Here is a 72089-nt window from a genome sequence, read left to right on the forward strand (position 1 = left end):
TAAAATTATCTGTAAATTAAACATTGCTTTGATACAATTTAAATTTCTTTATCATATTTTCTTATAAGTAAATTTATTTATTTAATATTTTAATGCTATATTTTTATATCAATTAGGTTTTGCACTAACCCTATTTGTTGTTTTGTAGAACAAATCAATTTATATTAGGTTAAATATTATCTTGGTCCTTATACTTTATTTGCTTTTGTTCATTTTAGTCTCTCTACTTTCAAATTTTCATTTTTATCTTTATGCTTTCAAGAATTTTTTTAAATAATATTATTTTAATAATTATTAACAAAAATAAGGTGGGGAAGAAAATATTGTCAAAAATAGGTGTTGTAATCTATACCCAGTACACAATTATAACTAAATTGTGTATGGGTACAACCTGTGACTTGGCATGTGCAGACTACCACATGGACAGTCATGTGGCGTTGACCAGGTAATCGTGGACGGAGTCTACAATTACCTTAAGTCATGTACCAGGTATACGACTTAATGGTCCTTAAATCCATGTCCTTCCTCTTCTTCCTCCCATCCAAAACGTTTTCTTCATTTTCTTCCTCTCACAGCCGTCGGTCACCATCTCGCCGCCATCTACCATCTCCGATCTTGTTGTTGCTACTGCCACTGTGAGGTGATCTACCCTTTACCACCGTGACGATCTACCATTTGTTGCCATCCACCTTAGACAAAACTTTTTCTTTATTTTTTTCTAAAATATGAATTTGTATGTTTTGGCTTTTATTGATTTGTTTATTTGTGTTGATTTATAGATTTATTTATATGATTTTATATAATTGTTTATAAATTTGTATACTTGGTTGATTTGGGCTGATTTATATATATATATTTGTTTATATGATTGTGTATACTTTATAGATAGATTTATGTATGATTTGGGCCGATTTGTTTATATGATTTGGGCTGATTTATGTATAGATTTATGTATACATTATAGATTTGGACTGATTTAAACGTATTAGATTTAGGTTGATTATTATTATTTTTTTTTTTTTGTAATTGAAATATTGAATTTTTGTAATGTATACTTTAAGATTTTGTTAGATTGATTTTGTTGTGCTTTTTTTGGTCATTTTGTTAGGTTATTTGTTGGATTGATTTAAGAAAATATTTTGATTTCTTTAAAAAGAGGAAACAATTTTTTTTTTTTTTTTTTTTTTTTTTTTTTTTGTATTAACATATCTTTTGTCAACTATAACAGTTGAAAAAATTTGAATAAATATATCTTGAGTTGGTACCGTCAGATAGTTTCACCCAAATAGATTGGAAAATTACTAATTCAACGTTATAGTCAACTTTGGAGGAAATGAGTATATGTATAAATAATTCTAAATAAAACTCATGGGATGTTTAAAATCACCAAACTTGAAGGGGAACGCCCATGTTTGTATTCTGAATTGGCACAGGATCATTCACACTTATTCAAATTTTATGAGTATCGAAATCCAAAATTTGATTAGAATTAATCCTGGGGTACCTATGACCCTACTCGTGGGGTAGTACCTGTCTTGCATGGCTTTATAGAGAACTTTATCAGGCTATCAATACACAAGCATTGGAAATAGCGGGGCCGTTGATACTACTACACAGGTATGGACTGATGATAGATTTCTAATTATAGCACCAAAAGTCAAGTTACAGGTCCTAGGTCGTCATCCACTTAGTGTCAGGTATTATTTCATTTATATATTTCTTTCGTTCTCATTTTATGTAAGAATATAAATTAATTATATTTTTTTATAATTTTAGATGGAGTGGTGTATTAGTTGCCTCTAAACAGTGAGCAAATATGTTGCTAGTATACCGAAAAATATTTGACAGACTGATGCACAATCAGGTAACAAATGTATATATAAATGAATATTTAAAACATTCGGTCAGATTAATTGGGTGTATAACTATCTTTTTTTTTTGCCAGATTAATTGGACGCAAGATATTTGGTCATTACTACTGATTACTATCATGATGGTCAAGACATCCGGTTGACCGTTAGCCCTCTTATATGCTTCCATATAGTAGAGTGGCATCATCCATATCATGTGTTGAGACAGTTCGGTCTGCAACAAACGATACCTTCATTGTGCTATACACTCCCAAAACTACATCAGATTGATTTGAGAGGTAAGCACGACCAATACTGACATCGAATTCAAGCGAAATATATATCCTACTGGCATGCACAACATGATCGTTGTGCACAGGGAGAAATAACAAATAGACCAAATGACTACTTTTCCTAGTACGATTCAATCACGAGACGATTTATCACACCTAGCGCTTACTATTAATACATGGTAAGAGATTTAAAATCAGACATTTCCTAGATATATGATATCAATATTGTTTAATATTAATTTTTTCATCGTACAAAATAGTTTTATTGAAGAAGTACAACCATATTCAGTATAGCACAATTTACCAGAGTTAGATTCAATGCGTGACCAAACATTAGTCAACACATAAACTATTATTCAACAAATAAGACGACTCAATGTTGCCGACACTGATCGAAGATGTATTCGTCGTAGACGACAATGACAACAGGGCAAAGTTAATTTAGAGGCACACGAAGACAACCTCCATGTGAGGGTAACGGTTAGGGAGTTGTCTTTAAATTTCATGTAAACTTCTATTTTCAAATTAAAGAAATAATTGTAAATCTTCTTAGTATTATGAGATTTTATTATTATTATTTATTTGTAGAGAGATATACTACTTAGTGAAGTTACAATTTTTTTTTTAATATGAATGCAGAATAATTAAGTTTTCATTGCAGATTAAATATATAATTAAGTTTAGTAAGGAAGAAATTTGTTACTTAAAAATTAGAAAATAAATATTAAATTGATTAAAAAAGAAAAAAAAAAAGAATATATAATTTACAATTAAATATATAGTTAATTGAAAAAAAAAGGTAATCGTGGACCCGGTCCACAATTATGGGAATCATGGACCCGGTCCGCGAGTATGTGGTTGACCAGTCCACCGACTGACGTGGTGCTGACTGGACTAAAGCTTAATCATGGGGTGCACAATTTCCCTTCCCCACTAGAACTATCATATTTTTGTCAATATTTTCCATTCCCACCTATTTTTAAAAATTCTTTCTCATATACTCCATTTTTGTCATTATTTTAAAAACTAACTATATTCTTGAACTTTCTCCTACTTTCAACGTTGGTTCTTTTGGTCCCTCTACTTCAAAAAAAAATGTTCATTTTGGTCACTATACTTTCAGTTTTTGTTCACTTTCAAAAGTGATCATTTTTATCCCTTAAAAATGAAACAAAAATGAAAATGAAGGGACCAAAGTGGTCATTTTTTAAAAGTATAAGGACCAAAATAAACCAATGTTATAAATACAAAGACCAAAATGAATAATTTTAAAAAGTGGAGACTAAAATAGACCAAAATTGAAAGATAAGAACTAAAATGAACATTTTAAAAATATAGGGACTAAAATGAATCAAAACAAAAAGTATAAGGACAAAAGTAGTATTTAATTTTTTTTGTAAAATAATTTTTATTAATGATCATTAATTCAGTTTTGATGTTTTTAAGAAGACAATTAAGATAATTACGGTGTTTTTCATTTTTATTAATGATCATTAATTCAGTTTTGAGAACTAAAATGAACATTTTAATTTGTAACGGATTTATTTAGTAGTCATCGAACCACATATATGATCATTAACAATATTTTTATGTCAGTCAAACTACGCTCTTTTAATTTCTTTTAATGGATTTGTACATGTTCTGAAATATATAATTAGTACTAGTTATGAGAAATTACAAATAAATAACCAAAAGAAGGCAAATAGAGTTGTACAAGATATAAGTCTTACTAAGTATAAAAGTATCCGACAAACTATTGAGAATATAAAATAAAATGAATATTGTACTTTAAATTTCAATGGAAAATATATCTAAATGTAAAATATAAATAAAGTTAATTACATAGGATTATTATTTATAACCTTATAAGTGCATTAATATAGTGTTTAAATTAAAATCAATAATATGAAAATGTCTCTTCAACATGAAAATCTTAAAAACTCCTTAAAAATTGTTTCTCAATATGAAAATCTTAAAAACTCATGATTTTCAAAAGGATATCGAAACTTGGTTGGATGTTTAGACATCTCTAACTATTCAAGAAACCTACATTTTTACAAAATAAATCTGATAATTCAGATGTCCATCCCAGAGCAATCTTGAGACGATTCTCATCAAACAAACGACTTTATTTATGTATTTCATTTATGTTGACAAATTAAGTTGGCCTTTTATTGTATTTAACAAAAAATTAATTTATCAAAATGAACATAATTCAACTAAATTAAAATATCACTTCAATTAAAAAGTTTGAAATTTGATTTCCATCAATTAAAAAAATATTGAGCACTCAATTTATAAGTAGGGCATATTAACTCAATAAAAAAAAAAATGAACTATGAATTAAACAAATATTATGGATTAAGAGTGTGGAAATAGTAATTTTATAGACAAGTTGGCACAAAAGTAAGGATAACAGAAAAGTGCATCAACTTTTTAATTTATTTTCTTATCCAAAAATATGTTTTTTTTGAATTAGCAAAAATTCATGTACAATCATGAATTTATTTGATGTTGATAGATATTAAATGGCAAATTATTTTAACTAGTAAAATTATTGAAAATATTTATTAGATATAGTAAAATTTTATGATTATCGATAATAGACGTTGATAATTATTTATTTATTTATTTATTTATTTTTGATAAAACTTATCTCAAAACCTGTGAACGGGGTAGGGTCTAAAGAAATTTATTGTTACTGAATCAAAATTTGTTTACTAAACCCTACTTTCATTTCTCCTTTTTTGTTTAAAAAAAAAATTAACTTTATTTTCTCTATTTTTTAGATTAGTATGCATCATTCTTGAGTACAAAAGTAACCCAATTTCAAAAATAAAAAGAAGTTTTAAAAACTATATTTTTTTTAGTTTTCAAAATTTCACTTGGATTTTAAGGTAAAAAGTAGATTACAAATAAAAAAAAATTAGTGGTGAAAATAGTATTTATATCCTTAATTTTCAAAAATCAAATGATTAATAAACAAAGCCTTAATCTTCAAAACTTAACTTGGTTTTTGAAAACATGGGTAAAAAATAGATATTAAAGCAAGAGACTTAAGAGGTGGAAGAAATGTCTATAGACTTAATTTTTAAAAGCCAAAAAAAAAAAAAAAAATTGAAGGCCCCGAGTTGGTAACCATTTCGTTTTTTTTGTTTTTTTGTTTTTGAAAATTAAGTATATTTCCTCCTCATTTCTTACAATGATTTACATATTTCTTAAGTACAAGGGTTGAATTCTTAGTCGAATTCTAAAAAATAAAAATAAGCTTTTAGAGGCTTTTTTTTTTCTTTCAAAATTTGCCTTATTTTTTAAATCATTAGTAAAAAGTAGATAACAAATGAAGAAAATTAAATATGAAAGTAGTGTCTATAGACTTAATTTTCAAAAACAAAAATAAAAAATGAAATGGTTATCAAACAGGGCATTGGTTTTTAGTTTTTTGATTTTGTGATTTGTCAAATGTGTTTTTTTCTTATAACTTCTTTTTCATCTTTTTTGATTAAACATCTTAATTCTCATAAACATTTAAAAAAGAACAACAAATTTCGATTTTTTTTTCACAACTTGGTTTAATTTTAACGTAAAGAACCCTCAATCCCCCAAAAAATAGAAAGTCTATTTTTTTTCAAAATTACTAGCATTTTAACTATCATAGGCTCATGGTAAATAAGAGAACATCTCCTTAATAAAGGACTAAGAGGTCGCAGTTTAATCTATAATGGTCAGCTATCTAAGATTTAATATCTTACTAGCTTTTTTTTATACCCAAATATTATAGGGTCAGATAGATTGTTTTGTGAAATTAATCGAGATTTGTTTAAACTAGTTTGAACACCCACAGATAAATAAATAACTAAATAAATATATTTTTTAAGTACATATTAGAAATAAAGTTAGTCCTATCATGTTTGCGTTCAGATTTAAATTTAGGTAACCTTGGGTCTCATTCACTTTTAAAGTTTTTATTTCGTTTTCCTTACAAGTCACTATATTCACTTTTGTTAATTTGTTTTCCTTATCGTTTTTTTAAAAATTATTTTTTGAATATCTATTCTAATTTCAGAATATATATATATATATATATATAACCACATATAAAATAACTACTTAAACTGAAGTTTTAATTTTTTATTTTAATATTTGAAAAAGCAGTTACCTTCGTACTACTACAATATTCCGCCAGTATAGAGTAATTAGATTTTTTTGGGTGGAATTTTATTTTAATTAGATAAAAGGGGTGTTTTCAACTTATTTTGATAAAGTTTTTATTTTAATTTTAGATTTTTTTTTTTTTTTATTTTTCAATTCATTAAAAAAAAAAAGTCTGAATGTGTCTGTTGAACAAACACATTCAATGTACGTCAGAAAGTGAATAGTCAACTCACTCTGAATGCATCGGTTGAAACTAATAATAAAAAATATATATATATTTTATAATGTGTCTTTTCAAGAGACTCATTTGGATAAAGATAAAAAATCTAAATAAGTTGAAAACACCCCTTTTTACTTAGTTAAAGATAAAATTTCACCCAAAAATCCAATTAACCCGCCATTATACACCAATGTTAGCAAATTCACATGTATTGTCAGGGCTATTTTATTAAATTGTTAAAGCAAAATGATATTTTTTAAAGAAGATTTTAGTCCAAAATGGAACAAGCTTACAAATCTTAGAATTTCATATATCAAAATTTCTTTTATTTATTTATTAGTTTTTAAAAATGAAAATTTAACATTTTCTTAGAAAATGATGTCGGTGTGAATTTATAATTCTCAATATTAGATAATAAGGAAAATCACTCTTTTTGGTCATTAAATTTTGAATCTAGTTTCTATTCGACTTTAAGTTTTAAAATATCCATTTCTATCCTCATGTTTATAGTTTAATTTCTATTTGATCTACAAGTTTCAAAATATTATATTTTATCTGTAAGTTTTGAGTTTAGTTTTTATTTAGTCTCTAGAATTCAATATTTTATACTTTTACTTTCAAGTTTTCTCAAATATTCATTCGTGTTAACTTTCGATTAATTAATCTAGAAAATTATTGATCGAAATTTTAAAATTAATTTGAATAGTGATGAAATATTAGTGAAAATTAGTTAATTCTAATTCTTTTAAATTAATTAATTGACATTGATATTAAAGATCAATAGTGAGTATTTAATGAAAGCAAAATAAGTTGAAAAGTATAAAATTCAAAAGTAAATACGTAAGATTTTGAAATTTAAGAATCAAATGAAAATTAAATACAAAATTAAGAGATAAAAGTATAGAATTTTAAAACCTATTCACCAAATGAAAAATAGAATCAAAATTTCCTAACGGCCAAAAAGGTAATTTTCTTTGAAAACATTTTTTTTTAAAGGAATGATAACAATTAAAAAACGCGTTTTTTCTTAATAATTTTTTTTTTCAATTATAAAACTGTAAAAAGCAGGCGGCTACCTTATTGTTTTATATTCTAACATTTATATTCGTTTGTCACGTGGGAAAAGGAAAAAGATCTTTAGGTGGGCGGGAATCCCGTGGTTGCCTACACACAAAATACATCATCATCATCATCATCATTATTATTATTATTATTTGCACGAACACAAAATACTTCATTTTCAAAATAATAAATATGATAATGTTAGATTACTTGTTCAAGTCAACATCGTGTGTTAAATTAAAGTTAATTTAGCTTAATGATAAATGTCATTATTGGACTTTTAATGACAATAAATAATTGTCAACCATAAACAATTACTGACAATGATAAACTGTCATTGTTAAATTTACTGGAGTTTTTTTTTTGTATGGATGATTCATTTCTAGAGTCCTTTATGATTAATGACCCACATCTCACAAACATATGAATTCTAACTTTCTACTTACATCATAGTGCACTATTGCATTTTATAACGTGTCATACAAGAGTTGGTCAAGTCTATCGTATCCCTAATATGATGGTCACCTCTATCAATATAATTTTTTTTCACAACAAACTGTGAGAAAAATGGAAAAACACAAAAAATTACGCATTTTATAACATATCGCATTAAGGATGGTCATGTATAGCCCTAACACAAAGATAGTCTTTATCACGATCTCCTTTTTTCTCATAAAAAAAATGCAACAGATTGTGAGAAAATAGAGAAAATACAACAAAAAGATTTTATCGCGATAGGGATGACATCGCGTTAGGGTTGCAATAGACTTGGCCATCCCTAATGTGATAAGTTATAAAATACGGTAGTGCCCTATAACATAAGCAAAATGTTAGAATTCATACATTTGTGAGGTGCAGGTCATCAATCATAAATATGCTTGTGAATGGGTCATCCGTACAAACAGATCAGTTAACTATTTTTGTTGTAGGGTTATGAAAATTGGCGACAATTGTAAAATGTCAAAAAAGAATATGTAGTGATATTTTTCTCTTGTCAATAATATATGAAGCGTGATATTTTTTATTGTTAAAAATATCTAAACCGTGACAAATATTTTATGTCCACAAATATTCTATAATGACACGATTTTATTGTCAATAAATACAACCGTTTATAGTTGTTATTTCTTTAAATTGTGTCAGTACATATATAATTTCTATAATCAACTAATCTTATTTAAACATAAAAACAACACAAACATAAAATACGTATATATATATATATATATATATATTGGGGTTGATACCCTAAATCTCGTGGTTTTATAGTTTGTAAATTTATTTGTACAAATAGATCATTTATTTAATAAAATAAGTTGTTGTTTTTTATTTGACATTTAGTTGCATTAACCCAAAACCAATGAAGTAAGATCCAAGGTTATTTGATGGAGCTTAAACATGTATGTAGAGATATAAAGGTGGATCATGTTTAAGTAATAACCTAAATGGTTTGTAATAGATAAATAAGGTTAGGTACCTTATTCTTGTGACACTATGGATACGACCCACTTTGTAATTGTTACAATTGTTGTAAAGTGTTACAAATGATTTGATCCTGATCATTCATGTGGAGATATGTGAATGGGATATCCTATACAAAGAGTTTGTATAAGACTAGACCACAAAATGATCAGTTTCTCTTTATAAAACTGTTGCTTGAAGAGACTTACATTTCACCAGGATGACCATAGATGACTTGATGTTAATCCTGAGTGAGTTTTGAACTCGTTGCCTATGAGGGTGATCTTTTGATTTGCATGGGTGAGAGTTGCCAAATTCGCCGACTCAATATGCTTATCATTTTTCATCCGAGTGAGCACAGTGTACAAGATGGAATTTACTTCTTCCTATTATTAAGGTAAGTAGATAAATTGATCTCATAAGGGTTGATTTCGGGTCTTGAACAATGAAGCGACTCATCCTCTCACTAGCCATAAAGAGGACGGATTATAGTGAGACTATGACTAATTGTTCATTAGAGAGATCAGTAGTACTTAAGAAATTAGATGTAATTGAAGGAATCATGAGGTCCACTGTGGAAGTAGGATCGTCCAAATTTCATTTTTACCGAATAAAATTACAGTACAAAAATTATGCATCAAGCAAGAAATTTACAACATGCTGAAATAGAAGAGATTAGAGAAGAAATTTGCTTACCCTTGAAGAATAACTTCTTCGCGTATCCTTCTCTCTGGTCGCGAATAACCACAATCAGGAACCCTTTGAAGATCACGAACAATAATCCAAAGGGACACTACCAAAAGTGAGCCTTCTGTATTCTTTATAGGGGATGAGAATCACAAGAGGTGTGAGCTCTGTGTTCTTTTGGGAAGAGGGAAAGATTTTTTTTTTTTTTTTTTTTTTTTTTTTTTTTTTTATAGAAAAAAATTTTCAAGGAAGATTTTCTATAAAACTTACAAAATGTTATGTTCTCTCTTTTGAGAAGACCTGTAGTTTTATTTCTCTCATACGTGTATGATATTTAATATAAATCGTATTTATACTAAATTTAATTATGTGAATCTCATTCATATAACTAATATTTGAATCATATTCAAATACTTAATTCCTCTCAAAATAAACTTTATATTATAATATATCAAATACATTATATTAATTATAACACAGATAGTTAATTCCCTCAATTAATTTGAACAATTTAAATTAATCTAAAATTAATTCTCAATAATCCCTATTGAGCTACAGAGGGGACCTTATGGACCTATAGATTGAAGCTTCAATGGTACTCAGATAATTAATTAAATTATCCAACATCCATTAACTGTCAGTCACTCCACTAAAGATCGATAGCTGCACTCTTCGCATTACATATATATTTTTCTGTGTCCATTGGATATAACCAGTCAATAGTGCGATGACTCTTCACAAATTACTTGTAAGTACAACTAGGTAAAAATTACCATTTTGCCCCTATAGTTACATCTAACTCCTTAAGCACCATTGATCTCTCTAATGAACAATAAGTCATAGTCCAACTATGACCAAGTCTTTCTCAGGCTAGGAGAGGGTGTGGCCACATTGTTCAAGCTCAGAATCAGCCTTTAAGGGATCAATTTATCTACTTACCCCGACATCAAGGAAGAAGTGAATTTCGTCTTTTGTGATTCATATAAAAACTATAGGCTAATATGATCCAAATATTAATTATATAAATATGATACATATAAAAACTATAGGCTAAAATTCATGTGAACATGATTCATATAAATAATATAAGTTATATAAGAAAATATAAACTATAAGTTATATTGTATATGATATGATAAACTATATATGATATATTATATTCCATATAATAGGTTATATATTATATGAAATATAATATAAGGTAAATCCTTCTTATATTACAAAAAATATAATATAATAAATGGTTAGTATAAACATAACCATTACGAACAAGCTAGAAATAAGTATATTGTAACCAAAGTTTTAAAGTTATCCTTACAAAAAAAACTCATAAACATATCTACTCTACAGATCAATATTGACAATGATAACAATAGAAGTTTCGATGTCAACCATTTTTCCAACTCATCAATCTTGCTCAAAACATTGATATTAAAATCTAAACCCACAAGTATGAGCATCCATAATGGTGCCTAACAATCACTAAAAGTCACAATAACTTATCAATCCACGCAACTAAATTCATCAAAGGGAATACCGAATACACTAGGCAAAAAAACATAAACATATACACAAAAAAATTACAAAACTTACCAACACAAACAACTACATAAATGAATCAAACTCTAAGGAGCTAAACTCAACAATGTAACAATGCATATAAACAAAAACACTCAATAAAAGTTATAAACAATAAAAATATAGTTAAAAAAATTGGGGCCAACTTAAATAAATAGTGATAGAATCTAAAGAGGAACATCATAAGGTTAATCTTGAGGATGCTTTTTCATTCTTTGTATGAGTACTTCATCTTGTTCTTGAAGGTTTGATGGTAATGATCATAAACACTTTTATCCCTACCAAATACCAATCATGAAATTCAGTACTATATCGAACTTAACTTTCGTATAATATTCAACAAAAAAAAAAAGTTAATTGTGAATAAAAGAATTACAATATACTTGGATCATCCATTGCCTTTAGCTAAAAGATGTGTAACAATCCATCAAATTTTACTAATAATAAGCACAATTCATAGATAAAGCTTCACAAGACAAAAATTGCAAAGTAACCTAAAAATTTGGTATAACAACCCACCAAATCTTTGGCGATTGGAAGCATATATAAGAATAATAGTAATAGACAAGGTGAAAGGAAACAATCAATTCCACTGTGACTATGAGCTCAAAAGAATTGTGGTAATTGAAATATCAAACAAAAGTGAACTCTTTATATCAAAATGAAACAAATCTAAAGCACAAACAACTTTAACATGAAACACAAGATAGCTTCATCAACTTTCACAGTTAAATTTCAAATATAATGTATTAGAGAAAAGGGGCATGTCTCCACTCTCATAATCTTTAGCAAACTAATGACTGATCAATATATTCCTACTAAATTGCCTAATCAAAGATCAATGTTCTATACACTTGGTTTGGATTTTAAAGGAATGCGTGATACAATTATGCAAGAACAAATAGATAACAAACCTTTTGATTTAAAAAAGGCCAACAAAAAAATGTGTTTTTTCTTCATTTATGACACTTTTTTCTCTTTCCCCATTCACCCTCCAATTAAGCTATACCTATACCCATGTGTCATGGAAAGTAGTGAAATGTTTGATTTCTCCACTCTATTTATTGTAAAAAAAAACGTAAATTATTAAATGAGTCGCTCAACAAGTACCAAGTAGACCCTTAATTACTACCATTTAATCCTTTTTTTTTTTTGAAAATTTATTAATCCAACTTTAAGACAAGAAATTTTTTTTTGTAAATGATTCTTTTCAAAGAAAAAAAAAATTATGTATATAAATGTTTACATTTTCGTGGCACTAGATGACCCATTATGAACTAAACAAGAACATTGATAATGACTTAATCAACGGGCAAATAATGTAAATATAAAATTTATTTATTAATTAATTAACTGTTGTGTGATATATGACTTTAATTAAATAGTACTGGTATTAGTGATCAATAACTGACTTGATAATGATATATTAGAATAAACCATTGATTAAAATAGTTATACATTAAGGTAAATTATTGTTAAAACAATTTGGGATGGAATATAATTATAACAATCACTACTTTATGTAAATAGCTGACTTTTTTTTTCTGGAAAATTTACATTTTGGACTTTGAGATATTGTATTTTATATTTTGAGTTTATCCTTAAATGGTGGAGTTGATTTTGGCTTATTTTTAGGGTTTGATTCAAGTTTTTTTCAAAGCCGAAATGAGATGTTATACTTTAATATTAAAGGATTATTTGGGACGCTGAGTTGAGATAAGATTCTGAAGTTCATGTCTTTGAAGTTCATATATTTGTGGAGTTCATATGTCTGTATTTGGGGTGTAAAGTTATTTCGTTTGAGTTCATATATGTTTGTGTTAGAGGTGCAAAGTTGAGTTCATATATCTAGGTATCTGATGCAATTTTTTGAACTCTAAATAATATGCTTTTTTTATTACTATTTTGTATGAATAAAATATGGATTGCAATTTTTTTTCTTTTAATTTTTAAAATTTTTGTTTGTTTGTTTGTTTGTTTCTTTTTTTGGGCAATGAACAACAATTAACCCATTACATTTCTTGTAGAAATATGGTTAAATAAAATGAGAAACTAAAGTGAAATCAAAACTTTTGATTCTAGCTAATTTTTCTCCATGAATTTCATTACCATCTTCTTCTTTTTCTTCTTCTTCCTATTGTTGCTCTATATTTTTACTATGTCATGAATTTTTTTAATTAAATTTCCATTTCTTCAACAGTTTCACTTTCATTTTCTTTAAATTTTGGAGGATATCAAAGAACAAATCTCTATTTTTCACAAATTCTTACTGGAAAATGTTTCAGGAATTTTTTTTTTCGTTTTATGGTTCTTTTTTTGTTATATGTCACATATTTTACTATATCATGAATTTTTTTAATTAAAACTCCCCCATCATCGTAACAACCAATGGAATGTCACTACATTTCTTCAACAATTTCACTTTCATTTCCTTTAAATTTGGAGGACATCTGAGAAAAAATCTCTATTTTTACTAATTCTTGCTGGAAAATGTTCTAGGAAAAAAAGTTTCATTTTATGTTTTTTTTGTTACATGTTACATATTTTTCAGCTACATACATACTTTTCGTCTAAATATTCTAACATTTATTTGATATGTGAATTAAATATTGCACTTAATGTAGACAAAATAATATTTCTTTTATACAATCAACAACCCTACAACATATTTTAACAGTCATCAATCTTATATTATCGAAAGTGGTTGTCGAAGATGATTTTTGCTGGAGTTTGTAGTTGGACGTGGTTGTCGGAGCCTGAAGTTGGTCGCGTGAAGGTGTATTGGAGTTGGTTGTCGAAGTTTGTCATCAAAGGTGGTTTTCAAATCACAAAGTTGGTTAGGCGAAAGTAGTCGTCGAAGTTGATCATCGAAGATGATTTTCGCTGGAGATTGTAGTTGGAGGTGACTGTCGGAGCCCGAAGTTAGTCGCATGAAGGTGGTATTAGAGTTTGTTGTCGAAATTAAACCCCGAGTTGGTCATTGGAGTTGCTCGCCCAAAGGTGATCATCGAAGGTGATTTTCATCGGAGTTTGTAGTCGGAGGTGGTTGTCGAAACCTATGAAGGTGGTTATCGAGGTTGGTCATTGGAGTTTGTTGTCGGAGCCAATTGGTCATCGAAGTTGGTAGCGCGAAGGTGGTTGTCAGAGTTGGATCATCGGAGGTGGTTGTTGAAGGCCAAAATTGATTGTTGAAGTTAGTCACGTGAAGATTGTTGGAGCTCGGAGTTGGTCGTCAGAGTTGTCATCGAAGGTGGTTGCCGGAGTCTGGATTTTGTCGCTAAAATTATCATCAGAGGTGGTTATCGAAGCCCGGAGTTGGTTGCCAGAGTTGTTATCGGAGGTGGTTGTCATAGCTCGGATTGGTGGTCGGAGTTGTCAGATCCCAAAGTTAGTTTTCAGAGTGTGACAGTGACCGATGGGTGGAGCCATTGAAAACATGGGAAGAAGGAAGAGTTGGGGTGAGTTGGTAAAATATACCAACTCAACTCCACCAACATTTAAAGTTGATGGACTAAACAATGAGTCAGTATGTTATACCAACTCAACTCAACTCATGTTGATGAGTCAAACACCCCCTAATATTTTGACTTAAATTATGTTATTACTAGAATAGCTTTGTGCCAAGCAAAATAAAATATTGTTTATTTTGGATTTGTCAAACTATTTTAGAAAAATTTGTGATTTTGATGAGCATACTGTGAATTACATGAGATATTACGATATGATTATAGATGTTGTGAGACGCATCTATTGCATATTACATATTAGATCAGTTTAGTTGGCGATTATCCTCCTATTAGAAGGTATGTGCACATCAGTTTGTGTGCTTTCGGATCCACTGGTTTTATGTGTCTTCAAATCTACCAATTTGTGTTCCTTTGGGTTCACTAGTTTGTTTGAGTACATCTCACCTATGATAGCTTTAGTACACTAGTTCAAGTCATTGCATGTGATTGCATAGCCTAACCCTAGTAATGGAGTTATTTAGGGTGTGTTTGAAATACATTTTTAAGTATTTAGTTTAAAAAATAAGTCATTTTGTAAGAAATTAGAGTGTTTAACAAGTACTCAAAATAGTTTTTCATTAAATGTTCTTTTTTTTTTTTTTTCCAAAGTAAAGGCAAGAATGCATCAAGCACATGTGAGGTGATTCGTGATAGTGTCATGGGACCAGAAACAATATTTTCGCTTGGTTTTGAAGAATGTTTTACATGTTCTAATGAGAGAACCTTTTAGTTAGGAGTTATAAGTTTAAAATTTTAAATGTGTTTTTTTTTCTTCATTTATGTTTTAAGGAATCCCAAAGTAAATTTTCTTCTGATATTTGTAGAAATATTTTATTTGAGTGATGTTTTATTTATTTTTTAAAAAATATCTTAAATTAAATAGTGAATTAGTTTTGGTTTTGAAATTTCATACATTTAGCAATGACCAAAATTAGAGATCTCAAGAAGTCAGGTCGTTATATTGGTCATTCGACTTTTAATTTCAAGTCCAATAGGTCTTGATATATTAATTTTTCTAAAAAAAATTGATCGAATAAACATAAAAATCAATTTTATGTCTAATGAAATTATAAACTTTCAATTTTGTTTTTCTTAAATGTCGACTAGGCCAGTGATGAAAAAGAGAATGGATCGAATAAACATAAAAAATCAATTTTATGTCTAATGAAATTATAAACTTTCAATTTTGTTTTTTTTTTTTTAATTAACGTGGACTAGGCCAATGTTTTATTAGATATAAAAAAAAAATCACAAATCGGTCATATACAGACTAAGGGAGTGTTTGGGACTAGGACTATCTTAGACTATAATAACCACTTTTTGCTATAGTAAATACTATTTCAAAACCCCTAATTAGTTACCGTCAACACTATTTCAAAACCTCCCATTTGCTACCGTTTTTACTATTTTACATTCATCATTTTTTTATTCTTTGATACCGTGGTTACTATTTTCTTTTCAAACTAAAATAGTTTACATCTCAAACACATACTATTATAACCCAAACTAAAGTAATCTACATCCTAAACACAAACTATTAAAACCTAACTATAATAATCTAGAACTATAATAGCTAACTCCTTGTCCCAAACACTCCCTAAAAGATTCAAGAATCAATTATAAGTTTAGTAACAAGCACGGAATTATAATTTTAAATATTTCTTACACTTCTTAAAAATTTTAGAGATTAAATTTAAAAAAGAGAGCAAATATCAATTTAGAACTTTAAGATTATATAAATTTAAACTTTAAACTAATAATTGTGTCAATTTAAACCTTGAACTTTCATAAATGTATCAATTTAAACCTCAAAATAATAATTATATCAATTTAAATCCTAAATTTTCATAAGTAAAACAATTTAAACCTTCAAATTTCATAAGTATATCGATTTAAACCAAAGAAAGTTTAGAGTTTAAATTAATATACTTATAAAAATTCAAAGTTTAAATTGATATACTTATTAAAGTTCAGGGTTTAAATTAATACAATTATTAGTTTGAAGTTTAAATTGATACCATCTTCAAAATTCGGTATTTAAATTGATAGAACTATTAGCTTAAAGTTTAAATTGATACCATCTCCAAAATTTACGAATCTAAATTGATATTTGAGAAAAAAAATCATAAAATAGTCAGAAGTGCTAGAAAAGGCACATGGAAAAAGTTGTATGGTTCGCACCAGAAGTGACAATGCTTGAAAAAGTGCTAAAAGCCCAAATTTTTTTTTAACAAAACAACAGTGTTTCCAATCTTATCATATCACTTCCATTTCATCATTGTAATAGACAAATTAATACATTATTTTAAATTTGAAAACACTAATAGAAAGAACCAAAAAAAAGGGAAAAAAAAAAGTCACAACGTGACTCACTAGTGTCCACCATATCCCTAATGCCCCATCCTAAATTAATTATTATAAAAAGAAAAAGCTATCTTTCCCTCCCTCCCTCTCTCTCTCCTATAATAGCATGATCAAAATCAAGCATTTTTTTTCCTATGGACTAAAAATGAAATTTACTCAAAATTCTCCTATAAAATTAGAATATTATTTTGATTTTTTCTACACACACATCATGTTGTGGGAAAAAAACATGGTTCAACTTCAACCGCGTTTACTAAAAAAACATGTCACTGTCGACAATCGATTCTGACGATAATCATCTTCGACTTCATATTTTGACAACCACCTCTGATGTTTAATTTAAAAAATAACCATATTGACGACTACTATTGTCTCATTCCATCAATATGCTTTAACAACCACCTCTCTGGATAAACTTTGACAACCATCTCTAACGTCGATTGCCTATGACCATCTCTAACGTTCAAATTCTTGTGATTACCATCTCTGGCGGTCAACTGATCACATTTGGTGACCAACTCCAATCATTAACTCTTTAATCATCTCCAATGAATAACTCTAACAACCAACAATCATATACTAAAAAAAAAACTTGGTTAATGAATGTGTTTTTAAATAAAAAATTGAAATTATTAGTTTATAGTGTTTAATGATCGCCTTATATAGTAATTTAACATTAATAGAAATTTTGAACATAGAGCCAAATCAAACAAACTTGTATATAAAAACACTTTAAAGAAATTGTAACCAAACACATGTTCTTTTTTTTAAATTTTAAAACGTTTTTGTAAAAAGTGTTGAAATGCAAATGACTTTTTGAAAACCATTTCACTGTCTACTTGAAATGTCAACAAATAATGGATACCACCATGTCTGCATATTTTGAGGCTCTCCACTTCTTTGTTCAACACTTGTTTATAAATAAGGGTTAAGTCAGTGCCCCAGAACGCTCTGATTTCATTTGTTAATGACAACGAGTCTCTAGATCATGCCCTTATCTAGCTAATGTGAGACTTTAATCGTAATCCCAACACCAACATAAATGCATAATAAACCCTAATCTACAATTTGACCTAAGATGCCTACTCTTTTTTTCTTTTTTTTGCACATATTTTTTTTAACTCTACGAATATATTAACTCCAGATTTTAGAACTCAACCCACATCTCGGACAACCCATTTTTTTCTTCTTTTTATTAATAGAATATACCCGATATACCCGTAATCATTTTATATTCACAAATAAGACAAACCATCCACTTGTCACTCATTGATTGGATAAACTAGATACTGTTATTATCACATTTAGAAAAGTAAAGGATATGATCGTAGCTGTAATCTTGTGAGATGTCCTTGGTTCAATAATTATTCATGAAATTCAAATAATTTACTCGTAAAAAATATCACGTTTTTTGTGATTCTTAGGTTATTCATGGAATTCAAATAATTTAACGTCGAATAATATCTAGATATATCTTGCAACGTTTTCATTGTGCTCCCCATATTATTATATGTATCTAAATTTAATCTATGATATATAATTTGATCTCCAATTCAAGTCTATGAATTTAGTCTCTTTTAACTCAATTTCAATGGTATATATTTATGAAATATTTGATTCTTCTTTAAAAATAATATCTAGAAATATCTTGCAACATTTTCATCGTGTCCCCATGTTTATTATATGTATTTAGATTAAATTATGAATTTAGACCGTGTTGGGTAACCATGGTTTTTGAAAATTAAGCCTATTTACTCTCCATTTTTTTACCATGATTTGCATCTTTATCAAGTACAATATTTGAATTCTTAACCAAATTCCAAAAACAAAGGCAAATTTTTAAAAACTATTTTTTAGTTTCCAAATTTTGGCTTGATTTTAATAGTAAAAAGTAGATAAATAAGGAAGAATTCTAGCGGTAAAAGTAATGTCTATAGGTTTAATTTTCAAAAATAAAAACAAAAAAACCATGGTTACCAAAATGGAACATTGAACTCTAATTCAATTGTATCAACTTAATTAATCTAAAGTAAGATCAATTTCAAGTGGGTGTGTAAATCGAGAGATTCAAACTTATGACCTTTAACCATTTTATCAATATTATTTCTTTTCTTCATATTTATTTTTATTCTAGAAATAATTTCATGCTATTATTTAAATATCATTTAAATTAATTAGATTTGATAAATTTTACTTCAAGTACTCATTTTTAGCTAAATCCACACACATGAAGTACGTTCTTATATAATACATTAAATACCATGATTTCCATACACAATTGAAATTTCATAATATATTTGCACTTCAAAATAAAATATTCAATAATTTCATAAAATAAAAAGGTTGTACAAATGATGCAAGATAACTATTCACTAAGGCCACATTTACCGTAGTCCAAAGGTAATAAATCAATGTTAATTTGAAAAGTGGACCCCATTTGATTATATTTGGTGTTGTTTACTTGTGCTCTGCTTTTGTACTAGGATTCACTTCCAAATTTGTAATCAATAAACTTAAACTGATTGACAAACGGAGTGTGTTTAATCCAATTACGTCTGGAAATTACATCGTATTGTTACTGTTACTATTACGATTATCTTTATGGTTACCATTATTATTGTTGTTCCAGAGAAATAATTGTGATTTTTGACACATTTATTATTACCATTACGGTTTGACACTTAGATGTAACGGTAACAGAAACAGTAAATGTGTCAAAACTCACAATTTTAAATACGCAATTAAAAATCATGCAATTACATTTACGATTCAGGCTCATTATGATTGACCAATCGATGGAATTTCATTATGATTATACACCAATTTTCATTACGGTTTAGTAAATGTGACCTAAATATAATACAATAACATGAATTAGTTCATAAAATACAAAATTCACCAAGTGTATTCAATATTATAGTATCATATTGTAGTTGCTACTGTTAGGATTGGTGTCCTAATTCTCCCGGAGTCTCGTTGTTTATAATAATACACATTGTTTGATGAATAAAATAAATGTTATTTCATTCTAGCATTTACTCATATCTCATAAACAAAGCTCCTTGGTTATTTTATGTGAACTTAAGCATGTTTATGTGATATACAAGTGGATCATGCCTTAAGTGATAACGTAAATTGGTCTGTAGTATAAGGATTAAGATGGGATACCTGATCTTGGTGACACTATGGATACGGTCCGCTTTGTAGAGGTTTGCAAGTGTTGTAAACTACTACAGATAGTAGATCCTGAACATTCATGTGGAGACGTGCGAGCGGGGGTGTTCTATACAAAGAGTTTGTATAAGATCGGACCACGAGATGACTAGACTCTGTATATAACGCCGTTGATACTAGAGACTTACATCTCACCTAAACGACCATAGGTGATACGATCTCAATCCTGAGTGTTTTGAGAACTCCTTCCTTTGAGGGCGGTTCTTTGATTAGTATGGGTGAGAGTGACCAGATTGCCAACTCAACATGCCTACCTTTTTGGGGACTTGTCTGATCTAGGAGTTGGGAACTCAATCCACAAGATGAAATTCATTCCTTTCCCGAAGCAGAGATAAGTAGAAAGATTCCTCTCTTAAAGGCTAATTCTGGGGCTTGAACATAGTGACCACAGCTTCTCTTTGGAAGAGAGGACTCAGTCATAGTGGGACTATAACTTATGTTCATTAGAGGGATCAGTGGTACTTAAGAAGTTAGATGTAACTACAGGGGCATAACGGTTACTGGTCCATCTGTACTTACGATCGATCTGTGAAGGGTTGTTGCACTTTTGATTGATTAAGATGGACACATAATATATCTGTGGTAAAAAGAGTTCAGCTATCGGTTCTTAGTGGAGTGCCTGACAGTTAACAGATGGTGGATCCTGTGACTAAAGAGTTTAGTCAGTTATTCACGTACCGTTGAAGCTTCGAGCTATAGGTCCATAAGGTCCCCTTGGTAGCTCAATGGATTCAGTTGAGGATCAATTCTTGGTATTGATTTGAAATGTTCAAATTGACAAAAGGTAATTCAATTATATATGATATGATCGGTATGATGTATGAGATACATCTAGCTAGTGGAGGATTAATGTAAATGAGATTTACATTAAGTGCCATGGAATAGAAAAAGAACTATGGTTTATATGTTTCATGAGATGAAGTATTAAAACTATAGGTTATAAATATAGTATGATAAGTTGGTTATCATTTATATTTATAATAATTTTAATTATTGGATAAAAAGACTTTTTTCTCTAATAACCAATTGAGTGAGAGGTTATTGGTGGTTTCATGGTAACCGTGAGATAAAAGAAAAATTGTTTTCCTAATTTTAGTAATGTTGAATTTGAGAATTCTCTCTTGGAAAAATAATCTCATGGAAGTTGTCAAGTAAATAAGATTTATTAAGTGACAGCTTGGCAAAAGGTAAACGATCGTGTAGTGTTTGTAGGCGATAGAAACGCAGCTAAGCGATGAGCTAAACGATCACTTAGCTTTTGCTAAACGATTGGGCATCGACATATACGATAGGTTCTGTCTTCTCCCACTTACTCAATTGTTTACACGATTGTTGATTCCTCTATCTTCTGTCTCAAACCAAGTCCAAACAGAGCCCACCCTTTGGATTCTCACACTGAGAATATGAAGGTAGCCTTCTTGGTGGTGTCATACTCAACTCGAGGTTCTGTGGAGGTCGTTCGTGCTATTGAGGTGTTCGTGACCGAGGCAATCGTTGAGATCGAGTGCACGGTGTTCGTGCTGTATAGCAGTCGTGTTGTTTGAGCGTTCGAGGTTGTTGTGTTCGAGCGTTCGTGATCAAGGATCATTGGCGATGAGTCTACTAATGTGCGTAGAGTTTCTCCTTGATTCTTTGTATTATCATGCTGTAATTTCTGTAATGAATGTATAACTGCTTGTTTCGTTTTTTGACTGTAGTGATAATGTTCATACATGATTGTAATTTGGAATGATCTTTCCGCTGTTCATGGAAATCCTCGTGATCGATTTCCTTCAGCTATAACACAGTAAAATACTACAGCCGAGTCTATAACTTTTATCTTTCTTGAAGGGTGAGGCACCAAGAAATTTCAAAATATCTCCTACCATAAAGTAGAAAACAAAGCCTGGAGGAGTGAAAACTACCCCTTTCCAAATCTGTCAAGTAAAAACAACAAGAAATGGAAAAATACAAATTATACAACATAGACAAAAGACCTTTCTCCCTACCCCAAACAATTATCCAACATAGCAACTTGCTAGAATGAGTTAAAGAAAATCAGCAACCAATAAATGATATATTCAATGGAATCCACCAATCACAATCAAGAAGAGAAACCAAAAAATGTGATGGAAACACACAACCACAACCTCAAATCCTAGTAACAAGAATCCTATAGACTTCAAAATCAGAGACATTAACATACTCTTATTTCTATGCCTTAGAAAACAACCAAACATGGGAGCTAAGCTATTTATAAATTTATTACCAAAGAAAATACCTAAAAAAAAATTTGATGATAAACAAAGAAGTATAAAACACAAACAAATTTAGTTGGAAAGAGAAATAAACAGAGTAGAGCATAGCAAAGTAAAGTAAACATACAAGTAAATCTATATCTATCTACTCAAAAGATTCACAGAAGTAAAATTAACTCAATAGTCAATTTTATAATCATCAACACCAGCTGATCACGCCTAATATGTCTAACAAATAAAGCAAGTAAAATACAACAAAACAAAGGCAACCAATTACAAAAGGTGTTCATGAGAAAATTAGAAGATTTAAAATACCAAACAAAAGCCATAAATAGTAAAGCAGCAAAAAAAAAAAAAAAAAAAGTCGGAAATATCAATTTAAACCCTAAACTTTGAGAATTGTATCAATTTAAACCCTAAATTAATAATTGTATCAATTTAAACCTTGAATTTCAGAAGTGATCAATTTGAACCCCAACTAATAATTGTATTAATTTAAACCCAATTTTCATGAATGTATCAATTTAAACATCAAAGTTTCATAATTGTATCAATTTGAACTCTTCATTATGTTTTATTCGAATATACTTATGAAAGTTTAGGGTTTAACTTGATATATTTATGAAAGTTCATTATTTAAATTAATACAATTATTAGTTTAGGGTTTAAATTATACTAATCCAAAGTTCAGGATTTAAATTGATACAATCCCTAAAATTCAGGGATATAAATTGATATTTTCTCGAAAAGAAATCAAGAAAGACTATTCACTCTGTGATCCACAGAAAATGTACTCCAATGCTGCATAGAAAGAAGGGAAGCTAGAATTGGACAACAACATTTCTCAGAAACAAACATAAAAAGGAATCTATATTGTAATCTAAAGACTAAATAAGATAAGGATACTGAATAGTTTATAATTTTTTTTTAAAAAAGAAGATTAAGATACTACATTGGCCATGCTGTATGTACATATATTCTTCTGATTTGTATGTAATATCTATGAAGGTATAACAATTTATATGTAATATCTGTGAAGGTATATGTTAGATGATATAAATAAATTTACCTTCACCCATCAATTTAAACTTTTAGGTCAATCGATGATTCAAAAATATAACAAAAAGAGAAAAAAATATAAAGGTACCTCCAACTCTTAAGTTAAAAAGATTGAAAAATTGACACCCTGCATCAAGTAGTTCAATAATTCACATTGTCATTCACAAATTCATTAAAAAAAAAAAAAAAGATTAAAAAAATGAACCATAGACACCCTACAACACTAGTCTAATAAGTCCTTGCAAGAGATTTGGTAATTATGCTTACTCATACAAGAACACAAAAGCCACTTTGATCTTCTCTACATTGATAGCTTTTCCTTACCCATCACTTTGCTATGTTTTTTTATAGCTTCAAAGTCCACTGTTGATGAGATTGTGGCAAGGACATTCAACATTCAAACTCAATAGCAAAAACACTTGAATATTACACTTTTTCATGCTTCATAAAATTTATAACTTAGAAATTAGAATTTTGAAGGGAACCAAATATTAAAGTTCTACAAAAAAAAAAAAAAAAAAAAATCAGTTCACAAAGTAATTTTTTTTAGAAAGACAAATCATATGTAGTATAAATAAGTATTATAATTCCATATTTTTATTGCAAAACAACAAGAGAAAAAAAAAAAATTTCAATATATACATTTCTTGGTCTTTTGATGGCTAAGATCAAGTATAGTATATGTTCTTATCTATTTACCATCGAATTTCAAGATGAAACCAATAGACAACTATGTTGGACAGGATTGAAATATATTACAAAAGCTTACCCTTTTCCTATTCAAGTTCTAAGGGAGAGTGGGCAAGGAAAGCAACTAAGTGAAACTATGACAATATTGTCTACGAAAAGAACAAAATAACTTTTTCTATTCAACCCATTAGCTCTGCACCTAGTCACTTTATCATTCATCCTAAGCTCCTGCAAGGATATCATGTTTCTAACATTGACACTACTGCTACGACCTATCATATTGATAGTCCCAGTCGAGCTTTCATTGAATCTTTTTTTGGAAGTTGTGTTATGCAAGTATTATCAAATGAGTCTCGAGACATTGATACCATGTTGTAGCAGCTCCAAGATCATAAAGCTGAAATTGAGGAGATATTTCAGATGATGCGGGTTGTATTGTCTAGGGCTGATGGAACTTCTTCTTCCCAGAGGCATACTTGATTTTTTTTTTTTTTTTTAAGCCACAAAGAGGGAGATTGTGTTGTTTTGGCAATTTGGAGAGAAACTGTTTGTTTGAGCTTGTTCTGGTTTGGTTCTTGGTTTTGTTGAATTTGGTATTGGTTGTTTGGTTGTTTGTTGACGTTTGGTTTTGTGTTTGGGTGGCTAAATGACTGTTTGTTTAATTTTTGTTGTATATATTTCTGCACTTTCAATTGTTAATAATGTTGTTTCATCTTTATTTCTGACATCCATTACTGATGTTGTTTCGTTCTTATTTCTGACATCCATTATTTTGATGGTTGGTTATTGAATATTTTGCCTTAAAAAAATATCAGCCAAAGGGGACGCTTGTTGGAGGTTTCATGATTGTCTTTATATTTTTCTAAGACAGTTTCTGGTGGTTTGCACGGTTGTCCCAAAAGAAGTCTTATCATCTGCCTCAAACATACTTATTTTCTACAGAATATTTTATTTTCCTAATATGAATATTATATGCAGAATATTTTTTATTTTCTTATCTGAAAATCTCAGCAGAAGTATTTTAATCAATATTTTTCTTATTTATGGTACATCTCATTTTGACAAAAAGAAAAATAATTTTTGGACATTCTTTTCTTGTTTGGCCACAGTTTTTAAAATACAAATTATAATCTTCTTTGGGGATGTCGTATTTGTTCATTGTGAGGAGTGTATTTGTTCTTGGTGGTTGATTTGTTCAACAATATGTTCTTAATCCTTGCTCACTATTTTATGATGTGCAACATCATTGTTATGAATCGTTTAAGAACGTGAAGATTATTCTGTCTTAGAGCAAGCCTAAGCCATCTAGAGAATGGATTCTCGATCTTAGAGGAAGCTTAAGACTTCATTCATTGAGAAGGATTTCTCAAATCTTAGGGGAAACCTAAGTATCAAGAAAGGAGTTCTCAACACTTAGGGAGAGCTAAGTTCTCATGTGAAGGGAGTTCACTAAATTACAAGGAAGTAACCAAGATGAGAGGAGTCTCACACACTGTCCAAAGTCGAAGTTTTAAACACTAATATTATCACGTTGACCTTTTAGCCATTAATATCAAATTAATTAATTATAATTAATTAATTAATGTTTTGATGATAACAAACCTTATTTTATTTATTAACAATTTGAGTGTTTTGAAATGTCCATTGCTTAGAGCTTGGAACAACATTTCAAAACAATTCGAATCACTCAAATTGGAGTTCTAATGATAAAAATATGGCCGAAATAAGATTAACGGAAAAATCCCGAGCTGATGGGGTGACATGATTTTTCTCATCAAAGTGGACCAACTAAAAAGTGCCACTTGGAGCAATAGAAGAATGACACATAGTAGATTTTTTATTTTTGGATTGGTTTTAAAACGAAAATGACTTTAATATTATTTTATGTTTGTGTCTAATGACTAGTTTTAGACATATGGTGGACATTTTACCAATATCCAATGGCCAAAATTTGAGGTGATTTCCAACATTTTTTTCTCCCCATTTAAACCCATTTTCTTTCTCAAATTTCAATAATAATTTTACATTATTTTTCAATAACTCAAAGCCACCATTGTTATTCTCTCTAAGCTTCATTATTTCTTCTTTTCATCTAATTCTTGAGAGAGTTTTATGTATTGTGAGGATTGATTTGTTGTGAACAAAAACTTGTAAATCTACTCTTCAAGAGAGTTTTTCTCATATTGTTCTTCATTTCCATATTCATTGTAAGAGTTCCTCTTGATATCTAAAAAGAGCCGTTATAACAGTTTAATCCTCAACTGTGGAAAGTATCGGTTTGTTCTTGCGCCTGAAAAAAAATAATGTTATATGGTTCGACTCTAAGCCGTGGAAAGAGTCAAGTTCGTAGTGACATGTCCAAGTGAAGTTTGGAAAGTAAATGTAGGTCGATTGTGTCGAACCACTATAAGATTTTTGGTGTCAATTTCTCTATCCCTCTCCTATTTAATTTCAAAGTTAATTTGTTATTATATTTTATTGCTTGAAATTAATTGCAATTTTTGTTCTTAAAATTAATTGCTTATATTAGATTATTTTGATTGGTTGTTCTTGAATTTCTATATCCATTATCAATTTTGTTATTAGAATCAAATCGGGTGTTTTAAAGTAGTATTGTTATCTTCTTGATTATTTTGGGTTGAATTTATTTGCATGAATTTATTGTTTAAATTATTTATTAGCAAAATGTTTGTTTACGTGTTTATTTGGGCTCACATTAGTAAAAAAAAATCATTAAGTTAAATAAACCCTATTCATTCCCCTCTAGAGTTTTTATATTGATCCTATATATCACACTTAGGAGGAGTCTAAGTACAATTTTGAAGGAATCTCACATCTAAGATCCACTACAAGAATTTTGGACTTTAATGTCGGTTGGAAAAAGTGAAATAGGATGTATAATATCGGTTTTAAAAAAATGGATCTTTAATGTCGGTTTTAAACCAACGTTAAAGATCCCCATTTATTTTTTTAACTTTAATAAAAAAATATCTCTCTTTCATTACACTACCTTTCTTCTCTTTACTTTCTCACTTCTTTCTTACAAACCTTGTAATGACCCGGTATCACATCCGAATGAGAGAGATCATAAGGACATGAAAGTATGGTTAAGAAAAGCTTAAAAGAATTGAAAGTTACTACCTATACTAATAAGGTGCACCTTCCTTTTTGGTGGCTCAATCATAAGAACTCCAAGTTAAGCGTGCTTAGCTTAGAGCAATCAATCGTGCTTATTATGAATCACAATTGTTCATTAGAGGATCAGTAGTCAAGTGGACATAATATATCTACAGTGTGAATATGGAAATTCTACAAAGGACATAATATATCTACAGTGCAAAGCTCTTCTTGAAGAGCTGTTGGGTAAGCTGTCCATTTTTTTCAATTATATATAAACTAATGTAGTCTTACTTGGTTGATTAAGCTTGCTAGATGTGGTTCAAGTGTTGTTTCATTCATTTTATTTTTATTTCAATGATTAAGTTTCTTTAAATTTTGAAATGTTGAAATGAAATTAGTTCAAGAATATGTACTTGGTTGATAGTCTTGCTTGGTGTGGTTCAAGTGTATATTAGAATCATTTTTTAATTATATTTTAGCCTTTAATATTTTATTTGTGTTATTCTTTTGAGTTATCTCAAAATTTAATGCAAAATAATCTAGGTATTGTTGTTGATTATGGTTCATAAGATTTTAAAGTGTTGAGATGAAAATTAGTTCATGAATATGAACTTGTTTAATGGTCTTGCTATCATCTTTTTGTTTGATGGTTAATGTGTTTATAGATCATTTTCTTGGGTTATATTTTAGTCTTGAAAATATTTTATTTGTATTCTTTTGTGTTTGTCATGTTGATATAAACAAGTTTTAGGTCTTATTGTTGATTATGGTTAAGTTTACAAACTTAAGGTTAACGTAATTTTTTCTTGTTATTGTTTGACTTTTTTGTAGATTAAGTTGCATATTTTACAATCATGGATAAATCATGAATGAAAATGAATAGGATGTCACTGAGTATGGTTTAGGGGTTGAGATGTTTATTAAAAATGGTCTACAATATTCAAGTATGTTGAGCGTCATGAGTTGTCCATGTTTGAAGTACGTGAATGCAAAGACTCTAAATGTGAACACAATAAGAGATCACTTATTTTTTAATGGTATAGATCAAAGTTATCAGACATGGCTTTTTCACGGTGAATCATTACCGATTAAGAGAAATAATGAAAATGTGTCAACTGGTGAAAGAGACGAAGTTGATGTTGATGACACAATTAGAATGTTTGAGGTTGCACACGACTATTTTAATGAAAAATCTGATAATTTTGAAGAATTACTAGATGATGCCAAGAAACCATTATATCCAAATTGTAAAACTTTTACCAAAATATCAACATTGGTAAAATTATATATTTAAAAGCTGAATTTTGATCGAATGATAAGAGTTTCACTGAGTTATTGGAATTAATTCATGACATATTACCAAGTCCTAATAAAATTTCAACTTCTACTTATGAAGCAAAAAAGAATTTGGGTACTCTTAGAATGAAGTACGGGAAGATTCATGCATGTAGCAACGATTGTTGCTTGTTTAGAAAAGAATTCTCTGATGCAAATGTATGCCCCATTTGTGGGACGTCAAGATGGAAGCTTCACAAAAATTTAAAGGAAAGGGCTAAGAATGTCCCAACAAAAGTCATGTAGTATTTCTCCCCAATTCCAAGATTTGAAAGAATGTTTTGAAGCAAAGAAACATCAAGTTTATTGACGTGACATGCCAAAAAGAAAAAGAAAAAAATAAACAGATGGTTTATTACAACATCCTAAAGATGCACTATCGTGGAAAAAAGTAGACAATTTGTGGCCAGAGTTTGGGTCAGAGCCTAGAAATCTTAGTCTTGCTCTTTCCATAGATGGAGTAAATCCATATGGGGAACTTAGTAGTAGATATAGTTGTTGGCCATTGATGTTAGTGACATACAATCTACCTCCATGGTTGTGCATGAAGCAAATTTTTTTTATGTCAACTAAACTAATATCTGGTCCTAAACAATCGGGAAATGACTTAGATGTTTATTTAGCTCCATTAGTAGATGATTTGAAAAAAAATTGAAAAGATGGGGCGGAATGTTACGATGCATATGTAGAACAATGTTACGCTTAAAGCTATTTTATTATGGACCATTAATCATTTTCCTGCATATGATAACTTGTGTGGTTGTACATATCCAATTTGTGGAGAGAAAACTTCATCCACTTATTTACTAAAAGGGAAGAAGATGGCATATCTCGGGCATCCCAAGTTTCAACGACGTCATCATCCATATAGGGAAACAAAAGAAAGCTTCTAATGGCGCGCAAGAATTAGAATTTTCTCTAAAACTATTGAGTGAGGAAGAAATTCTTATAGAAACAAGTAAGTATCAATATTCATTTGGTAAGAAAACTATCAAGGAAAAGAACAATGGAGATAGTCCTTCAACTTATTAGAAGAAAAAATTTATTATTTTTTAGTTAGAATACTGGAAGTATCTTGACGTGCGACATTCTTTAGACGTGATGTACATTGAAAAGAATGTGTGTGAAAATCTTATTGGCACATTGCTATTCATGGTAAAATGAAGGATAGAATAAAAACTTGATTAGATTTGGTGGAGCTGAACATTAGATCAGAGTTAGCCCCTCAAGTGGGAGAGAGAAAAGTCTTTTTACCTCTAGCATGTTATACATTAACATGAGCTGGGAAATTGAGCTTTTGTAAGATACTATCAGAAATTAAAGTACCTGAAGGCTATTCATCAAACATTCAAAGTTTAGTGTCGCTCACATATTTGAAACTTTACGGACTTAAGTCGCATGACCATCACATTCTTATGCAACAATTATTACTTGTAGCCATTCGTGATATTTTACCCAAACATGTAAGACTTGTAATTACTCGCCTATGCTTCTTCTTTAATACTATATGTTGCAAGGTGATCGATTCATCTCAGTGAAAGGGTATGCAAAAGGATATAGTTGTCACTCTATGCCTCTTAGAGAAGTATTTTCACCATCATTCTTCACAATAATGGTACACCTCGTAGTGCATCTTGTAAGAGAAGTTGAGTTTTGTGGACCTGTTTATTTGAGATGGATGTATCCTTTCGAACGATACATGAAAGTGTTGAAAACTTATGTATGAAATAGAAATCGACTCGAAGGATGTGTTGGAGAAAATTATAATGTTGAGGAGACTATAGAGTTTTTTTTCTGAATTTATATCTAGAGTTAACTCTATTGGGCTAAACTCATCGATAAGGAAAGCGAATTTAAACATTGATAGAGCATTGTCAGCTACTTCTTTTATCATATCGAGTAAGGATGAGTTGAATCAAGCTCATCTTTATGTCATTCAAAATGTAAATGGTGTGCTTCCTTACGTCGAATATGTAGATCTCCATCTTATTCTCGTTTTAAGTTAGTTGATTATTCAATGATCTACTAACTTTGTCATTTATAATAGGCAATATATGGATATTTTGTTTAAGTTCAATTCTGGTAAAGGTAAAAGTAGAAAGTAGCTTCAAGAAGAGCATAATCGCACATTCAGTCGGTGGTTGTCCACACGGGTAATCTCTAAATTCCTACTATTTGATGTATAATTAAATATTAACTACTAAACTATTATAAAATGTATCATAGGTTGCACTAGCTCTCGAAGTTCCAAAAAATTCTATATCGCCTTCTTTAAGATGGATATCTAATGGACCTTGTCCAACTATGGCAAAATGTTGTGGTTACACGGTTAATGGTTACTACTATCACACGAAGAAGTTCAATGATATTAGAAGGGTTCAAAATAGTAGAGTTAGTATAACGGCCACAACAATGCAAGTCTCTAGTGCTAAGGATAAAAGTCCTATCATGTCAGATATGACCTTTTATGGTGTAATATAAGAAATATGACAGTTTGACTATCATGGGGTATCTTTTATTTTATTAAAATGTAATTGGGTTAAGAAAAGAAATGGAGTCAAAACAGACGAGCTTGGGTTTACTATTGTGGACCTCAATCGTATTGGACATAAATCAGACCCATTTAGTTTAGCCTCTCAAGCAAAACAAGTCTTCTATGTAAAAGATTTTGCAAATTCGAGTTGGTCAATTATTTTAACATCTCCACAGCGAACAGTTGAAGATGATTTTTATAAAGATGAAATAGGATATATGCTGCAGGAGTGTGGTTATGGAGGTATGCAAAAAATGCTCAATGTTGATACATCTATTGAGATTGATGATACAACATCCACATACATCAGAAATGATTGTGAAGGTAGGTGGGTTGATAAATGATGTATTAAACATGGTATGCCATTTACTATGATTATATGAATTAAATATTAAGATTATATATTTGTTGTATGTGATATTTTCTTTTTTCCTTTTTTCCTTTTTTTTAGGTTCACATGGAAGATTCAAGTAGTAGCAACAAAGATGATAGAAGTATGATCTCACAAAAAAACAACAGAATCATTGTTCCACGTGGCCCAACTACTATTCTGAGTTGGCACAAATAAGAACTTTTGAACAACAGTTGCCCATTAATTATAATGAACACGGACAACTGATTGGATTTGCTACAAAGAAAATGCAAAGCTACATCGGAGTTTGTGTTTGACAGCAAATACCTATAACATACAATTCTTGGAAAAAAGTTCCAAAACATCTTAAAGATAAATTTTTTTGTTGCATAGCGGTTTGTTTTCTATAATTTTAATTCATGTGCATAGTAGTTTATTAGTTTATTGTTTACTACTTTTTTCATGGTGCAGATGTCGTTCATGTGGACTCTAAGTCCAAACATGGTATATTTATGTCTGCATCTAGGAAGTTTCTGACTTTTAAGACCACATTGACTTAGAAGTTTATACTTCCATTTAAAAATGAACCATCAGACTTGCAATTTCCTCCTCAACAATATTCTTATATAGATCAAGAACAGTGGACATCATTTGTTAATGAACGATTAAGTGAAGAATGAGATGTAAGTCATTCTAAATAAATGTCAATATTATCATTGTTTTGGTAGATAACTTCAACTAGTTGGTTGTACAGAAAATCAGTTGTCTTTATAGAGAAAGAAGGTCGAAATGTATATATAATCATCACATTTCTCGTAAGGGATATTCAAATCTTGCCCAAGAATTAGTAAGTTGTTTCAATTAAATTAAATCTTTTATTCTAATATGTTTATGCTAATTAAATATATGTTCATGTAGAACATATCGAGGGATCCTTTTTATTGTTCAACTTTTTGGAAAGAAGCAATGAAAGGACAAATTAATAAATGCTTTGATGATGCCACTCGAGAATGTGTCAGTCGAATTGTAAGTTTATATTGTGCAAAACTTAAGATGACATATATATAATGTTTGAAACTTGTGATAACATAGATATAGAGTGAAAATTGTAATATATTTTACAGGATAAATTAGCCAAAGTCCATGAAGGTGAAGATGTTTTAACTAAAGCATTGGGTACGGATGAACATCAGGGACATGTTAAAGGAGTGGGTGATTTCATTTTCCAATCCCAATATTTCAAGTTAGTAAAACTAAAGTCCACAATGAGCCAAGAAACTGAAGGAGCCTCTAATGAAAAGAATGTTTGATATGTCAAAGAGTCGAGAGACAAAACCCATAGCAAACAATCTCATCGAACTAGATCACATGTTGGAAGTGTCACACTTAGTGCATTTGAAGAAGAGAATATTGAGAAGATGCCTAAAGAAAATTTAGAGGTAATTGTATTTGTTGTGACTTTTAAATTTTAGTCATATTGTGCTTAACCATGCATCACATTAGTTCTTTTAAATTTGTTAAGGGGACACCATGTCACTTGGCTATAGGATCTCTAAATAATATTGTTGCAGTAGCTACAATGTTTGATGATGATGTGACATATTCTATAGTTAAAGTACTGATAGACATTGTCATGGGAGAAGATTTGCCAATACCAATTCCTGTGAAGGGAAGTCTTTAAATCAACCGATGGACAACTTCATAACATGGCCTCGTGAACTTATAATTATGGCTGACAAGGAAAAATATGCCTCTTTTTCACTATATGAGTTTGGTTATTTATTATTTTTCGTACTTTGAATTTGTAACTTTGGTTATAGTAGGAGCATTCAACAATTAAGAGATTTGTAAATATCAATTCCTCCAAATATATGGACATCAACAACACCATTAAGCTCTTGAATGGACATGCCATACACAACATGAACGACGTAGACATGATTCGTATCAATTTGAACGAGTACATATTTGGAAGGGACAAATTTGTTTATTTAGGTCGTGATGATCTAATTCATTATTGTAGTATGGTTGAAATTGGTTATATGTGTACATTGACATACATTGAATAAGTATTACTCATCTTGATTCACAATCTTCATGTATATTTTTTTTCATGTTTATAATAACTTTTGCTTTGTTTAGGTATCTTTGGGATAAATATGACCGTGATATTACCAAGAATTTTTTTATAATAGACCAAGCAAAAATATAGCCACATATGAAGTCTCTAGATTTTCGATCTAGAAATTTAGCCAACTAACTAGAATTGGCTAATTTGTACCAATTAGTTCTTATTCCATATAACACAGGGTAATTTTGTGGTAGAGTGTATATTGTGTCTATTATTATATTTTAGGTTTGGGTTCCGTGCATTTATAGGTGGAAGAGAAATATTGTTGGCTTACCATATAGAATATAAGAGGCATGCATTACAATAAATAATTTTTTTATATTTTTAATGAAATGCAATGACAGACATTTCCTAACCTAAGGCGAGATATATAATGATGTTTTTAACTCTTTGACCGACATTAAAAATCAATTGGACAATTTTAAAAATGAGGCGTGAAAAAAGGACAATTACTGAAAAAAATTTGGTAAAAAACCGACATTGAAGATGGCACACAATGTTAGTTTTAAACCGACATTGAAGACGGTGTACAATGTCAGTTTTAAACCAACATTGAAGATAATTGGTACTGAAATTTTGGTAAGCTATAATGTCGACTTAAAATCGACATTAAAGATGTTTTATAACACAATCTTCAATGTCGGTTTCAACGGACATTAAAGCCTTTTAATGTCAGTTTTAAACTAACATTAAAGTCCAAAATTCTTATAGTGGGAGGAGCCTAGGTGACTTGTGAGTTAGGCTCTACATGAGTCACTGTAGTAGTCGGTATATTACCGATAAATACATGTTGTAATTGCTTAATTCTTTATTATTAGTGGATTACCTTTCCTGGGCACATTGCCCTTCAGATGTAGGTGGTTTATGGCCGAACTGGGTTACCAAATTCTGTGTACTTTTACTTGTTTTCTTGTTGTTACAATGTTTGTCAATGTTTTCCATTTAACATATGTATTTCAAGTGAAGAGTCATCTTATTGTTTTTTCAGTCTTAAAGTAAGAAAAATGAAAAAAAAAAAAAAAAAAAAAACTACAATCACTAACTCTAGAATGTGTACTAATGACAATGTGAGCAATTCAATTGCAAATAAATGGTTTCAGTATACAAGTATATTTTTTTACACATTAACAACATAAAAGGACGTGAGATTGTGTCATTCACGTTATACTCTTAAACAAAAATAAAATAAAGACAATTTTTGTTCAAAATCTAAGATAAAATTTATGGTTTAAAATGAGAGAATAAATTTAAAAATGATTAAATTCAGATATCTTTGAACATTAATATTCACAAACGTTTGACCATCTTGAAAACTGCTTTCCAAAGAAAATTAGAGACTCCTGATCAGATGGAATTTCAATTTCGTGCAACCATTTTTATTCCAATTTCCAACTACCAAAATGAAAAATTAAATGAACTGCTTTTGTTCCAATTTTCAATGTTTTTCGCCTTTCTCATAATCTTTAATTATCTCATTTTAGAAAAAGCTATCTTCAAAAGCTATAAAAGAAATAGTATTTTTTTGTAGTGCTTAGCCAAATAATATATATATTTTAACCACTTGAGTTATATATTTATGTTGGTGCGAATGAAGAAATTAGAGTTAGTTGTGGAGAGTTAGAGAACTTTATTTATTTTACAGTAAACAAAACAACATAATGGCAAAGGGGACGATTATGATACACATATATCACCTTGTATGGATCTCTCCCACTTGATATGTACGTGCCACTCTTTATGGACCATAAATGCGATGATTTACTTCATGGACGAAATCTCTGGTTCAAATCTAGGATGGCCTAGCTACACCAATGAGAATCGAATTAGTGTGCTCGAAGACCCCTACTGTCTGGTTTGCCTATGAATCCAGTTATCGATCACTTACTGTACTCTTTGTTTTGTCTCGCCTTGAGAAAAATATAGCCTATAAATATTTGCCAATGTATATCAATATATATATATATATTTATTTATTTATTTATTTATTTTAAACTTTTGGATGAACTCAACTTTTAAATTTAATCTACTTTGGTCTTCATAGTTAGATTTAAATATTGTATTTATCCTTAAACTTTTTGAGTTTTTTTTTTCCCTTTTTTTTTTTTACAGTGAAACAACTAACTCTTTTAAATGCCTCATTAGTCTTTTTCATTTAATAATATTTCCTCAACTTCAACCAATATATTCTATGTCAGGAAAAAAAAGCTTCAACCAATCTATTCACGTTTTTGTTTGTCTTAGACTATCAGAATCAGATGGTAGACAGGTTGGTCACTTGGATGATTCACTGTTTGGATCCATTAGATTTTTGTTTTCTCTAGTCTTGTTTAAGTTAGACTTTGTGCCAAATGTTAAAAAGAAAAGAAAAAACAAACTTCAATACATGCCCATATTATATCATGTTATACCTCGAAATGTCCAAAAAAAACTTATGAGATCGGGGCCCATGGGGATTTGTCCCAAACAAGGAGAGGAATCCCCGAATATATGGAGAATGGAGAGGGAGTGGGAAATTTTTTTCCCCATTTGCAATCTGGGCCCGGGACGGGAAATATATTCTTCGACCCCAATCCCACCCTGTCCCGATTTTTGTATATAAATTATAAATTTATAATATATATATAAAGTTTAAGATCGACTTTATTACTTTAATTCCTTAGATGTTGTAATTTTTAAGGTAGGATGTTCTAATTGTTGAATTTTAATTTATAAAAATTATGAGAATTTAACTTTTTAATTATATCTTTTTAAATTGAATGTATATTATTGTTTTTATTACCAAAATTGTTAATATTTTATTTAAATAAAAGTTGTATTGGATATGTTTAAGGAATTGTTAAAAATATATATTTAATTGAAATAAAATAATTGTTAGAAAAAAATGATGGTGGAAAAATTTTTCCCATGGAAAATTCGATCCCCACGAAATTAGAAAATTTGCGGAGACGGTGAATGGAATAGAAGGCGGGAATGAGGAGGGCTTCCCCGTCCCCACCTCGTCCTATGGATATCTCTAGTTATATGCATTCAAAGTCAACAATAAAAATAAGGGTGAGGATTAGTGTCTTATCTTTGTTAAAAAAAGAGTTGGAAGATTAAATTAAACATTTTAAAAGTTTGAAAAAAATTAACTTTTAGAAGTTTGGAAAAATAACTTTTAAAAGGATAAAACTTGAAATAATAAAATACAGTCAATATTTTCACTCTAAAATTTTTCGTTTCACCCAATTGAATCCAATATTGAAGAGTCCTTTTGCTAACTAATCTTTGTTTTTTAAAACTAAATCTATGAATACTACTTTTCTCTTTAAATTTTTTCCTTTTTTTTTTAATCTATTTTTCACTCATGATTAAAAAACTAAACCAAAATTTGAGAATAAGAAAAAGTAGCTTTCAAAAAGTTGTTTTTGTTTTTTGAATTTGACTAAAAATTCAACCATTATACTTAGATGCATATCATTGTAAGAAATGTAGATGAAATAGTCTTAATTTTCGAAAACAAAAACAAGAAATCAAATGATTATCAAATAGGGTCTAAGTGTTACAATATTACCCAAATTTATTCAATTTCTAGTAAATTTACCCTCTAATTTATCACAAAGCAAATAAAAATCACCCAAACTTCTTGTATTCAACAGCAAAAAAAGTCAAATTTGTACAAATGTCCAAAAAAATAAATAAATAAACCCTCTACGTTTCGTTTTTCTCTAAAGTTCTATCAATTTTATAATAAACCGATGCTTTATTTCACTAAGTGTTTGTTTGAATTGATTTGAGAAATTTCTTTTTTTAAGAAAAACTCATTTTTATTTAAACCCTTTTGATAAAATTTGATTAAAGTACACTTGAAAAACTATTTTGATTGGTTGTCAAATACTCTGGTTTCTTCCAAAAATAACTTATTTTTTAAATTAAACACTTGAAAATTTATTCCAAATACATCCTAAATATACATCATAATTATATCTTTCTAACTATGAATTGAAAAAAAATTATTAAAAGGTAAAAATTATATTGTTAAACTTATTTAAATTTAAATTAAAGATTGCAACTAAAAATTATAGAAAATTTTAAATTTAGAGTTATGTTCAATTTAAATTATGAACTAATGATTGTATCAATATAGACCATTAAACTTTCGCAAATGTATCAACTAACACACTCCTTTAAATTTAATTTGAAAAATGTCCTTCAAACTTAATTTAAAAAATGTCGTGCAAAACATATTATTGTTTCAATCAAACTTCTAAAGTATTATAAATGAATCAATTTAGATTCTTTATTAAGATTAGATTAGAAAATTGTCCATGCATTCGATCCTTACATATGTGTGGATTAATAAAATCAATTATTAGAATTGATGTATGAACAATTTTTAAAAGAAATTTTAATAGATAGTATAAATTGATTTACTTATGAAAATTTTGGAAATTAATCAATAAAATTATAAGCTTCACATGATTTTATCCCAACAGAACGTAATTGAGGGTGTAATTGATATACGTATGAAAGTTAAGGTTTAAATTAATACAACCTTCAAATTTTAGAGGGTAAGTCGATATTTTTTTCTGAAATTATATTGTTAGACCAATCCATATATATTGTGCTTGTACTTCCAAATACCTAAGGTGGCTAGTTTTTCTTTTCTTTTTTTTCTTTTATTTTTTTTTTGGAAAAAATCAAGGTGCTAGTTTTTTTAGTGTAACAAAAGAAGATAAGAGAACACTAAAGATAAAACAAATAAAAATGATGGGCAGAATCCACCCATACAGGAGGGTCTCCAAGCCACATTGCATAATTTCCAAATCTCGAGCATGGATAATTAAATCATGAGCAACCGAATACATTGACGATTAGTCAAAAGAAAGCTAGGAATAGAACAATTAATATGGAGATCTCTAATAGAATTGACGAAAGTTTGAACCTCGTTCGCAAATCTAGAATCCCCAACCAAAAGAATCCATAGAATTTTGGAATCGGTTTCAACCCATAACGGGGAGATGCCAACCTCAATAGCACATGAAATATCATTAAACATAGCAATAGTTTCAGCGAATTTCAAAGAGCCCGTCAAAGAAAAATGACTCTCTAAAATAAGTATAATACTACCATTCGAATCACGAACAATGGCTCCAATATAAATATGTTAGTTTGAGGGATGATATGATGTAGAAGCTGATTTTTAAAGAATAATGTGCAATATTTTGTGAAAAGTGGATACCAAATGTCTAGTAAAGCCCTTTGAAAATGTCTAAACAATTTTGATAATGAAGATACCATTTATTGCTTGTTGGAAAAAGCACTTTGGAATTGTGAAGATATCAAATAGAGTGAAAATCTTTTGTTGGAAATCCTTTTCATAATTACCTTCCCAAACAAAGGATAATTTAAAGGAGAAAAGGCCATGGAGGTGGAGTAATAATTTCATGAAATGATATACCTTTATTTTTTGCAAATGGCCATGAAATGATATTGTTTTAGTGAAGTTGCTTAGTCTTTTTTCTTTGATGAGGAATTGAATAATTATTACCCATTAATTTTTTCACTACAATAAATTTAGCCTTGGTGGATAGTTTTGAATTGTTATCTTATACATATGTGAGGATGATTTTATAACAATTGTATTTTTTTTTAATTTGGTTATGGTACAATTCATGATACTTGACAAATGGTGCTAGTGCACGACCAACAATGAAGGGGAGCTATACGATGATGATGACTACAAAAAGTGTATGTTCACAAACAACATCAGAACGATGACTTTTGATTGATGAAAGTTTATCACTAATATCGTATATTATCAACTTCAAATGGATGGGGGAAAATGTTACGCGATCCATTTTAACGTGATAATAATTTACAAGGAAAACCCAATCATCATTTTCTTTCTTTGTTAAAACACAACTCAATTCAAATCATGAGAGAAAACAAACTAAAAAAAAACGAAAATCTCAATTGACAAGGTCTTGTTTGGTAATCATTGACTTTTTGTTGTTGGTTTTTGAAAATTAAACCTATACACACTCATTCCACCTCTTAAATTTTTTGCTTTGTTATCTATATTTTACTGTTGTTTTCAAGAACCAAGCCAAGTTTTGAAAACTAAAAAAATAGTTTTCAAAAACTTGCTTTTGTTTTTTGAATTTGATTAAGAACTCAACTATTTTGCTTAAAAAAATGCAATCCATGGTTAGAAATTGAGAAGAAATAAGCTTAATTTTCAAAAACAAAAAACTTAAAATCAAATGATTATCAAATGGAGTTTTACCATTTGGTTTCTAAAAATTTGGAGCATTACTTCTACCAACAAGTTTCTATATTTTGTTATCCGCTTTCTACTAATGTTTTAAAATACCAAACCAAAATTAAAAAGACTAAAAAATAGTTTTCATAAACTTGTTTTTGTTTTTAGAATTTGACTAGAAATTCAAGGGTTTAAGAAATGTTAAAATTATAACTGAAAAATTGGGAGAAAAAAATGTAAATTTCAAAAACAGAAAACAAAGAACAAAATTGTTATTGAATGAGTCTAAACTTTAGCTTACCTCAAAATCGGAACGTTTGCATATATGCAGTAAGAATCTTAAATATTTTCATATACCTGTATCTTTATCTCGAAGCTTAGTGTAAATTGCAAGTTTGGTCCATTTGATTTGGAAAAAGATTAGAATTTACTCATTATTATTTATAATTAGAAGTAAGAGAGTGTTTGGATTGATTTTTTAAATATTTAATTTTAAAAATATGTCATTTTTAAAAAATTGAAGTGTTTGACAACTACTCAAAATAGCTTTTGAAGTGTATTCTAACTAGATTCACTAAAAAAATTTCACATTTCCCCATGCAAAAAAAACGTCGGGCAAAGTATTAAAAACGTCGGGATAGGTTATGCCAATGTATTTTTTTGCATCGACATAATTGTAGTCGTATCCATGTCCGGAGAAGTTCCTCCCGACGAAAATTTTCGTCGGCATAAATACCATTTTTGGCAATACAATTGTTTGCGTCGGCATATATGTTTTTTCAACAAAATACAATTTGCGTCGGGAAAAACATAGTCTTAAACAACAAAAATTCAGTTCAATAGACAGATTTCTACCAACATTTATTTGCATCGGCATAAGTTATTTATAATTTTATATATTTTTTGTAACAATTAAATAACTAATTTTTTATTTCATTAATACCTAATTATGCACAAACAAAAATTAATCTTCAAATAAATCAATTGGAGATAAATATAACAAAAGTAAGCTTATATATTTAAAAATAAGACTAATATTTAATACACAAGCTATAAAATTCTACGAATAAAAATTGTGTATACAATTAAATTTGAGTTTTTCTAACTTCTTACAAATCTCCTATACAAAAAAAAAAAATGTTTAATCTTCCCTAAGCCAAAATACCCTAATCCAAAATAAGTTAGATACTAAACCAAACTAAGTAATCATCTCACAAAATCTTTTCGCAATCTCCAAAAAAACGATCTTTAAGAATTTACATGAACATCCTGAAATAGGAAAAAAGTATTATTAAAGATTTCTTAAAATCAACAAAGAAAAATGCACAAAAAGATCTTAACAATCACACAAAGACTTAAACAAAATATTTAAAATTATGACAAATGATCCCTCTCTCAAGCTATAAACATGTCATCAATGTTCAAAATTAAAACATGAACAACACAAACAATCATTTTGCTCTCTAAAAAGTGATTAAAATGGTTATAATTAAGACGTGAACTCTCTCCCCTACGTTACGAGCATATCATAAATCAACTTAAACAAATAGATAAACACCCTTTAAATCTCCACAACTATCGGTTCCCTACAAATAAGCCAAGAACTTGTTTCTTTAAAGTCAAAGTAGCAACAAATGCATAGAAAGCATCGAAGTGAATCTCTCCCCCCTAAAGCCACCTAAATTTATTTCAAGGCTAAACCCGTCATTCGATACTCCTAAAAGCATATAACTCAACTCTCGGATCCTTACAAATAAATCCAAGAACAAAGTTCCCTTAAAGTACACAATTAGGCTTTTAGATAATCTAAAAAACAATTACAACATATACTTCCTCCCCCCAAGCTACGAACGTGTCCTAGTTCCACCTAAACGTCATTTAAACCACAAAGTAGTAACAAATACATAGAAAGCGTCGAAGTGAATCTCTCCCACCTAAATCTACCTAAATTTCTTTCAAGGCTAAACCCGTCGTTCGATAGTCCTAAAAATATATAACTCAACTCTTGGATCCCTACAAATAAATTCAAGAACAAAGTTCCTTTAAAATGCACAATTAGGCTTTTAGATAATCTAAAAAACAATTACGACATATACATCCACAACTAACGAATCCCTACAAATAAACCAAGAACTTGTTCCTTTAAAGTCCACAATTAGGCTTCAAGATAATCTAAAACACAATTACAACATATACATCCCCCCTCCCCTCCCAAGCTACGAACGTGTCCTAGTTCCACCTAAATGTCATTTAAACCACAAAGTAGCAACAAATGCATAGAAAATGTCGAAGTGAATCTCTCCTCCCTAAATCAACCTAAATTTATTTCAAGGCTAAACTCGTCATTTGATAGTCCTAAAAGCATATAACTCAACTCTCGGATCCCTACAAATAAATCCAAGAATAAAGTTTCTTTAAAGTGCACAATTAGGCTTTTAGATAATCTAAAAAACAATTACAACATATACTTCCCCCTCCCCCAAGCTATGAACGTGTCCTAGTTCTACCTAAACGCCATTTAGACCACAAAGTGGTAACAAGTACACTAAAACACACATATTTAAAGTGGCCACCATAACTGCAGGATAGCCACAAAACAAACAAATGAAGTTCCTAAATCCACTAAAACGCTCCTATTTGAGGTGACTACCATAACTGCAGGATTGCCACAAACAACCAAATTAAGTTTCTAAATCCACTAACCAAGAACTAAAGTTGTCATAACGTACCTAGTTGGTCGAAGATCCATCGTCTGTAATTCAATACACAAATTTATTCTTTACATTTAATGAAAAATGAATAAAACAATAATGAATTTGCATCATACCAAACAAGTTCATTTTGCAATTGAAGAAAGGATTTCAACCCACATCAATGATTGAAATTGAAACATTCTATACTCTTCTTGTTCTTCCCCCTTTTTTCCTACACAAATTATAATTTATTAGTACAACTAATTTATGTAAACAATATGTACACCAAACACATAAAATTTGTCACTTCCATGAATTGTGCAACTCCATCATTGCACTCTCTTGAAAATCTATCTCTCGACTTAATCCAATTCTTATTCATCGTTGAACAAAATGAATAAAGTGTGAAATTTAACACTAGCAAGTAAAAAGTGTAAAATTTAGTTAATTAAACATCCTTAGAATTTCATTTTAAAACTTAAAGCATATTATATCCATAAAAAGGAAAGATTAAACTTTAATATTAACAAATGAATCTCATATACAAAATCAAAACCAAAATACACAAATAATTCATTCTTCGTTATATCTATCCTTCATTATATCCATCCATACAAACCAAATATAGAATAACAATTTCATTTCATAAACAAATGAATATCCTAATTCCAATCTGAAATAAATACATAAATCCATCTTAAAAGAAAGAGAAAAAACAACAGAACAACTAAAAGCTTATTTTAAATGGATTTATACATCAATTTTATTAAAAACAAAACTCCTTATTAGAATAATAACATAAACACAACTCATAGAAATATTTGTTAAAAAAAAAAAAATCAAAAAAAAGGAGAACCAACCCGTGTGTGTGACGGTAGTGTGCGATGGCGTGTGGCGGTGTTGGACGTTGGAGCGGTAGCTATTTGTGTAAAAAATTTGAAGGGAAAGGGAAGTAAAAGGGGAAGGAAGAGTGAGGTTTGGAGGGGGTGGGGGGAAGGATTAAGAAATCATACCAGATGAAGATTTCTTCTTCACAGCGAGTCTGAAGCCCAACAGTCTACCTCAAACAATCACCACTTGGACAGAAGGAAACGGAGAAGACAACACCACTCAGAGCCCTCAATATTCTTGGAGTGAGAATCCAAAGCGTGGGCTTTGTTCGGATTTGGTTAAGGGAAGGAGGAAGAGAGACAATACACAACAATCAAGTAAGTGGGAAAAGACGTCGTCTATCGCATAGACAAGATGCTTGATCGTTTAGGTGAAGTATACAATCGTGTAGGAAAAGTAAGTGATCGTCTAAACAATCGTGAAGGAAAATATCAGCGATCGTATAAACGATCGTGTAGGAAAAGGGTGAGCGATCGCGTAGGAAAAACTAAGCGATCTTCTATACGATCGTTTAGTAAATACCGGGAGCTAAACGATCGCTTAGGAAAAAGGTAAACGATCGTTTAGATAATAGCGTGTGATGGTGTAATCGGTATGTGATCGCTTAACAATATCGTATATGTAAGCGATCGTGCAGTCACTATTATATAGGCACTTATTTTAAACGATGACACTATCTTTTCACAATGTCCGCGCATGCCGAGATCAACACATTGTCTACTATTTATAATGCATTCATCCATTATTTTAGAACAGAAGAGGCACCTTCCCATTTCCTTTATAACCGTCCAATGAATGTGATCTTATCATATTCATAACATATAAATTAATATCATATATTAATTATAATATTTTCCTCTACTAGATATAAATCATATTTATATCTAATTTTCTCTAAATTAATGTATCTCATACATAAAGTTAATTATATCATATTTAATTAACTAGTTCAATAATATCATATATAATCGAACTCCCTCTTGTCAATTTGAACATTTCAAACTGACCCAAAAACTTATTCTCAACTTGTATCCAAGCTACCAAGGGCACCTTATAGATCTATGGCTCGAAGCTCTAATGGTGCGTGAATAGCTGACTAAACTCTTTAGTCACGATATTCACCATCCGTTAACTGCCAGACATTCCACTAAAGACCGACAGTTGAACTCTTCTTGCCATAGATATACTTCTATGTCCATTGGATATAACCAATCATCAATACAATGACCCTTCACAGATACTCGTAATTACAGTAGGCCTATTTACCGTTTTGCCTCTGTAATTACATCTTCCTCCTTAAGTACTACCAATCCCTCTAATGAACAATACAACATAGTCTTACTATGTGTGAACACCTCTCAGCCATGAGAAGGTGTGTGGCGCCACATCGCTCAAGCCCCGAGATCAGTCCTTAAGAGAGCAATCTATCTACTTACCCCTACTTTGGGGAATGAGTGAACTCCATCTTGTGAAGCTGAGTTCCCAGCTCCTAAATCAGACGAATCCCCAAAATGGTAGGTTTGAGTCGACGTTCTGGCCACTTGCCCCCATGCAAATCAAATGACCACTCTCAATGGTAGGAGTTCCCAACTCACTCAGAATTGAAGTCATGTTACCTATGGTCATCCTAGTGAAGTGAGGTCTCAATCATGAACAGTGTTATATGACAAGACATTAATACTTTGAGGTCAAGTCTTATACAAACTCTTTGTATAGGACGCCCCCGCTTACATTTCCACTATATGAATGATTAGGATCAGACCATCTGTGACAAGTCACAACATTTGTAACAATTCCACAAAGCGGGTCGCGTCCGTAGTGTTATCAGGATAAGGTTTCCCTCCTATATCTATATACTACAGACTATTTTTTTTGTCATTTAAGACATGATCCCCTTGTATGTCACTATATACATACTTAAGTTACATAAAGACAACCAGGGATATTAAGTTTATTGTTTGTGGTAAAATGAAAAACATCTATATGTGCAAAGTTTAGTAGTGAAGTAAATATCATTTATATTATACATCACAAATGTTCGTACAAAGTTGTTTACAAACTACTAGACACGAGACTTTAAGACACAAACCCCAACAAACTACTGAAAGAGACGGGAAGAAGGGGAGGAAGAGAGGGGAAGATGAGGGGGGGAGGAAGAGACGGGATGGGGAGTGGGGTCGGCAGGAAGGGGGGAAGGGGGAAGAACAGTGGGGAAGGAAGAATTGGTTTGGAAAAGGGGGAAAAAGAAAAGGGGCAGGGAGGGGGATGGAAAAGAAGGGGGAAAAAGAATAGTGTGGGTTTTTTAATATCTTTTGCCAACGCTTGTTTGGTCGGGATAAGTTTAAATTTTTGTCGGCATAAATTTTTTTAAAAAATGTCCACGTTGCTATATTTTGGCCGACGTATTGAATTTTCATCGGGATAAATACGTATATGTCAGCGAAAATTGATGCGTGGGAAAAAGAATATTGGAACAGGTAAAAATTCTTATAGTGATTTTATCAAAAGAATTTAGAGAAAAATGAATTTTTTGAAAAAAAAAAATCTCTTGTCAATCCAAACAGACTAGTCATTATGATTTATAATTAGAACTTAGTCTTTATGATTTGATAAAATCCTCATAAATAGTCTCTATAGTAGGGATTATTTATGAAGATTTGATCAAACCATAGAGACCGTTTTTTAGGTTTTATCAAATCACAACACAAAACTTATCAAATTGAAAGTGTTATAACTTGGTGCTCGTCCACGTTGGGTTTCGGCCCCTCGTGGGCTTGGTCTCTGGCCTACTATTCCCTAATCTGATCTTGAGATACTTTGAACTGACTTGCGTAAGATATCCATGCACCAATGAGATGTCGAATCTATTGATAAAGTAATCATACAAAATGCGGAAGCAATCAGAATCATTAAGCACTCTAATTACACTTAATTTGAATTTAAAAGCATGCATGTAGATAGAATTCAAACGATGGTTTCTAGTATATATTACCTTTGATGAAACTCTTCACATTCTTGCTCCTCTTCACGAAATTGGCCTTCAAATCATAGTAGACCACCACAAGGAATTTCTCTACTATCCTCTAATTTAGATTGTGTGATGGAAACACTGAATTGAGGTCAAAGAAATTGAGAAGAAAGAAGGTTTGGATAGAATACTGAATTTCAGAAAAACCAACATGCATCCTCTTTTAAACTCTGAAATTTACAATATTTATGTATATAATTCACGCAAACACTCATTTAAACATTTGATTGACACTTCAATCAATACTAATGGAGTGGATTAGGTGTTGAATGGTGGATAATTCCACTTCAAACTTCTAAAGAGTTGGATATTTCCACCCAAATTAAACACCATTTTAATTTTGGTTTTTATTTATTTAATTTTACAATTAAAACTAAATTTAAATATAACTAAAAAGTTTACTTCTAAAATTGAATTTCAAAATTGAAAAAGGATTTATTAATTAAATATTAATTTAATATCAAATATTAAATTAATAAAACAGCTACTTTAAGCATGAATTCTATTCATGTAATTCAATATTTAAATATTTTAATATCTACAATTACGTTTAATTTCGATAAATTAAATATTTGATTATATCAAATATAATTAATCAAACCCTAAATTGAATTTGAACACTTCAAATTCAAAACCCTAATTTCGAATTTGAACACATCAAATCCACTCAATTCACTAATCCAATATATAAATTTACGAGCTAGTAAAGGGATCTTATGGACCTACAGATCATGAGCTCGATCGATTTAAGATTAATTGGTTAAACTATTTTGACCGGAGTAATCAATATTCGTTAACTACCGAGACATACCACTATAGCTCGATGGTTGCACTCTTCTCACTGTAGATATATTTCTATCCACTTTAATCATAAACAGTAAGTCGATCCTTCACAGATTGTTTATATTTACAGTTAGGTCAAAATTACCGTTTTACCTTGTAAATACATCTTGCTTCTTAAGCTCCCACTGAACCTCTATTGAATAATTGATTTATAGTCCAACTAATAAATCATGACCCTCTCGATTATGAGAGGGCGGGGCCACGTTATTCAAGACCATGAATCAGTACTTAAGAGAACAACCTATATGTTAACCCTAAATTGGGTAGGAGTGAATTCCATCTTGCAGAATTAAGTCCCCAGCTTAGATCCAATTTTATCTCTAAAATGGGAGGCTTATTGAGAAATGTTGTTGGATTATTCTCACCTACGCAGATCAAAGGATAATCCCGAATAAATAGGAGTTCGTAGTTAGCTCAGGATTAAGATCAAGTTACCTTAGGTCATCAAATTTGAAAAAGTCAATTTTAACAATAAATGGTCATTATAATGAAAAGTGACTATTTCGAGGTTCAGTCTTAAGCAAATATCCTTTTCATAGAATGCCTCCACTCGCATGTCTCTACATGAATAATTTTGGGATCACATCGTTTGTATCAGTATACAAAGTGAGTCGCATCCAGTAGTGTTACTAGGATGAGGTACCAAATCCCATCCATATAGTTGTAAACCATTTTGGCTATATACTAAAACTTGATCTACTTTTATGTCTCCACATAAAGTTAAAGTATTCATATTATACCCATGGATTTATTTATAAGATTTTTATAACACAATGCAATATCAATAACATTTTATTAAATGAAAAGCCTCAATAATACTTTTATTGATAAATAGAATATATTTCTAACATTTACAAACTACTAGTTTTAGGACATTCCCAACAATCTCTCACTTAGACTAATACTCCAGTGAGTTACAAATATATACAAATATATAATGTTTACAATGTTGAGAAAATAGAGAGAAAATACGATAAACTAGGGCATCTATATATCCTTGACATTCTCCCACTTGCTCTAGATTATGAAACACGTAGTCCTAGTCTGACTAGGTGGCCCTCGAACACTTTAGCTGAGAGGGTCTTTGTAAATGTATCATCAAGATTATCTTCTGAGACTATCTTCGTGATTATCACATCTCCTCGGTGTACTATCTCTCTGATGAGATAGTACTTTCTTTCGATGTGTTTTCCACATTTGTGGCTTCTCGATTCCTTTGAATTGGCAACTGCTCCACTGTTATCGCAATACAAGGTTATAGGCAGATGCATATTTGGAACTACTTCCAAATCCATTAGGAACTTGCGTAGCCACACTGCTTCTTTAGCTGTTTCACATGCAACTACATATTCAGCTTCAATTGTGGAGTTAGCGATACAACTCTGTTTAATGCTTCTTCACACTATAGCTCCTCCGTTAAGAGTAAAAACTGATCCTGAAGTAGATTTCCTAGAATCTACATCAGTCTAAAAATCAGAATCAGTGTATCTCGTAAGGATAAAATCCTTAAGCCCATACACGGGCATATAATCCCTCGTTCTCTGAAGATATTTGAAGATGTTCTTGAAAGTAGTCCAATGACTGTGTCTAGGGTTAGACTAGAATCTGTTGACAATTCTAACTGCAAAGCATATGTCGAGATATGTACACAATATTGCATACATCAGGCTCCCTTCTACTGATGAATATGGAATTTTTTTCGTTTCCTCAACTTCTTGAGGCGTCTTAGGACATTGTTCCTTCAACAAATGAATTCCATGTCTAAAAGGTAATATAACCTTTTTGGAATTTTGTATATTATACCTTTACAATATCTTGTCAATATAAGATGCTTGAGATAGCCCTAGGGTTTCGTTCTTGCGATTTCGAACAATATGAATCCCAAAAATGTACTGAGCATCTCCTAGATCTTTCATTTAGAATTGTGATCCTAGCCATCTTTTTACGTCAGTGAGAAAATTTGTCTCGCTTTTAATGAGCAAGATATCATCAATATAAAGAACCAAGAAAGCTATAGTTTTGTTGACTATCTTCTTGTAAACACAAGGTTCGTCAACATTATGTTCAAAGCCATAAAATTTGATCACAGTATCAAACCTTATATTCCAAGATCTAGATATTTGTTTTAATCCATAAATTGACCTTTTAAGCTTACAAACTTTGTGCTCTTAACCCTGTTCAATGAACTCTTCTGGTTGAGACATGAAAATACTTTCATTAAGATGATCATTCAAAAATGTTGTCTTGACATCCATTTGCCATATTTCATAGTCATAATATGCGGCAATGGACAAAAGTATTCTTATAGATTTTATCATAGCAACATGAGAGAAGGTTTCTTCATAATCTACACCCTCTCTTTGGGTAAAACATTTTGCTACAAGTTTGGCTTTATAGGTTTGTACCTTGCCAGCTTGGTCTCATTTTCTCTTGTAGATCCATTCGCAACCAATAGCTTTAACCCCATTTGATTGATCTACAAGTTTCCAGACATAATTGAAGTACATTAACTCCATTTCTAGGTCCATGGTTTTTATCCATTGTTCTCTATCAACATCTTCCATTTCCTGTTTAAAGGTCAATGGATCCTCTATGCCATTATCAAGTATGATGACTTGAGTTTATGTTAAATTCGTATAGCGGTTAGGCTGATAAATAACCTTCCCACTACGTCGAGGCATTTTCAACTCTTAAGAAGGACGTGATGGGGCAACAACTGATGTTGATGGACTAGCTTGATCAACAACTTTTGTTGATCTATCTGTATCTTCTCTAGTCATTTCACTCAATACTAGTTTACTACGAGGTTGATGATTCCTAATATGATCTTCTTTCAAGAATTCGATACAAATACTTTATCTTCTCAAGGATCATAAAACAGTCCACCTTTTATTTCTTTAGGGTATCCTACAAATAAGCATAATTTTGAACGTCGTTCTAACTTATTAGGGTTTTGCACCAACACGTGTGTCGAGCATCCCTAGATTCTGAAGTGACATAAACTACCTTTACATCCTCTCCATAACTCATATGGTTTTTCTGAAACACTTTTTAAGGGAACCATGTTCAAAATATATACAACCGTCTGTACTACATACCCCCAAAAGGATTGAGGTAAATGATCATAACTCATCATCGAACGAACCATGTCCAATAAGGTTCGATTTCTCCTTTTTGCAACACCATTTTGTTATAGTGTTCCAGGTACTATGAGTTGGAATTGAATTCCATGGTCTACTAGATAGTTCTGGAATTATAAATCCATATACTCACTACCTCGATCTAATCGAAGTGTTTCGATTCTTTTACCTAATAAGTTTTCAACTTTTGTCTTAAATTCTTTGAAATTTTCAAGGGTTCAGACTTATGGCTCATTAAGTAAATATAGCCATATCTCGAATAATCTTCAATAAAATTAATGAAATATCCATATCCTTCTCAAGCTTTCACATTCATCGGACCACAAAAGTTTGAATGGATGAGTTCTAAGGGTTCTTTGGCTTTAAGACCTTTTCCTGTAAAATATCTTTTGGTCATTTTACCTTCAAGACATGATTCACACAAAGGTAATGAACTATCTTCTAACTAATTTAGATAACTATTTTTTTTTACCAATTTCTCAATCCTGTTGAGATTTATGTGACTAGGTGCCAAAGATAGGCATTGGGAGAAATCTTTCATTTTTTGTTTTTGAGTTTCTACCATTTTAAACATCTCTATACTTAAAATGACTTTTGCTTCAGTCAGTTTTAACACATACGAGTTATTTTCGAGTTTAGTAGAACAAATATGAACACCTCTTGAACTAATGAACCCTTCATTGATATCAAAAGTCACTTTGTACATATTTTCAAGTAAACAAAAAACGGAGATTAAGTTCTTTTTCATTTTGGGTACATAATAAATATTTTCAAGCAAAATGTAAGAATCTTCAAAAAATAACTTAATGTCTCCAACTTCTTCTACTGAAATGACTTCACTTGTTCCCACCTTGAAAGTCATTTCATTTTCCGAAAGTTGAGTCCAAGAACTAGTTTCCTGAAGAAAAGTGTAAATATGGTTAGCACGCCTGAATCTAATATCCAGGTTAATTGAGAACTTTCCACTAAACATGTTTCAATTACAAATAAATCTGATTTACCTTGTTTTTTCTTTTTAGCTCTCTTTTCAGTAAGATACTGCGGGCAATTGTGTTTCCAATGCCCGTTTTCATTGTAGTGAAAATATTTTCCTTTTAGTTCTTTATTCTTATTATTCTTAGTAGGGGTTTTCTTCTTCCCTTTTCCTTTCTTCTTCATCTGGATACTCTTATCATTTGAAGAAGAAACATCCTTTGAAGAAGAAACATCATTTGAAGAAGAAACATACTTCTTTTTCTCTGAAGGTTTCATTTCAGAGGAAGATCCCTTCAGAGATTTCTTTTATGAAACAACATTTGCTTCACTTTCCTTGTTTTTCATCAAGGATTGATAAGTTTGTAGTTCATTCAGAAAAGTGGTCAAATTATAATCAATCTTGTTCATTACAGCATTAGTACAAAACGTTAGAAAGCTCTTCAGAAGAGATTCCATTATCATACTAACTTGACTACTTTCATCTATGACAACATCATGAGCTTCTGCAATGTTGAAATGGACCATCATGTCCAAATCATGTTCTCTAACGGAGGTCTCTTCTTTCATGCGGGATTTATAGGCATATTTAATAGCTTCATGTTGTACCAAGGAAGACGGTTGCCCGAACATCTCTTGCAACGACGATCTCACGTGTAGTGACCATGGCTTCATGTTTCTTATTGAGCCACATCAGATATGCTTACTAAGATATAGGCTCTAGCCTTCTCGTTAGCTTGAACCCATGTTATAGGCTTCTCAAATATTTCAGTTAGTGTTTGAACTAGGAACATGAGGACATTCCTTCATTAAAAAAAACCTCAAATCATCAACGACTAGTGTTGTATTTATATTTGACTTCCAGTTTGAATACCCTTCTCCGTTGAATTTATTGAAAGCTAGTAGTTGTATAATCGAGTTTGACATTACTGAAAATTAAACAAATTCTATTAGACTTATGCATCTAAAATCCAATTTTAGCAAAAAGTAATAAAGTACCCATATTTCTTTATTCATTTGCAACGACACTTTAGTGAGTCAGAATAGATGCTACCAAGAGGTAGTCAAATATTCCTTCATTAAAGCAAGACAATCTTGACAAAATACTATATCTAGAATAACTCTTATTCCTATAGTAATTTAGTTACCGTTTTCGGACAAGAACTTACTAACACTTAGTAACTCTTATAAGTGTGACCCTCAATTTTCATATTTCATAGAACGGTATGAGTATGCCCCCGACTTGGAAGAAAATGTTCAAGACGGAACTTATGAAACCCTATTCATTTCTGAAGTTTGGGTTGTTCCGAATCCTATGTTACAACCCTCTGAAGGGATCGCTGTAGTTAACGACTAGCTAGTGCTGCCTACAAATGACAACATACACAACATAAGAATCTCACAGTTCAAATGGAGGAAACCGTAGGATATGTTGACACATTTTCTTCACCCACTCACTCTGAACTACTTTCCCATTCATCTTGTTATTGACCCATGCAAACATTTTTCGAATGGAGCAGTCGCGGTAAAAGTGACACGAAGTGGATCTCATGATGTAAACTCTTGGAGACATGAGAGCTAAAAGTGATATATCGTATATATTGTTAATCTCCCATTCAAGTGTTCTAAATGTTTGGATATTCTTTTACTTAGGTGTATTATGGCTAATTAAAATAACCTAAGTCTATGTGGTTTATCCAAGTATAACATTCATATTTGGATTTTAACCTACGATGTCTAGGTGATAAAACAGTTTTAAAACCTCACACCAGAGTTGAAATTGGCTCCTACCTAATTTAGGGTTATCAGTCAACCAAACATGCATTTTTAGAAATTCACCCACAAAACTCAAATTAATGTTAATTGAGTGCTTAAATCATGCTCTGATACCAATTGATAGAGTAGTCATGCAAAATGTGGAAGCAATTAAAATCAATAAGCACTCTAATTACACTTAATTTGAATTTAAAAGCATGCATGGAGATAGAATTCAAAAGAGGGTTTTTAGAATATATTACCTTTGATGAAACTCTTCAAATTCTTACTCCTCTTCACGAAATTGACCTTCAAAATCAAAGTAGACCACCACAAGGAACTTCTCTACTATCCTCTAACTCAGATTGTGTGGTGGAAACACTAAATTGAGCTCAAAGGAATTGAGAAGGAAGAGGGTTTGGAGAGAATACTAAATTTCAGAAAAACCAGTATGCATCCTCTTTTAAACGCTGAACTTCAGAGTATTTATGTACATAATTCATGCAAACACTCATTTAAACATCAACACTTCAATCAACATCAATGGAGTGAATTAGATGTTGAATTTTGGATAATTCCACCTCAAACTCCAAAAGAGTTGGATATTTCTTCTCAAATTTAAAACCATTTTAATTTTAATTTTTATTTATTTAATTTTACCATTAAAACTAAATTTAAATAAAACCAAAAAATTTGATTCTAAAATTGAATTTCAAAATTTCAAAATGATTTATTAATTTAATATCAAATATTAAATTAATAAAATACGTACTTTAAGCATGAATCCTATTCATGCAATTCAATATTTAAATCAATATTTTAATATTCTAATCTCTTCAATTACGTTTAATTTTGATAAATTAAACGTTTAATTATATCAAATACAATTAATCAAACCCTAAATTGAATTTGAACACTTCAAATTCAAAACCCTAATTTTGAATTTGAACACTTCAAATCCGCTCAATTCACTAATTCAAGATATAAATTTATGAGCTAGTAGAGGAACCTTATGAACCTACAGATTGTGAGCTCAAACGATTTGAGATTAACTGACTAAACTCTTTAGATCGAGTTAATCAATATTTGTTAACTACCGAGACATACCACTATAGCTCGATCGTTGCACTCTCCTCACTGTAGATATATTTCTGTCCACTTTAACCATAAAAACAGTAAGTCAATCCTTCACAGGTCGTTTGTATTTATAGCTAGGTCAAAATTACCGTTTTACCCCTGTAAATACATCTTGCTCCTTAAGCTCCCACTGAATCTCTATTGAATAATTGGTTTATAGTCCAACTAATAAATCATGACCCTCTCGATCATGAGAGGGCGGGGCCCCGTTGTTTAAGACCAGGAATCAGTACTTAAGAAAACAACCTATTTGATAACCCTAAATTAGGTAGGAGTGAATTTCATCTTGCAGGACTATGTCCCCAACTATTTATCCGGTCTTATCCCCAAAATGGGAGGCTTATTGAGCAGTGTTGTTGGACTATTCTTACCTATGCAGATCAAAGGATAATCCCGAATAAATATGAGTTCATAATTAGCTCAAGATTAAGATCGAGTTACCCTAGGTCATCGAATTTGAAAAAGTTAGTTTTAATAGTAAACGACCATTATAAGAAAAAGTGACTATTTCAAGGTCCGATCTTACGCAAACATCCTTTGCATAGAATGTCTCCACTCGCATGTCTCCACATGAATGATTCTGGGATCACATCATTTGTATCAGTATATAAAGTGGGCCGTGCCCAATAGTGTTACCACAATGAGGTACCCAATCTCATCCATATACTTATAGATCATTTTGGCTATATACTAAAACTCGATTTACTTTTATATCTCAACATAAAGTTAAAGTATTCATATTATAGCCATGAATTTGTTTATTGGATATTTATAATAGAATGCAATATCAATAACATTTTATTGAATGAAAAAACTCAATAATACTTTTATTGATAAATAGAATATGTTTCTAACATTTACGAACTGCTAGTTTTAGGACATTTCCAACACCTATCACATTATGATGCTTAAGGTAGTATAAGAAGTGACTAATTCAACTAAGTACAAAAGAATTAAGGTTGAGTCTTTCCTTTGGATATTACTTACTTCCCTCTCAGGGTGGTCGAATGAGGCTACTTATAAGTTTTTCTTTGACGCACGTCCCTGATTATGCGTAACGTTGGCCGTGTCATGGACGTTTTTTGCGCTCGAGGTTGTAGGGTGTCGGTCCAAACTCGATTCAATTATTTTTCAGTTGGTAATATATCCATAAACTCGACTAGTCACCCCAAACCTCAAGACATTGATATTTTTCCTTTGGGATGCTGTTTCCCTATGCCTATTCCCGATATCCTATAAACTTAGTCCATCCATGGACTTTAGCCTTATCTTGGACAACTTTCGTCACAAAGAAACCTCTTATAATTAAATACAAAATTGAAAGGAACCTATTACCCAATTTATCCAATTCAGTTTCAAAAGTTTAGGACCAAAATTTATTTTAACATATTTTTCTTCGTATGTAGATTAGATGGACCCTAAACCCGTTACCCATCACCGAGGGCGTCCACTTTATTCATCGGAGCTCAGGTTACATGAACGTCGGAGCTCCGTCAATCAATGGCGATCAACAAGCCTGCTGCTGCAAATTCCGACTATGAACGCATCGTTATTGCATCCGCCATAGCCTCACGGCTTCTTCTACTATTCTTAATCGTCTTCTGGCGCTCTCTCCTCAGCCCTTACGACACTTCAGCATCTCTTAATCCTGCATGCTTAATCCACCCATCTTCTTCGCCTCCCCCCGAACAACCAGTTCTTTTTCCTCGAATTGGCTCCGCCATTGAGAGCAGCATTGTCTGGGACGGCGTCCACTTCGTCCGAATCGCTCAGTGCGGTTACGAATATGAGAAGTCCTACGCTTTCTTGCCCCTTCTCCCTTTCTGCATTTCCCTCCTGTCCCGCACAGGTTTGCTAATTATACTTCCATTCGTTGGTTTTTTTTTTTTGTTTTGGTAATTCCGTTGTTTATTTGGTTATTTTTGTTGATTGTATTGGTTGTGCTGTAGAATCATATGTTCTTACAGTTGACTTGAGGTAGTTTATGAGCAATTGCTGATGTGCTTCGTAATTTTGCTACAGTATTGTTGCCTTTGGTTCCAGTAATTGGGCATAGAGCTATATTGGGAATATCTGGATATCTAATCAATAACATTGCTTTTGTGCTCGCTGCACGTTATCTTTTCAGGTGGGTTTATTGAGATTACAAGTTTTGGCCAGTAATTCTTTGGTTTATATTCCGATTTTTCAAATGGATGTTTGACTTAGTGAATTATGGGCGATTAGCTATTCATCTGCACTTGTACTTTGTTGGTTAAATCCTGACGTCTTTTACCTGGTCGCTCTAACAGGCTTTCACTTATTATTTTGAAGGATGCGGAAGCAGCAATGCGGGCTTCAATTCTATTTTGCTTCAATCCTGCTTCTATATTTTATTCATCGTTGTAAGTGACCTTTTCTTTTCATATCACTTTGTGCTTAAAAAGTTTAGATGATTATGGACCATACTTTCAATTGCAGATATACTGAGAGTTTATACTCGCTATTTTCATTGGGAGGATTATATCACTTGATGAGTGGCAGAAATAGTGTTTCTGCTCTTTGGCTTGCTCTTTCTGGCTGTGCTCGGTCTAATGGAGTGCTTAATGCTGGTTATATCTGTTTTCTGACTATGCATTGGGCTTGTGATGCTCTTTTGTTGAAGAAATGTATCCGTGTAGGTGTCCTTGCTTATTGGTAGATGATAGATTTTATATCTCTTGGTTAAGTCATCTTGGTAGAAAAGATGTAATGCATTTATTTAAATTTTTTATGTCTTCAATTTATTGGTCAAATTTCTTTCCTCAGTTTTCCTTTCATGATGTAGATTTCTTTGTGCTTTTATACAAGAGAGAATTGAGTCGTGAACTATAGTCTTGCTTTTGGTGCCTTCTGTAGTTATTCTCTTTTAGATATTGGCAAAACTCTTCTGGAGTACTTTTATGTAAGCTCTTGGGAAATTTTTAGGAGACCTCATCTGCTCTTTTATAATCCTTCATTTTCTGATGGAGCTGGTCCTTTTACCCTTCTTTTTGTTAGGAGATTTCTTTGGAAGTTGGGTTCTTGGATGGTATATTTGGTCAGAGAGAAACAGAAGAGTTTTGATTGGTGTAGAGGGGTCTTAGGTAGAGGTTTAGAGTTTGTCCCATTTTGATACTCTTTGTGGCATTTTGCGACTACTTTAAGTAGAATTTCGTTGTTCTTGATGGTGTCAACAATTGGAGATCCCTTAATAGCTAGCTTTTGGGGTGTGTTTTTCCAAGATGCTTAAGTACCTACATGTTGTTCTTAGGTTGGTGTTTTTTTTTTTTAAAAAAATCTTTTTTAGATAGACAAATTTTTACATTTATTAGAAGAAGAGTACAAGAGACAATGGAAGGACCTATAGATAACATCGTGCTTAGTTGGAAACCCTTTCTTTAGGGAGGTTACTTTTGTGGGGTTTTTTATTTTTTATTATTTTTATGTCTGTATATTCTTTCGTTTTTTTTCTCAATGAAAGTTGATTTTCTTATTTAAAAAAAAATTGAAAAAGAAAAGGAAAAAAAGCTTCATCTAGGAAAGAAACTTAAGAACATAATCCTGTATTGTTTAGCTATGATAAACAAAAGGAAGATGATGATGTCATATTCTAACTTCTTTCCATGGTCAGCAATGTAGCTTAATTAATAGTTTCTTATCTGTTCCAGCGGGCATTGCAGGTTCTCATTTCTGGAGCCTTAAACTGTGTCTGTATATTTGCTCCATTCATTGCGTTTCAAGCATATGGGTATTACAATATTTGCAGTGGACACACACCAGATGAAATGAGGCCATGGTGTAAAGCTAGGGTACCGTTGCTATACAATTTTGTTCAAAGTCACTACTGGTATTGTCTTTTTAACTTGCCCATTATTCCAACTTTTTATCAGTATTCTGTAGACCATAGGTGACTTTGTAGTTCTTTTCCAAATTTGCAGATAATCCTGTAATTCTTGGGTTTCTCGTATATAAATGCTTGAAATAGTTCGATATTGTAGGAACTTGTCAACAAGGAGAATCAGGTTACAAGAATCAGTAAATAATCTAACTATCAAATAGAATAACTCAATAATCCCAACTCTAGAGGATACTAATTATACTTTACGGGTGAGGAAAAGAAATTGTAAATTTTATGAATATTTAAGAAGAATGAATCTGTCAGGACTCAATAGAATAAGGTTTCCTCTCTCTGAATGAGTGCGTTATCATGTCTCTTTGTGGGCTTCAAATTTGAAGGCTTTTTGTAACTATTCTATAGGAGTTATTTTGCTTAGTTGGAGTCCTTTTTTATAGTGGGTTCTCCTCCTTTTTGTGGTTTTTTTTTTTTAAGCTCTTGTATTCTTTCATTTTTTTTTTCTCAATGAAAGTAGTTCTTTCTTATATTAAAAAAAGCTTCTCTTTTCATAAAGGAAGAATTATGAAGAATAGGATTCCAATCACTGCACAAAAATTCTAAAGGAATCCAAATTCATAACATTGCAAATGCAAAGTTATAGACAGCTTCCTAACATCCCCGGACAGGATGAATAGCAATCATATTCTGATGCTGCCATATCCATTAAGGAAGCCGTGAGATTACATGGCTTCCTTCTTCAATTATCTCTAATCATTACAAGATATTTGTGGGACTTTTGGAATGGTTGTTTACGATACAAGGACCAACCTGAGATTGTCAATAACTTCTAGGAGATCTATCTTAGGTGTTTTCGTAGTGAACAGCCACAAAAACGGAGACGATGGATTTCATGGGCTGAATGTTAGTGTAAGTCTTGGCATTTTTCTAATGTCATGTAAGTTCATTTAACTTTAACATTAACGAGAAAGATTTCAATCTATTCTCAGTGAAGATATTGAAGAAAATGATTTGTATGAACATCTTTTGAAGTATTTTTTTTGTTGTGTCAGGAAGTATGTGATCTTGGTAAGTTGAACGGGTGGGCTACTTTAGTTGGGTGTGAAGTAGGGTTGTTTCCTTCTTCTTACTTAGGTCTCCATGTGAGCCACAATCCCAAGAGCATTTTGTTTCGGGATCTTGTAGTGAGTAAGATTCATCAGAGATTCTCGTTTTGGAAAAGAGCTTTTTCTCGGAAGGTGGTGGATTTACTCTCATTCAATCTGTCTTGAGTGGTAGACTGATTTATTTCTTATCCCTTTTTAGGTTTTCTATGTCATTGAGTAAAATTCTAGAGAAACTTACGAAGGATTTCCTTTCGGAAGGGGTTGAGGAGGGAAAGAGTTACATTTAGTCAATTAGGATGTGATGATGTAACAAGTGGACCTTGGGAATTTAGGTAACTTAAAATGGCCGGTAACAAAGCCCTATTGGCCAAAATGGCTTTGACATTTTCATCATGAGTCTCAGACTTTATGGCACAAAGTCATTGCCAGTAAGTAGGGCAACTCCATTTTGAATGGCTCGAGTGGGGCAAAGGCACACTAGTAGCTTGTGGAAAGGTATCGATGAGGAAATTCCTTTCTCTTCTCTTTTTGTCCGTTGCTCGATGGGGGATGGGAGAGATACTTTTTTCTGGAAGGATCAATGGTTGAGGGATAGACCCCTCTACTCTGGTTCTTTGCACGGATGGCCTCAATTTGGAGGCTTCAATGAAAAATGGCCACATGTTGAAAAACAAATAGAAAGTGGCCTTCTGCTTGCGTCATCCACATGTGATTTTACCATTTCGCCCCTGAGATCCACCCATGCACTTGCCACTATCAAAGGAACTCGCTCCTCGATGGCTCGTCACTCTTTCCTCGATGACGAATCACCCAATACTCGATGCACAGTGTACAACGACTCCAACAGGTGCTATGTCCACCATACTCCATCATGCCACGTCAATACTCGATACTCGACGAAGTTATACTCGATCCTTTTGAATTACCCACGCCACGTTTGTCCTGCTTTGTAATTAATGCTTATGTATGAACATACACAAATTGGGGAATTTCCTAACAATTCTCACAATTCTTTTAAATCAATTTCTTGGAAAGTGAAGTAATTTTTTTTTTATTAACAAAGAAAAAACAAAACATTTGAAACACAAAAGAGAAAATCGAGCTCACTTTCCATCCAAAAAACCCACTTCACAAGACTTGAACTTGTTGACAAAAATCAAGTTATAAGGGCATTCAGATCATTGTAGACAGCTAGTTTCACACCTCAAGTAAATATGCTAGTTTTTTGCTCATGTTTTTTTACTTTTCCGACGTTCTGTGAGACTTACGAACGTAGTAAAGAGAACGAGTGAGTGTGAGTTTGTGAGTGTGCACTGAGACAAGCAAGTAGCTCCCAGTGGAGTGAGGATGAAGGGAGAGAAAATTATGAAATAGTAAGCATCGAGTATTGGGTGTTGAGTGTCGAACATCGAGTAGTGAGGAACGAGTACTTAACATAAACCTATTTTCCTAATTGCTCATTTTCCATATTGTTTTTCTTGAAATGTGGAAAAGTATCTATTAATACATTATGGTGGTACATGAGATGACGTAGAAGAACGCTATACTGGAGACCATTTGAAGGGTTTGCTAGTTTCGAGTACATTGGCGTATAATGAGTTGGTAAATCTAGTATATGAGATCATGCAAATTAGTTCGACAGAGTTCAAGATTATAATGAGAGTGACATATAAGATGGATATTGATTCTCCTCCATTATGCTTAATGGGCGATGTTGATGTTCAATTTCTCCTCTCAGAGTACGATCGTACTAGATCTCAGGTATTTGCAAGTCTTGAGGAAATACAAAAAATAAATCACAAGGCAACATTTGATTACATAGAGAGAGAAGACCAACCCATGTGTGGAGCGGATGTCAATGAGCATGATGTTTGTCCATCGATAGTCTCATTGGAAAACGACAACATCAATGATAATATAGCAAACGAATTGCATCCGAATGTGACAATAGAAGAGGTTGGGAATGGCATCGGGGTTGAGACTTGTATAAATGAGAATGTGACGATAGAAGAGGAAGAGGTGGGAATGAAGAATAGCCAACCCCAATTGTATTAGGGAGCGGTCCTTCTGTTGTGAATGCAGAACAACCAACTCCGATTCTGTCAAATGATTTTGGCTATTTTGTTGGGAGTGTGCCTTGCCAAAATCCGCACAATGTACCATATAGTAGTAATGCTAGAATGGAGGACTTGATCATGCAATCCCAGTCTTCCTGTAGGGTTGGTGGATATCGTTGAAGTAGGTTAAATTTTCTTCAACGAGAATGATGTGAAGCTAAGATTAGCAATGTTGGCCATTATCAGCATTATTTTGTTCGGTAGTGAGTAGATACATTCCCACCTTAGGAATCAGGTACAACATTATATTCAGTCGGGTTGCAACCTTTTTGGCAATCGTTGATTTGATCTTGTATGCGCACACCTATAAGAATAAAAAAACATAAAAAAGTAAGCATTCTGTTAAATACTCGAGACTCGATACCCGATACTCGATTTGGAGGCCCAAATGAAAATTGGCCACCTATTGAAAAACAAATAGAAAATGGCCTTCTACTTGCATCATCCAAGTGTGATTTTACTACTTTGCCCCCGAGATCCACCTGTGCGTCTGCAACTATCAAAGGAACTCGCTCCTTGATGGCTCGTCACTCGTTCCTCAATGACAAGTCACTCGATACTCGATGCACGGTGTACGATGATTCTGGACAGGTGCTATATCTACCATACTCGATTATGCCACATCATACTCAATACTCGAGAGAGTTATACTCGATCTTTGAAAACTTTTTGAATTCTTAACTCCAACTTAAAACGATTGAATTCTATTATTTCAGCACTTCAACTCATTCACTCAGTCTATTTGCACAAGTTCTCTCTCGTCTTTCGAGTCTATATCCCAAGATGACTTCACCTCTTGAATCAAAATTCTCTCTCGATTCTCTCTGTATCAAGTAACATTTGTCTCTTTGTTTATATTTTGGTCCAATATTCTTTTTTTTGCATTTGCTTGTTCCTTGATACTTGATCGATACGGTTTTCCTTCGTTTTCATTTTGGTTTTTGATGAAAAAAAGAGAAGAAGAGAATGCACAAGTTTAACGTGGAAAACCGTAGAACAGGGAGAAAAAACCACAATAGGAACTGATTTTTTATTATTTTCTGATATCTAATTACAAGAAGACTGCTCAAATAAATAGACAAGTAGGAAGCCCTAGGTGCATGATAAATTACAAAATCGCCCCTAGGGTAAATATTTATTTTCAACAGTTTTCATATCTTGCATGTTTGGTTGGAGTTGGAATTTTTTCCGTTTCGATTTTCATGGTTTTAGTATTTCGGATCGTCTACGATTTAGGGTTTGAGTAGGATTAGTTATGAAGGTGGAAAATTAAATCGAATGCTCGATAATCGACCATGGAGTCACATGTAGCGAACAACAGACACTATGTAGCATGTATCGTGTATCGAGTATCAAGTATCATGTATCAAGTATCGAGTATTTAACAGAATGCTTACTTTTTTGGTTTTTTTTATTCTTACTAGGGGTGTTCGTGGGTTGGGTTGGGTTTAGGGATATTTTAGGCCCAACCCTATGGTTCGGTTTGTGCATTTTTGTAACCCAAACTAACTCTTGTTAAATTATGAACCTGAACCAAACTAACCCATAAAAAATGGGTTGGGTTGGTTCGGTTCCATCGGTTCCCTTTAAAAAAAAAAAGCTTGGAATCACCAATAAAAAACACATAAGATTTCACAATCCACAAGAACAATATCCAAAATCTATTATAACAAAACAAGTCTCCAAAATTCACAAGAAAGACCATAATGTCTACAAAATTCAAAATATAGGCAACAATGTTTTCAAATGTCTACAAAATCCATAAGTAAGACTATAATGTGTACAAAAGTCTTCAAAATCCAATAGATTTCAACGACCCATAAATGATCCTGACAAAACTTGCTCCTTGAAGAACCCTAAACAAGATTTAAACAATAAATTATATAAGAAGACTATCATAATTTCAATATATTAATATAGATTATAGAGTAAATATATAAAAGATAACACTACTTGATAAAACTTGATCACAATTTTCCAATTCTTCAGTTTGTGGTGTAAGATCTAATAACATCGGCTTTGCATGTAGCCAATTTTGTGTACATATTAAAGCCTCCACAATCTTAGGACTTAAAGAACTTCTAAAAGAGTCAAGTATTCTACCTCCTGTACTAAATGTTGATTCAGAAGCAACGGCTGCCACTGGTACGGGTAAGACATCTCGAGCAACTTGTGATAAAATTTTGTATTTAGGAGCATTTAATTTCCACCAATTCAAAATATCAAAATTTTCTATCAGATCTTCATTAGGTTCTGACAAATATCTCTCCACATCATTTCTTGTTTCATTCAAATTTTTCTCTTTTCTTCTTCGTTTGTATTCCAACTGTAAATCCATTTCCATGTCATCACAATCCTCACTTATTTCAACTATGTGACATGGTTGTTCAAAAGCATAACCACTTGAATCACATTGTTCTAGCAACTCCATCCCCATGGATACTTATGAAACAAAAGGACACATAATCCAACTTATATCATGGATCAAGTACAATAGCTAGAAACAACACTTTGTTCATCTTGTCAAGAGATCCCCAAGACTTATCAAATTTCATTCTCATATTGGAAGTCATAGTATATATCACACTATTTACATTTTGGCTCCAACTTATTAAACGTCGTTGAATCCCACAAAGTTCATGAAAAAATGTATTAGAAGTGACATAAGTTGAGCCACTAACCTTCAATGTAAGATCATAAAACATCTTCAAAAATTTGACAAATGTTCGAACCTGGTTCCAATCGGCTAAGGTCGGTGGTCCCTTTCTTTCCTTTCCATTCTCATCTTCAGTAAAGTGATGTACAAAATCTTCATTCGCTTCTTCTAAACATTGAAAAGCCTTTTCAAATTTTAAAGCATGATCAAGCATCAAATATGTTGAATTCCATCTTGTAGACACATCCAGACAAACAAGGGCTTTAGATTCAATCTTTTCATGTCCAACACAATCTAAAATTTTTTTCAATTGCTTAGGAGAAGATCTAAGATATCTTGCAACATTTTGTACACTATCTATCGAATCATGCAATTCTTTCAATCTATCATTGACAATCAAGTTCATAATATGAGCACAGCATCTCATATGCAATAATCCACCATCCAAAATAAGAGACTTCCAAATCTTTAGTTTTCTCTTCATATATGAGATTGCTGAATCATTTGAAGTTGCATTATCAACAGTAATTGAAAAAACTTTATCAATACCCCAATCCAATAAACAACATTCAATTACTTTACCAATTGTTTCTCCCTTATAATTAGGCACTTGACAAAAATTCAATATTCTTTTCTGTAAATTCCATTCAGAATCAACAAAATGTGCTGTAAGAACCACATAATTAATATTATGTAAGGAAGTCCAAGTATCTGTTGTTAGGCTCACTCTTTGACCACTTTTGATTAAAGTTGATTTCAACAATCTTTTTCATTCACATACAGCTGATAAATATCCCTAGCAATTGTGATTCTTGAAGGAATGTCAAACTTAGGACATGCAATATTACAAAATTTTTTAAACCCCTCTGTCTCTACAAATCTAAATGGTACCTCAAATAATACTAGCATCTTAGTACATGCATTTCTAACTCTTTGTCGACTAAAGGCAGGAGACAAAAAATTCATATTGATAGCACCTTTAGCATCAGTTTCATTCAGTTGAAATTTTAGTATGGTTTGCCCTTTAGGTTGCTCTCTAAATGGATAATTTTTGCATTGTTTTCGCAAATGCTTCCATATCACTATGGAAAGCTCAATTCATGTGTTGAAAAAAACTTCATTTGCCTAATCCAAAAGAAGGCAGAGGTAGTTTTAGTGAAGTCTAGACCCATCAGTTTATCTATTATTGTCTATAAGATTATAGCTAAAGTTTTTGTGGAAAGACTTAAAAAAATCATGCCTAGCTTAATAAGCCCAACTCAAAGTGTATTCATTGAAGGTTGGCAAATCCTTGACCCGATTCTAATAGCAAAAGAGGCCGCAGAAAACTACAGAAGCAAGAAGAGAAAAGATTGGATTCTAAAACTCGATCTTGAAAAAGCCTTTGATAGAGTAGATTGGGAGTTTCTTGAAGAAATCCTTCATGGAAGAAACTTCCATCCCAAATGGATTTCTTGGATTATGGGTTGTATTTCTAATCCAATGTTCTCCATCTTCATAAATGGAAGACCAAGAGGTAGAATTAAAGCCACAAGGGGAATTAGACAAGGGGACCCCCTCTCTCCCTTCCTATTCCTTTTGGTTAGTGATCTACTAAGTGTGTTGGTTGATAGAATCCGGGAAAGAGGCTTGTATGAAGGCTTCGTGGTTGGAAAAGACAAAGTTCAGATCTCCATTCTTCAATTTGCTGATGATACTTTGCTATTTTGCAAATATGAAGATGACATGCTAGATATTCTTCGAAAATCCATTGCACTTTTTGAGTGGTGTTCCGGGTAGAAGGTTAATTGGGAAAAATCCGCCATATGTGAGATTAATATAGAAGAAAACAAGTTGAGGGCAGTAGCTTCAAGGCTGAATTGTCAACTAGCACACCTTCCTTTCTTATATTTGGGCCTCCCCCTAGGAGGACATCCAAAAAAAGTGGAGTTTTGGCAGCCGGTTATTGACAAAGTGCAGAAAAAACTTGATAAATGGAGAAGATATAATTTATCAAGGGGAGGAAGACCTACTCTTTGCAAATTAGTCCTCTCTAATCTACCAATTTATTACACGTCCTCCTTTCTGATGCCTGAAAAGGTGGTTTTAGCCTTAGAAAGAATCATAAGAAATTTCTTCTGGGAAGGTCACAAAGGTGGTAAGATAAACCACCTATCGAAATGAGAGTTTGTATCTTAAAAACAAGAAGATGGTGGACTTGGGCTGGGAGGTCTAAGGCTAGGAACTTGGCCCTTTTAGCCAAATGGGGCTGGCGGTTTATGCAAGAACACATCTCCTTGTGGAGACAAGTTATCACAAGTATTCATGGCAGCAACCTCTTTGGATGGCACACTTCCGGTAAGGTACATTGTAGCCTTCGCAACCCTTGGATCAGCATCGCAAGATCATGGATGAAAGTGGAGGTATTGGCAACTTTTAAGTTAGGAAATGGAAGCAGAATTTTGTTTTGGCAAGATCCTTGCTGGATTATACTCCTCTTAAAGACAGATTCCCAACCTTGTTTAGTTTAACCACCAACCCAGACAGTTCAGTCTCAAACCATTGGGATTTTCATACTTCTTCATGGTCCATCAACTTCAGAAGATTATTAAAGGAAGAAGAGATCTTAGAGTTCCAAAATTTGTTAACCTTGGTGTTCAAGAAAGAAGTTAATATTAGCCAAGATACTCGCACTTGGTCCCTAGAAGCTAATGGCTCCTTCTCAGTTAAATCACTGGTAAACCACCTTTCCTTGGCCTCACCACTCTTACCTTGCCTTCAAAAAGCTCTTTGGAAGTCCAACAACCCTCGGCGAATTAATATAACAGTGTGGATAATGCTTCTCGGAGCTCTTAATTGCTCCTCTATCGAAACTGCCTTCCCTATATATTTCCCCCAATTGGTGTGCCCTTTGCAAATCAGCCAAGAAAGACCTCCAACACCTTTTCTTTGATTGTATTTTCACCACTAATTGCTGGAGAGCATTCTTCAAATGCTTCACCACTTCTTGGGTCTTCGACAGCACCTTCAAAGGCAACGTACAACAGTTACTTTCTGGACCATCCCTCAAGAAAAGTTCAAATTTACTATGGATTAATGGAACAAAAGCATTGTTGGCTGAGATTTGGTTTGAAAGGAACCAAAAAGTGTTCAATGATAAGGAAACTCCTTGGTTTGCTCGGTTTGAGGCTGCAAAGCTTAATGCTTCTCTTTGGTGCTCCCTATCTAAATATTTTGAAGCTTACTCCGTACAAGATATAAGTCTAAATTGGCAGGCATTCATTCAACTGGACAACTAGTTTCAGAAGTCAGTGAATGACTCTTTAAATTCTTGTGATCGAGATTTTTGTCACTATTGTTGTATTTGTTTGGTCTCGATGTTTTGTAGCTACAGTTTGAGAAGCTTCTATAAGTTCTTGTTTGATAGTTCATAGTCTTATTGGTAGCTTTATAAGGTTCCCTTTGTAATGTTGGATATGATAAGGGCGCTAAGGGGTTGTCAACCTAATTGAGATGCCCGGATGCGCCTGCTGATCCTTTGGTTTTGTCTTTTGCCTTTATTTTCAAGTACACATCTCCTGTACTCTTTTTTAATGAATAATAAAGGTTGTTTCCCTTTCAAAAAAAAAAAAAAAAATGCTTCCATAAGGTACGAGTTCCAAATGAAGAAGTGTCACAAACATAATCTTTATCACAATAGTTACATTTGCATCTTATACCTTCGGTGTTAGATCTTTCCATTTTTGTAAAGTGATCCCATACTGAAGATGATGGCCTAGTTGGTTTTCTCTTGCCAATGACTGTCATTTTCGATGGTTTAGAACATGCATCGGGAATATTTATAGGTGGTGATTCATTGTTGATCAACTCACTATTTTCCATCTACAATATTAACAAATAAAGAAAAAAAAAATTGTGAGCATTGGTGAACCATGAGGAATAAATAATTAAATATATATATAAAAAAAGAGTTTAATGGCTAATTAGTAACCAATGAGGCTGTGAAGGTGTGAGATTTCAATGTGAAGATGACACTGAAGAGGAGATGGAAACACAATGGCAACCGGAGAGGAAGATAATGGCTGACTTCCACGGGATATGAAACCCAATGGGATTCGATAGTCGGACTCGGACGGAGAGGGGCTAGGGAGATATGAAACCGGAAAGGCAGAAACCCAATGGGTAGGGAGATATGAAACTGTAGCGGAAACCCAATTGGAAATGTGACGAGTGACGGTCAGAAGACAGAAACTGAAAGGAAAGAAAGGAAATGGTGCTGCCGAGTGAGTGACGCTGACGAGTGAGGAGTGACGGACGGCTGACCTACGATACTGAGATTTAATATTATGAGAAGTGAGAAGTTGAAACGTGGAGAAGAAGGAAACCAAAACGACCTCCAATCTCCAAGGGCCACGTGTCGAAAAGGGAATGGCGCATTGATGTTGATCGTGATCGCTGCAAGGCTATTTGCCATTTGGTTTGGGCCTTTTGGTTCTTGGGCTGGAAGGTTGATCACTGAAGGGTTGGGCCTTCTGAATCTTGGGTCGGTTCGGTTCGAACCGAATTTTTTTCTACAAACCCACGAACCGAACCGACCTACTTTGGTTTATTAAAAAAAAAAACCCGAACCGAACCAATTTTTTTTTTAACCAACCCAAACCAGCTAGGTTGGGTTGCTCGGTTTTTTCGGGTTTTCGGTTTTTTTTAACACCTCTAATTCTTATATGCAGTATGGCTAGACAATTTAAGATTCTTCCCCAAGATCGTTTCCTAGGCCAAGCAACCAGTCTATCCTCTCACATTGGGACGACTAACAAGATAATGAAAGAGAAGCTTATCCCACTCAACTTGCCCTCTTCAAGAAGACGACATTTGGATGATTTGTAGACATGGACATTATCTTCAACAACCCATTGGTCCACTACATTTTATTTAGGGAGGTTAAAGACGATAGGAAGGATTTAATGATGTTTGATCTGAATGGTACGATTGTAACATTCTCCAAAGAAGACTTCCTGTTGGTGACGGGATTGTAGCGGTCACCTAATCCAGTAGTTGTGAGGAGGGTTAAAACACCTGGACTATTGCGTAATAGGTACTTCAGGAATGATTTTGCAGGGGACAATCACATTGGTACCTTAGAGTTAGTGTACAAGGAGACGAAGGCCAATGTCTACAAGAACTTATTAAGTGATGTGGAAGATTTGGATAACTTCACAACAGCATCGATTGGGGAAACGTGATATGATAGATGACGTTACTTGGACTGCAAAGAGGATTGAATGGTAAGGCTGGGAATTATAAGAAAAGGTCCAATAACAATAAGAGCTACATTGTCAAGTACAACCTATCGGGGTTTCCGCATGCATTCCAGGTAATATCTATTCCTTGGCCTTTTTAGTTTCAATATCGGTTACTACTTTTTTTTGTTTTATAATCATTTATTAATTATGGTAGGTGTGGGCATACGAGATCATATCAACAGTTGCCAGAAAAGTTGCAACCGGACTGAGTAGTAATATCGTACCTCGATTCCTGAGGTGGGAGTGTACCTACTCACTGCCGACCAGAATAATGTTGATAATAACCAACATTGCTAACCTCATCTTCACATCATTCTTGTTGAAGAAAAATTGACCTATTTCAACGGTATCCACCAACCCTACAGGAAGATTGTGGTTGCATGATCAAGTCCCCCGTTCTAGCGTTACTACTAGGTGGTACATTGTGCAGATTTTGGCGAGGCACACTCTCAACAAAATAGCCAAAATCATTTGACAGAATCAAAGTTGGTTATTCTTCATTCACAACAGAAGGACCATGTTGTGTGGTGGAATGCCATCGCAAAATGATATGCGATGTCTTAATCACGCTACCAGATGATAGATGCGATGCTACAAAATTCACTGTAGAATGCCAATCAATGCGTTCATGTAGTTTATGCGTGTCACAAGTTTTCTTGCGATGAAACCAAGTATAATTCCACCGCAAGTTTCTTAAAATGATCCAAGGTCGAACACAGGGATTTGCGATGCTAATGCGACAATGATGTGATATATGCGACCGTAAACAAATTAAGATTGTGAGGTGTTGAAGAGTAAAATGCGATGATAAATGAACAAACAGGTAAATAAATCTGAAGTTGTGTAAGGTGTGTGTGAGAGAATGCGATGACAAGTCTTGTGGATAGAATCAGAGTGAGAATGGGTTTGGGGAAAAGAATATCGCAAGTTTGTCAATCCTGTTGAGGGTGCAACTAAGGTTCCATCTTCCCTTGGCTTACACCTCTCGGTGATCGCCTGCGTCACCATATCTCTATGATGAGCAGGGATGGACGTTTCCGAACGCAAGGTTGTTTCCATCTCTAGAAATACTTCTTGTTTTAGTTAACGCATTCTATCAACCTTCTTTCGAGAGGTGCATCTTCATTTCTGCTCTCGCAGGTGAAGATGCCATTGAGCATGCGTTAAATAAACTTAGCTGACTTCTTCAACATGGATTGACTTACTCGCTCAATCCTTCCCCCACACCCTGGAGGTTTAGTGACTCATGGTGAAAGAAGTGGGAGATGAATGCGTTGTGGTGAACAAAAAGATGAAGATGAACATGAACATGATAATGATATTAACTGGTAAAGATAAAGCGTTTGTTACAGAAATGAAAGACAGGAAATGAACAACAATCGATGAACGGAAAGTAAGAACAGTTGAGAGCAACGTGTCAATGTCTTGGCACGGATCCCGATCGGAGCTATTTTCTTGTCGGCGTTATGGAGGAATGAGGTGGAGAACTTCCTTCTCAGGAAAGTTCTCGAGGGAAGAATGTCCCTTACACAGAACTTCTTTTCGTCTCTTTTTCCGTGTGTTCCCCCCCTTTGTGTTGAGTGTTGATGTTGCTATTTATAGACTTTAGCACCTCTTGCGTCAGTGGTCCCGTTTTGAAAAGTTAATTTTTCCTGTCGAGGCTTGGTGGGAATGTCCCTTCTGCTCCACGTTTAATTTGTCAGGTTGTACATCAGAAAAGCTGTACAATTTCATAAATCCCCAAGAATGCGTTACTCCTTTTGTCCACGAGGAATCGTCACATGCGGTGATACCTGTTACCTGCAAAACAAAGATTTGGACATCCTTTTTGCCATCGCAATGCGGTTAGCGGGTGTGTTTCCGATACTTTTACAATCTTTGCATTTCTAAGCCAATTTTAATATGTTTGACGCAACTTTTCCTTCCTATTGCCGCATATTCTAAGTAAGATGATATAAATAACGTGTGTTTCTACCAGTTATCAGATCGCTCCTTAAAACAACTGGAGTTGGTTGTTCTTCATTCCCAGTCTCTTTTTCTTCTATTGTCACATTCTCATTTACACAAGTCTCAACCTTGGTGTCATTCCCAACCTTTTCTATTGTCATATTCAGATGCAATACGTTTCTTATATTATCATTGACGTTGTCGTTTCCCAATGAGATTACCGATGGACAAACATCATGCTCATTGACATCTGCTCCACACATGGTGGTCTTCTCTCTCTGTGTAATTAAATGTTGCCTCGTGATTTATTCTCTGTATTTCTTCAGGACTTACAAATATCTGAGGTCTAGTACGATCGTACTCTTAGAGGAGAAATTGGACATCAACATCGTCCATTAAGCATACTGGAGGAGAATCAATATCCATCTTGTTTGTCATCCTCATTATAATCTTGAACACTGTCGAACTAACTTGCATGATCTCATATACTAGATTTACCAACTCATTATACGTCAATGTGCTTGAAACTAGCAAACCCTTCAAATGGCCTCCAGTATA

General features: G+C 32.0%; 1 protein-coding gene and 1 pseudogene across 2 annotated transcripts in view; both read left to right on the top strand.

Moving 5' to 3' along the window:
- Positions 1 to 24344: 24344 nt before the first annotated feature.
- Positions 24345 to 24516, top strand: LOC150038008 (U2 spliceosomal RNA; annotated as a pseudogene).
- A 31321-nt stretch (positions 24517 to 55837) lies between these two features.
- The window catches only part of LOC120072262 (transferases, transferring hexosyl groups), a 20604-nt gene continuing 4352 nt past the window's right edge, over positions 55838 to 72089 (top strand). Inside the window, exons 1-5 of one of the 2 annotated variants that reach the window (XM_039024690.2) lie at positions 55838 to 56419; positions 56593 to 56698; positions 56862 to 56954; positions 57031 to 57226; positions 58239 to 58417. In XM_039024690.2, coding sequence (XP_038880618.1) covers positions 56071 to 56419; positions 56593 to 56698; positions 56862 to 56954; positions 57031 to 57226; positions 58239 to 58417 — 923 coding nt within the window. In that variant the 5' untranslated portion in view covers positions 55838 to 56070. The remainder of the gene's footprint in view (positions 56420 to 56592; positions 56699 to 56861; positions 56955 to 57030; positions 57227 to 58238; positions 58418 to 72089) is intronic. The other variant, XM_039024692.2, reaches the window with a different exon arrangement.

Source organism: Benincasa hispida, chromosome 2, assembly GCF_027475165.1.
Source record: "Benincasa hispida cultivar pf3 chromosome 2, pf3_genome.v1.1, whole genome shotgun sequence".
Classification (NCBI taxonomy): Eukaryota; Viridiplantae; Streptophyta; class Magnoliopsida; order Cucurbitales; family Cucurbitaceae; genus Benincasa; species Benincasa hispida.